This window comes from Amblyomma americanum, chromosome 8, assembly GCF_052857255.1.
Source record: "Amblyomma americanum isolate KBUSLIRL-KWMA chromosome 8, ASM5285725v1, whole genome shotgun sequence".
NCBI classification, from domain to species: Eukaryota; Metazoa; Arthropoda; class Arachnida; order Ixodida; family Ixodidae; genus Amblyomma; species Amblyomma americanum.
The window spans coordinates 88,359,603-88,431,691 of record NC_135504.1 but is presented as its reverse complement, the minus strand read 5'-3'; the positions used below and the strand labels follow the sequence as shown (position 1 = coordinate 88,431,691).

At 48.3% G+C, this 72,089-nt stretch overlaps 1 pseudogene; it reads right to left on the bottom strand.

Moving 5' to 3' along the window:
• Positions 1-13,180: 13,180 nt before the first annotated feature.
• LOC144102588 (uncharacterized) lies at positions 13,181-45,844 on the bottom strand (annotated as a pseudogene).
• Positions 45,845-72,089: the final 26,245 nt, after the last annotated feature.

Sequence of the window (72,089 nt, the reverse complement as noted above, 5' to 3'; positions counted from 1 at the left end):
TCACATCCACATAGCCAACGGGTTTTTCACCCAAGGAGGATTATTATGTTAATACAGTAAAAAGAGAGAAACGGTCATACAACCTGGGCCCTCATGCCCAGCCAATTCATAAAAAAAAACCATCTGTACTTTGTGATATCAGTGCACGTTCAAGAACCCAAAGTGGACGAAATTTATCTGCAGCACTTCACTACGGCACCTCATTCTCTCTTCATTCACCCCTCCTTCACCCGTTCCCTCATGGCGCGACTAAGGTGTCCAGAGAGAAGTGCAGAAAAGGGTGGTGCAAATTAAGATATGTTGTGCTGTACTGTAGCAGTCAGTCGTTGCGTTTTTCCCTTGCTCAAAAGCCATTCGGTTGACCTTTTCGGTCCCGGTGTCATCACATATGTATCCGACTTGTTTGTGTCGGTTTCGGCTCCTTGGATATAATGTGCCGCGAAAGGCAGAAACCTATATTTCTAAACCCATGCGACAAGCCATTCAGAATCGTTTCAAGCCAAACATAGTAAGCGCAGAAAACTGCTTTATAAACTAGAAGCCTCAACGTTTTACGTGAGTGCGGCACGGTTGATGGGTTTTTAAGGCAAAAGCCTTTATTGGGTCATACTCTCATCCGTTCGCAGAGGGTGTTACACGTTTAACTCAGGAACTAAAATTGATAGCAGAAAAAGAATAGTAGCCTCAGATAGAAGAGGGAAAAGTGAACCTAGAAGCCAAGTTTGATGACTTATAATAATAGGTTAACTAATTATAGACAAAAATGCCGAAATTTCGTCGAAATAGCATGGACGTCGATATCGCCAAGGAAACGGTGTGACGTCACATCCATCGGAAGTCGTCACGGCATTGTGAAAATGGTCACAGAATGGTTGGCTTTCAGCTCTCAACACTTTAGTTGCCAAAGTGTCTCGTAATTTTTTGTTTGCTTGTTTAGAGCTTCTTTAGGGAACCATCAGCTCAACTGTTTGTCATTCCAAAGGAAATCCTCAAAAGTGCGGGTATGCTTTGTTAATAAGTCAATAGCCGCCATCGGTGGGCTTGCCAACTGCATTCCCCATTTGACCCTTGCCCGTAATGGGCACAGATTCTTGTGTGTTCTTGCCTAAAAGAACAAAATCACGGAACCTGTCTTTATAGCATTCACTTCCTTGTGCAGTGGCTGGAAATTCATGTGAAAGTGCCGGTCAGCACGATGGAATATGTTCGCGGTTGTGCAGCAGATGGATGAGGCACCTAAAGAAGAAACGGCGCTTCCATCTAGACGCAGTGGATATGTCACTGACGTGTTTTCTGCGAGAACCCCACACCCAGACAGTTCTTTCTTATGTAGCTCAATATTTGCGGAAGCACCATTTCGCATTGCTCCTCCCAAACGGAAGAAGTTGGGGTGAGAATTATTTGGTAGCCTGTAACCACCCAGTAGGTCGTAGAAAAGAACGTTGGGCCAGTTGGTGTAAGCACACACACACGAGCGCACTCGTGTGTGTGTGTGCGTTTCTCCCTCTCGTACTGTGTTAATCTGCGTCAAGATTTCCTGAATAATAGGTCGTAGCTCCAAGCGACCATTGACGTCACGTTAGTGCACATTTACGCATTTGGCCTAATTGCCCAAATCGACTGACATTTTTAACTTAAACGAGTGTAGACACCTGATTATTGGGTGAGTTTTTTATTCTGTGCAGAGATCCGTAAGGCCTTATTATACATGGATTACCACGTGGTATTCTCCCACGGCCGCTGAGTAATTTATAATCGAATTTCTTTCTTGTGCAGTTTCGGTTTCAATAGCCGAATATAATCACTGTGACGTAAAAGTGTGGTTATGGGACACATGAGCCGTGAAGAAAACTGCAATATAATCGCTGCTTCTACATTCGTGGTCATTCAGGCTCTTGAGGCAGGTTGCCTTAATATTTTGCATTGTAGAGAATTAAATCGACGAAGCAGCGGTTATATCGCAGTTTGTCCATGTCAAACGTGACCTACAAGCACAGTTTGACGTCACAGTCATCGCTCCACTGTCGAAATCGAAACCGAATAGCGTGACAGAAAAAATTCAAATACAAATTATATAGTGGTCGTAGGTGAATATCACGTGATGATTCATACGTAGTAGTCTCTTCCGCATCATCGTAAAGAAGAAAACATTCAGGTTTAGGTTTATGGGGGTTTAACGTCCCAAAGCGACTCAGGCTATGAGAGACGCCGTAGTGAAGGGCTCTGGAGATTTAGACCACCCGGGGTTCTTTAACGTGCACTGACATCGCACAGCACACAGGCCTCTAGAATTTCGCCTCCATCGAAATTCGACCGCCACGGCCGGGATCGAACCCGCGTCTTTCGGGCCAGCAGCCGAGCGCCATAACCACTGAGCCACAGCGGCGGCTCAGAAGAAAAAAGAACATGCCACTAAAATTAGATGTCTATACTCCTTTAAGAGCGAAATATCACATGACCATAGATGATGGGCAAAAAGAGCAGAAAGGGCAAAACAGCGCTTGTTTCGTCCTTTCTCCTATTTCTTCTGTCTTCCTTCCTTGTCCGTCTGACGTTGTGCTGTTATGTTAAAGCATGATCTTAGATATAAAGGCGCATGCCCTCTGTTTTTTTTTTTTTCAGCAAAAGCACACATGGGTGTGTGTCCACTGCCGACAATCGGCAGCAAGAAAGGCCGTTGGCGGGCTGTCCTGAGCAAATACCTTTTAAAGCAGATAAAAAAACCCGTTTTAGATAAAGAGCTCGGAAAAGGGGGAGAGCTGAGTTTCAGCAATGCGTCATTGGTTGCGCTAACTGTCGCGTGCGCCTTCGACGCGTCGTTCTTTAAGTCGATCTTCCCTTTCTTTAACATGTGTCACAAATTGGCTCAACGATCTGTCTTTCTGTGTCATCCGGAATGGTGAAATATATTTGCGTGCTTCTTTTCGTGTTTCTTTTCAAAGCTTTAAAACTACATATCTTTTTTATCTCAGTGGATAACAATTCATAACAGAATAAATTAAACTGGCGCTTTTGCGTCTCAAACAAGTAAAAAGATATTGACACCAGAAAACATCAACTCGATAAAATAAGGTTTTTACCATGTAAGAAATATATTTCAGACTTTTGCATCTATCTTTATGGTCGGCAAAATGGTGCGCTTCTGCTGCTCTTCTGGGGAACTGATTTTGCTCGTAAAACAAGACACATGAATGAATGAATAAAACTTTATTTTCGTTTCTTTGGGTTCAGCGGATTCCGGACGTCTTCATCCTCCGAGTTCCAATGGTCGGTGTCCTCATTCCAGGGCCCCGCTGAGCTTTGCCACCTCGCTTGCGTGCCGCACGAGTCCTCTCTGGACCGCCAGCTCGCTGCTGGTGAGCAGGCCCTCCCACTGTTCCGCACTGGGATTTTCTAGTTTATGGAATGCATAGTTGTGTCTACATTCCCATGTAATATGATATAGCGTGGGGGTTGCCCCGCACCACGTGCATTTGCCATTGTATTGTCCTGGATACATCTTATGTAGTGTGTGTAGGTTTGTAAACGTACCTGTTTGTAATCTTCGCCATCCCACTGCCTCGTGCTGTATCAGCAACGGGTGTGGTGGAGGATACGTCAGTCTCCTTCCTCTGTGGTAATTTAGTATTTCTGCATATGTGGGTTCTACCGTTGTGGTATGTTCCTTTGACTCCGTTGTGTCTGCTCGGTGGGTCATCTCGCAAGCTAGACTGTCTCCTCAGGTTCCCTTCCACTCCGGCGTGTCCCGGTATCCAAAAAATTTTTTGTTGTAATGATGTATTGAGAGGCCCTGCCTGGAGGATGATTTGCAGTGTTCCCTTGCATATTCTTCCCGCCGTGTAGCTTCTACACGCGGCTTTCGAGTTCGTCAGAATCGTGAGTGATTTATTTAGTCGGTTCCCTTCAGCTACTGCCAGAGCTACGGCAACTTCTTTCCCTTCGGTTACCGAACACTTTTTGGTTGTTACACACGTGACCACCTCTAGGCTCTGGTTGACGACCATTGATGTAACTCAATGTTCTTTGGTGTGCCTGTTCCACGGATACAGGCCTGCATCCGTGTACACCGTGTTTTCTTTGGTAGCTAGGTGTTTTTCTACGTACTCTGCCCTAGCGGCTCGTCTAGCCGCGTGCAGGTTTGGGTCCATGTTTCTCGGTAAGAGCAGACTCTGATGGTTTGTCTGACTTCGTCTGGTATGTTTGCTACTCTGCCTTCTGTTTCTTTACTGCTATACCCTAACCTGCGGAGGAGCGCACGGCCAGTGGTCGACTGCTGGAGTCTGGTTAGTTGCGATCCAGCTTGGGCCGTAGCTCTTCGAAGGTATTGTGGATGCCCAGCATCAAGAGTTTTTCATTTGATGTATTTCTTGGTTGGTTTAGTGCTGTTTTGAAGGTTTTCCTTATAAGCGTGTCCGCTTGTTCCTTCTCATTCTTTGTCAAGTGGTGATACGGCAGGGAATAGGTGATCCGGCTTATTACGAGGCTTTTAATCAGCTTTACTGTATCTCCCTCCTTCATTGCGTGCCTTTTCTGTGAGACGCGTGATCATTCTGCTGACTTGCTGTGTTGATTGTTTTAGGAGACTGAGTGTGCGGCTGCATCTATTGCATCCTTGGATCCACATACGCAGTATTCTTATCATGTTTCGTTCCGGAATGGTCTGTCCTTCCAAACGCACTGTCAATTCTTCCGACGTTGGCTTTTTTCCGACCCGCAGAATTTCCGATTTCTCGGTTGCGCACGCGAGTCCACTAGCCCTGACGTATTCCTCCACGCATGTCGCTGCTTTCTGCAATAGTTCTTCTTTTCGGCCAAGTGACCCTTGGTTGACCCAGACAGTGATGTCATCCGCATACATGGCATGCTGGATACCTTTGATCTTGCTCAGCTGGCGTGCGAGGCCGATCATTGCCATGTTGAACAGGACCGGTGAGATCACCGATCCTTGTGGAGTTCCTTTGTTTGGTGTGTTAAATGTTTCGATTCTTAGGTCTCCCAGTCCTACCGTGGCCGTGCGGTTTGACAGGAAGGCCCTTACATAGTTGTGGATTCTTCTCCCACACCTGTTATTGTTGATTCCTTCCATGATTGCTTCATGACTGACGTTGTCAAAAGCACCCTTGATGTCCAAGGCCATTACGATATTTTCTCCTGTTTTGGGAATTGTGTCTATTCTTTCCTCTTTGATTTGTAGGAGGATGTCTTGGGTTGACAAGTTTGCTCTGAAGCCGAACATACTTTGGGGGTATTGTTCCTCGTCTTCAAGGTGTTGCTGTATTCTTTTCGTGATGACTCTTTCGTAGAGTTTGCCTAGACATAATGTTAACGATATGGGTCTTAGGTTCTCTATCTGAAGCTTTTTGCCTGGTTTTGGTATCATGACCACCTCCGCGTGCTTCCAGTCTTTGGGGACGGTGCCTGTGGCCCATAGTTCATTTAGATATTCCGTGAGCTGGGCTATTGCTTCATCGCTTAGATTGCGGATGAGCGAATTCTTGATCTTGTCTGCTCCCGCTGCCGTATTCTTGGTTATCGCTCTAACTGCTGCGTAGACTTCTTCATTTGTTATCGGCCTGTCTAAGTGTGGATTATCCTCTCCCTGATATTCTCCTTTGTATTCTTGGGGCCTGTTGTTGCCGTAGCATTTCGCCTTGATCGCTTCGATCAAGTCATCGTTGCTGCCCTTGAATTGGTGTACTAGTCATTGTATGGCTTTGCCGCTTTCTGCTTTTGTTTTGTTGGGATCCATTAGCGCTTTAAGATTCCGCCACGTTCTCGCTGTGCTGAGTGTACCATTCAGTGAGCTGTTGAACTGTTCCCAGCCGTGCCTAGCCAGTTGCGTTGCGTACTCTTCTGCTTTCTGCGTGATCTCCGCTATTTTTTTCTTCAGATTTCTGTTTAGTTTCTGTCTTTTCCATCTCTTCGTGAGCCCACTTCTCGCCTCCCATAGCCTGAGAATTTTAGGCTTCACTTCCGGTGTGGTCTCCGTCCTGTCTATTTCTTGCCTATGTCGCTCCTGTATTTGTCTGATTTGCTCGCTCCAGTCCTCGATCGAGGTGATTTTGTCCTTTATTTGTCTGCTGCTGTCTCGGAATGCATCCCAGTCTGTAATGTGGGCTGATCCTATTTTCCTTTTGATCCTTTACGCCTCTAGTGTGATTTTTATTATGTGGTGATCGCTCCCTAGGTTCTCCGGCAGGTTCTCCCACTCAGCCTGTCTCGCTCCTCTTACAAAGGTTAGGTCGGGACACGTGTCCGGGCTGACGCTACTTCCTAGACGCGTGGGTTGATTTTCATTGGTCAAGAGGGTGCAGTTTGTATTCTCTGCTGCTATGCATATCTGCTGTCCCTTTTTCTCGCCTTTTTGATAGCCCCAGCTTGGGTCTCTCGCGTTAAAGTCCCCAGCTATGATTAGGGTATACGATCTTGCTAGACTGCCCGCTTCCGCAAAAAGTCTTTGGAAGTTGCCGTTCTTTTGTCTGAGCGGGCTATATAGGTTAATGATGAACGTGCTTTTGGCTTTGTGTTTCTTTTTGGGAATGACCTCCGTGATTATGTGTTCGATTCCCATGTCCGTGATTTCATTGTGCTCTATGGTGACTAGGTCTTTGCTAATTAGGGCTGCTATCCGTCCTATCTCCTGGCATTGATAGCCCCTTAATGTCGGTGTTGTGTTAGTCTCTTGTAGTAGTATGAAATCGGGCGATGCCCCTTGTTTATATATAAACTGCTGTAGGAGTCCTTGCTTACGCCTGTATCCCCTACAGTTCCACTGCCATATGTTTAGTTTGTTGTGTCCTGCCATGCTGATTGATTGGTGTTGCTTTGGTTTTCATTTCCGAACCTTCTGTCGTTGTAAAGCCTATCCCTGGCTTCGTTAGTGATTCTTTGCGTGGTTTGGCTTTTAATGAAGCTACGAAAGTATTGGTTTTCTTGTTGTTGTTGCATTAGCGCATTCTGCATTGTCTGCATTTGTGCCTGTATGCTTTGCATAAAGTTCTTCATCTGGTCCTCTAAGCTATTGTCTTTTGCTGACGTCTGTGTTTGGTTTTGTGATGCCGGTGTTATCCTTGGCGGGCTTCCTGTTCTTATTGTTTGCATCTCATTTATGAGTTCTCTAATTTTCTTCTTGAGCTGTCTGTTTTCCTCTCTGCATAGTTCTATCTCTTTCCTAAGTGTTCTGTTTTCCTCGTCCAGTTTGTTATTATTGTTTTGCCCAGAATGCGGATAAAGTGATTTGGGAGGGCCCGCTCCCCAGCTCACCTTCACTCCGCTCTTTTGCTGCTGTTGCTTTGATGCCGCTTGCTTGGTGCCCTGGGTGCCGAGCGGTGGGAAGGACTCGTCCCTGGGTCCCCTGCTGTGGCTACGTCCCCGGCTCCGACTTCTTGAGCGGGATTCGGCCTGGCTGACCCGGCTGCGGGAGCGGCTGTTGCTCTCGTTCTCCGGCCCGAACCACCGTGGTCGTCGTCCCCGGCCGCGGCTGTGGCTTCACCGTTGTTGTCCCGGCTTTCCTTGGCGGCGCCTCAGTTCCGCAGTGGTCTTCAGCCTTCTTTTGCAGTCTATGGTTCCTACCAGGTGGTCTTCCCCGCATATCATGCACTTGGGTTGGCACTCGTGGTTTTCCTCCGGGTTAGTTGCCCCGCAGCGTCTGCAGGTTCTCGCACCCGGTGTTGGACATACATCGGAGCGGTGTCTCTGCATTCCGCTAACGAAGCAGCACTGCCTCGTGGGTCTGTAGGGGTAAGTCTTGTATTCACCGGCGCTGAAGATTATCCATTTCGGGTCTGGGCCGTCGAGGGTTATCAGCGCCGTTTCTGATTTCCCTAGCATCCTTGCTGCCAGGATGTCTGTGCCCTGCGATCTTATTCTCAGCCTGGCCTCCAGTTCCTCGGGTGATATTCCTGATGGTAGGCCGTGTATAACGACCCGTGTGACGTTGCTAGGCATTGCCACGTAAGCCTGGACTTGGTAGCTTGTTCATTGGATCGGGAGCTCTCTTATTTTCCTAATCTCATTCGCAGAGTCGTCATTCGAAGTACTTGCGATTATGATATTGGAGCCCGGCCGTAGTCTGACCAGAAAGTCTTCTTTGATCTTCCCTCCACAAGACTGTACGATGGCCTGTGTGGCTTGATATGGTTTCATGTCCTGTATTTTGAGTCCTCCTCTTGGTTTGATTATCATCTTCGCGTCGCTCCTTGGAAGCGGAGGCAGGTTTTGCCGTTGATGTCCTCGCCGTCCCTGTGTCTTCGTGCTTTTATTGCTGTCCGATTGCGTCATCCCACCTGCTGCCGTGTGAGCTGGCGCCTTCTTGTTCTTTCCGATGGGGTGTGTTGTGGCTTTCGAGTTGGCGTCGTTGGCTCGCCCTCTCCCTTTCTTGCTTTTCCTGGAGTAATATATCTCCCAATTGGTTTCTTCGTCTTGCGTCAGGTCACTCCCGTTCTCCTGATGCATGCGTTCCTCCTCTCCGTTTTCGCTGGGGCCTGTCCCGGTCCTCGCGTCGTAACACGTGGTCATCGGCACTACCTCCATTTCTTGAGTTTTATCCTGTCCTTGGATTGGACCAGTTGTTATGTTGCTTGCGGTGAGGTTATTCTGTGCCCGAGCTGCCATGTCCGCTGTTCCGAATGGTGTTCGGCTCGGTGGCGCGCTCGCTCGGGCGTGGAGGTGCTCGGCCTAGCGTTTGGCTTAGCTCTCCGACCACGTTGTTCCGTCTTCCAAGCCCGATAAAAGTCCAAACAATGGGCCTAGCGGGTCAAAATCGGTGTCCTCGTGGCCCTGGTTTCTTGATCTTTTCGATTTATCCAAAAGTTTTGGTGGAACGATGGTCTTTCGGCACCGAAGAGTCGAAATTTCGCGGAGCCCATGCAGCACAGGTCCGCTCGCTTCGATCGCTCGCAGCGCCCCCCAACAAGACACATGCACTTTTTTTATTGAACAGCATTCAGCACGGTGCTCTGCGAAATGTGATAAAGGGGTCCCTTTCCAAGATGAGAACGTGATCGTGGAGCCGAAATGTTGAAACACCTCCCCTTAGGTCGACGTATACCCTGAACTATTCGTCCTTTCGGCAATATTTTTTTTCCTTCTCTTTTATCCGAAGACTTGCCATGTGACATAAAAAGAGGCTGACGATGACATAAAATAGGTCGTGGAGCCTATTCATTTCAAGAAACCCTATCAGGTTCCGGCTCTTAGCATTGTCCGCTATCCACAAGTAGAGCGGTTCCTTCCTTGCAGCCGTGAGTCCAACTTCCAGTGATCGTCTTCCTGAGTCCTGCGTTCCCAGGCAAGTCCACAAAAGGTAGCAAAGAGCCACATCAAAGGCCGGCGTGGTGCACTTGCGACACGCGCTGAGCTCACATTTTCTTGAGAGCCCCATCAGAAATTCACCGACAGGGTAAGGGCCGCCCCAGCCATTATTCTTCTGAGATGCCTCCTCCAGTGTCGTTATGCTACGAGGGAGGGGGGAAGTGCATGAAGGAGTCAAAGCACGTGTACTCCTCCTTATTGAGGACGACACGATGGGAAGAGATCAAAAGGTCGGCTAGAGGGCGAGGCATTCGCAATTGGGGTGTGGTGTGAAAGGGCGTCCTTGTTTCTCTAGTGACCACCGAGTATCACGGCCAAATGTTAGGGAACCCCTCAAGCTGGAGTATATTTTTAATAAGAAAGTAATTACTCATTGCCATCCACGCAAGCGCAGCCACAAGGCTACAAAAGAAAGCTATACAGATTTCTCAGAAACTTTGTAGCTAAAGAAAAATTCTTTCTAGTCCGGGGTTCAAACACGGCACAACCGCTTCACCTGAGCAGTCGCTCTACCACCTGAGATAACCGGAACGGCTAGCATATGGTAGGGCGAGAGTAAGTTTATCAATAACACCAAGTGGTATAAGTAGGAACAGCTTTCTTCTGCAGCCGTATAGCTGCGCTTGGGTGGATGGAAATGAGTAATTCTGAGTAACTTGGTGCGTTTATTTTAATATTGAGGGCATCATGGTTGTGCATCTCACGAGTGATGCTCAGTTACTCTTTCAAGTTGTTTAATAGCCGTCAAGGAGTCCGTGTAGATAAGGGCTTCTTTTATAGAAAGTATGTATTTAGACTTCACTGCATCATGGATAGCGTAGAGCTCCATCACAAACGTCTCCGTATGGTCGGAGACGTATTCCTGACGAGTGATTAACTCCGAATGCGTAGGACTTGTAGTAGCCGTTCGTCCGCCCTTTTCTATCACTGATGCGTCCGTATAAGCTGCACACACTCCTGAGTTGTATCAACCACAGTTCGATTTGTGCGCTTTGCTTTTCAATGGAGTTTGGTCGTCTTGTTTGTGGTTGTTGTCGTATACGCCCACGGCGGGAGGTCTATCATTTTTGGTGACTGTGCTGCCAATTCATTGCATATAGCTGCGACGGGCGTAAGATTATTTCCCTTGAGATCTCTTGTCTCCTCTCGGTGTTCAATGCGTTCAGTCAGCGTATTCAACTGCGCATATTGCTTGGAGAATCGCGATTGTTGTGAGTTTTGGCACCGTGATGGTGTGCATTGGGTTCCTATTTATTGTTTCAAGCGCCGTGGGAGCATATACAGGAACGGCGGGAGCATATACAGGAACACTAGGTGCCGCTAAAGTCACTGGAACGGGAAAAGTATCGCATTCGTTTTCTCTCGCCGCCGCGCCGCCGGGCCAGCGCGCGCGCTCTCCCGATTCGTTCTCCGCGGTGACATGTCATTCCCCGCCATAAATGGCCCGCTCGCTTCTTTCTCGCGGCCGCCGGCACGCAGATCGTCCGGAGCATTACGTCGCACTTGCTCTTATGGGCCGAGATAAGCGTGCACAGCATTTCCAGTCGCGTAGTGACGCTTGTGCAGTTCATGCCTGCGTAGAGACTGCGCGCGGCCGTCGCTTCAGCGGCGCTGGACCAAATATGGCGGCTGGTTGCGGTACTTTTCCCGTTCCAGTGACTTTAGGTGCCGCCAACGTGCAGCGCCAGTTAAAGTGCAGCGGCGACACCAGCAACACAAGCGCTGCCAAAACGAAGACACAAGTGTAGGCCTAGCAGCCGCTTATCTCGGTCGTCGGTATCACTTGCCTTTGCACCACCGTAGAGGCCCTTTTTGAAGCTGCCTTGGAGCTGCTCGACGCTGAAAGCGACGACGATGACTATACAATGACTTTCATGACTACTCCAACGACGACTGCGACGATTAGTTTGACGAAGTGTACATTTTGGTTGCGTGCGCGTTGGTGCGGCAAGATGCCACTCGTGTGCCGGGTACGAAAACATCGTGAGAAGGTACCACGAGCATGAGTTCAAAAGGTTATTTAGACTGTTTAGGCAGACATTTGACTGGTTTAGTGGGAAGCTCAGGATTTCGGCCTTGTACCCAAACGCAGTGCAAGGGCGTCAGCAAATATCTGCAGAAAAGACGTGCTTATTTGCCCTCGTGTACATCGGCTCGCAAGTGTCGATGTACGCCATATATAGGGGACAAATTTGATGTCACAGAATCGTCTTTGCATGCATGCGTGACACAGGTCATACACTTCTTGTACTCAATAGCGGCAAAGTGATATGCTGGCCTAACAGTACGAAATCGACTCGTATCAAGGCCGGCTTTCTCGCTAAGAGCGGTGGAAAGGGCCCGAAGAACGCCATCGGCTGCATAGACGGTTCCCACGTCCAGACCCTGACCCCTAGCGAATCGCCGCAATCTTACTTGAATCGCAAGAAGCGGCCATCAATCATCCTGCAAGGGATCTGTGATGACAGGAACAAATTCTTGAATGTTTTCATCGGGTTTCCGGGGTCAGTACACGAAGCCCGCGTCTTGAGGGAGAGCCCGTTCTTCACCCGTGCAGATTCGGAATGCGGTGAAAACTGCATTCTCGGGGACAGTGCGTACCCCTTAATGCCTTGGCTAATGACGCCGTTCAGAGACAATGAGGCCTCTTTTCCATCATGGAAAAGACGACGCAGCCAACAAGGAGTGGCAAACGAAAACACTTTCGGCTTGCTGAAGCAGCGTTTCAGGAGGCTGTATCTTGTGGATGGCGAAATTGTTGCGCAGTGCTGTTATATGGTCATGGCTGCATGTGTGCTGCATAATTTATGCAATGATGAGAAGGCCTTCCTCCTGGAGATGACATCATTGGCACAGGGGGTGGTGGTGAAAGCATTTATTAATGATAGAGAAAGGTGTTGGGGGTCGTGACCTGAAGGGTCACGCCCTTACAACCACCCCGTTGTAATCAGGCACCCAGTTGGCGGTTGCCGTAGCCTGGGCGCGCTGCGTTAAGGCCCTGTGGGCCTCAAGGGTGCCGCAGCCGGACAGGGCCGCCTCCCAGTCCTCCCGGGTGGGGTTTGGGATAGGGGGTAGGGATGGGTTCTGCTGGCAGGCCCACACCATGTGGTAGGTGTCAGACACCTCCCCACACTGTGAGCACCGCCCGTCGAATGGAGGACCGAAATGCTTTAGAGTTTCCAGGCACAGCATCGTGTTAGTGAGCAGGCGCAGGAGCACCCGCTCGTTCGCCTTCCCCAGCCCTTTGCACGGGGTGGGAAGAGTTTGGTGCGTGGATTTGTAGTAATCGCATATTTCCTTAAAAGTGTGAACCGGATTGAAATCGGAGTCCTGGTCAGCGTTGGGTCCCGTTGGAAATGCCCGGAGAGAGAGCGCGCGGGCGGCGGCGTCAGCTGCTTCGTTTCCGCGGAGGCCTGGGTGACCTGGAGCCCAAACAACAGATCGGTGCGCAGGATCCGAGTCTCGGCTACAATTTTGATAGATGCGATAAGTCATGGGAGTAGCCAACCCTTACTTGACGTTTCGAGAAGCCCCTCGCGAGTCGGTGATTATGTATTTGGAGGAGGAGTCGGAGGCTGCCAGGGCGATGGCAACCTATTCTGCGTGAATTGCTGACTGGGCCTTGAAAAGAAGGCCGTCTTATGTTTTGCCTTCGTGGATGACCGCGGCCGTGTAGAAGACGTGGGCAACGATGCCTTTGAAGGGGACTGACAGCAGTCTGCCAGACTACAGCCGGTCTCTTCGCGAGTTCATCGCCAAAAGAGCAGTGCTAGACTGATGATCATGGGTGTGTTTCACGATATATTGCCCCATATATGAGCAATGTTTTCAAAATGAAACTTGAGCGTGCAGTGCTGTTGCAACAACTTTATTGTTCTGATGTGCCTTGCTTCCTAGCTAATAAATCTGTAAGGCGGTCAAAACGATACATGCGATCGTCGTGTTGCTTCGCCTTCGCCTCTTCCCTCTTCTACCGCAGCGGTGGCCAAGTGGTTGAGCATCCGCCTCGCATGCGGGAGGTGCGGGGTTCGATCCCCAGTGCCGCCGGGTACCCACCGGTGATACAATGGGTACAAGCTTTCCCCTGGTCTGGTGCTCGGCTTATTTAGGGTGAAATGCTTGGGAAATGGGTCTTCGACCCCACCTTGAGAATTTGAAAAATAACTTGTGCCATGGCGCTCTTTGGCATAGATGCCCTTGCGCCATAAAAATCCATCGTCATCATCATCTTCCCTCTTCTTCCGAGCTTCAAATTGCTCGTCTCTCGCCGTTCGTATCTTTCTCGCGCTTCCCCAATCTTTTCCAGAGCTTCTAAGAGGGGAGCAAGCTGAGAGCGGCTGTGCCGCTTCCTCCTCAGTGTTGTGCCACCCTCAATTGGCACTGGCATGTGCTCGGGCATTTCCTCCGTCGTGCTTTCCCTCGTTAAAATGTACACAAACCGGTACCACATCTATTCCAGGATTTTGCGCAAACTATGCAATTTTAGCTTACCTTGAGCTTCCACTTGGTAGCATTGGTAGCATTCTTCCAACCAAGTCCTTCAGCTACCAGTATTTGGAAATGAAGAACTTTGTTTTACGACAACTCCATAGTTCTGCGTCTTCAGATTACACGGATGGCGCTTGAGAAAGAGGAGTTGCGCCCCTGTCATCGGTGGCGGAAACGGGTGCCGACGGTTGTGCTGGATGGGGCAAATGCACGTTGTGGGCCGCGAACCGCAGCGTGACACATTGCCCGCCTGCAAAGACCAACATTTTAAATGTGTAAGCAGCACAGCATGACGCCTCAGAAAGGCAAATGGTACCTAAAGCAATCAATCTACCGCTACACTTGGCGATGAAAATAAACTCCTTCTGACCGCAAACCCCGTGTGTATCGTCAGCCTGCAGCTAGCTTCACTTACCTGAAGCCTGGTACGCATAACGTGCATCTGAGTTCTCCATGGCTTAACCGTCTTGGTTGCGAAGCAGCTGAACTTCATTCTCAACACCCTGGAGAACGAGCTTTAGCGTTGTCTGCTCGGGGCTGGGCGGTACGTAGCGCTCTATGCTTGCACTATCTGGCACCTCTCCTCAATGTGGTGTACGAAGGCCTAGAACTCGCGCAGCACTAGCCCTGCACCTTGACAAAATGATGAAAACAGTGTAGAGGGCGCCCGCGGCACCGGAAAAACAAAGGCGCCGGTGCTGCAACGCTTGAACTGGTGCAGCAAGTGCAGCCAAATCGAAGAGACCTATAGTATCCTTGGTTGAAGTGCTGAACCTACAAGACGTCTCGCCACCTCGGCCCGGACCTCTTTACCCCTAGACGAGATGCGTTTGAGGAAGTGCGGCGTAGTAGCTGCCACTTTCTTTGTCCGGGGAGCATTTGGGTTCCTTTGCCTGGCTTACGTATGTCAGGCCCAAGGATTATATCAGTTCATTCACACATTGCAATGTCTGGATACGTATCTTAAGAGCGAATATTGTAGCCTGCAATTTCTTTCTTCCGTTAATGTTAGCCACGTGAACACAGCGGGGCTTGTCTGGCGACAGTTCCAAGCCCGCTTTGCGGACGCACTCCTCCAGTGTGTTTAAGGCCTCTTGTAAACGTAGGGTCTGCGTCTCAATATGTTTATCAGTGGACCATACCGTGACATCACCTGCGTAAATCATGAACTGTATATGTTTCATATCTCCTAATTTATTAGCCAATGGAATGAGAGCCATGTGATATAGCAAACGGTTAAGACTGAGCCCTGTGGCACTCCACTATTTTAAGTGCATTTGCCGATTTGTTCTCTATTGAACCGCATAGAAAATGTCCTGTCCTTAAGCAGGTCATGTACTCCTTTCGCTATCTGCAAAGGAACGCCCAAATCTTCTACGTTCTGAAGTATCCTTGCGTGAGACACGTTATCAGATGCTTTTGACACATCCGTAGCTACCCATGCGCGTACAAGTTCGCTGTGAGACGACAGATGAATGACGTCTCCAGCCAGTATAGCAAATCCTGTTTCCGTGCAGAGGTTTGACCGGAACCCAATTTGTCGCGGATGGCTCTTTTGCTCATTTTCAAACTACCACGATAAGAACGCGGCAACCACCTTCTCAGGAATTTTCCAAATTTTGGGCGTTAATGATATAGACCGCAATGATTCAATGCTGGCAGGAGGTTTTCGAGCCTCTGGTAACGGGATGATTACTGTTTCCAGTCTTGTGGAACTTCCATTTTTGCGAACCTCATTTCGCACTCGTAAAAGGGCATCAGCATGCAGCTTCTCCTACTAAGACCTCATATTGAATGTTGTCAGTCCCAGCGTTGTTCTTTCACTTGCTTCTTCTGTAGCCGCCATTTGCTCCAATGTGTTAAACGGAGACGTTATCCCCGTCTTGTCCACCGCGACTTTCGTCGGCGGTAGGGCATCAAGGTGGGAGGTCTGAAGTTGGCTGATCTTCCTTTACTCCTGCTCAGGTGGTGGACTCCTTGAGAACCGCCTGTAATGTTGACACAATCGTCTCTGAGCTTACGTTTTTGGTCCGAGTTTCCTCTTCAACACCATCCCAGTGTGGTAAGGAGACTTTCCTTCGGATTTTCGTCATTTGTGTTGTATTGAAAGCTGCGTTTATAGGGGTGCAGTCGCTATCCCGTGCCTCTAATACCGCATCCCATTACCGGTGCACCAGGACCCGTCCACCACGTCAAATCTGGCGAGTGTATTCGTGTTTAAGGCAGCGTTGTGACCTCGGGTTTTAGCAGTGCGAACCCCATGTATGTTAATACAGTATGAATTTAAATCAAATTCCACACCTATCAGTATAGGGAAGCTGGGATATGTTAGATGAATGTGTTTAACCCATCGCGGATTTACATCCATGTTTTTTGGGCGAGCGTAGACTGACACTAGTATTAATGGTATTTTATTCGGGCGCGTTAGTAAAGTCGTCCACACACTTGTCTGGAGTGCTCGAACCGCGCGCTCTGTCGCACATTTATGACAATTGTAACTGCCTGGCGTGCCCGATATTGCTTTTAAATACATGAGGAGTTAAGTACGATCTATGGCAATGTGCACATGCGCGAAGGTGTTTCGAGCCTTAGGCAAATCGTAAATGACGCCAATGTAATCCCCGCGCGTCGTTGGACCGCTCCAGACAGGTCTATGGACGACTGTGCAGCAATGACTTCCTGCTCACTGCTGCACCACTTTTCCAAATCAATCGGAATTTGTCAATTGTAGGCATATATATATATATATATATATATATATATATATATATATATATATATATATATATATATGGTGAACACTCTCAAGGCTCGCTCACACGCAGTAAACATAAATACCCACGAGAGCAGCAGATTGGACAGCCGTCGCCGTAGCTCAGTTGGTAAGAGCACCGGACGCGATATTCGGAGGTCGTGGGTTCGGATCCCACCGGCGGCATGGTTGTTTTTTCTGCTGCTTTATAAGTAATTTTCTTTAAGCAATTTATTAATCTAAGTATTATTCTCCCACTGATAAGCATAACACATTAAAAAAATAATAATAAAATTAACGTTCCCCTATGCACCTTGGTTTCGGTGACTGTTGGCTCCCTTCATAAATTTGTCAAACGGGCCCCTCATTTCCTTTAACTTGTCTGCTAATAGCTTAACGAGGGTCTCGGTTCTGGCAGTCTTGATGCCATAGGTAGCATAAGAGGGCTCTCGCACAGTTTCCGCCCTCTCCGTTAGATGACGTTCTACGTCACGCTCGCGGTATTACAGGACGTGCTACGTCCGCCGCTATGGTCGAGGGTGGCGCTGGTGAACACTCTCAAGGCTCGCTCACACGCAGTAAACATAAATACCCACGAGAGCAGCAGATTGGACAGCCGTCGCCGTAGCTCAGTTGGTAAGAGCACCGGACGCGATATTCGGAGGTCGTGGGTTCGGATCCCACCGGCGGCATGGTTGTTTTTTCTGCTGCTTTATAAGTAATTTTCTTTAAGCAATTTATTAATCTAAGTATTATTCTCCCACTGATAAGCATAACACATTAAAAAAATAATAATAAAATTAACGTTCCCCTATGCACCTTGGTTTCGGTGACTGTTGGCTCCCTTCATAAATTTGTCAAACGGGCCCCTCATTTCCTTTAACTTGTCTGCTAATAGCTTAACGAGGGTCTCGGTTCTGGCAGTCTTGATGCCATAGGTAGCATAAGAGGGCTCTCGCACAGTTTCCGCCCTCTCCGTTAGATGACGTTCTACGTCACGCTCGCGGTATTACAGGACGTGCTACGTCCGCCGCTATGGTCGAGGGTGGCGCTGGTGAACACTCTCAAGGCTCGCTCACACGCAGTAAACATAAATACCCACGAGAGCAGCAGATTGGACAGCCGTCGCCGTAGCTCAGTTGGTAAGAGCACCGGACGCGATATTCGGAGGTCGTGGGTTCGGATCCCACCGGCGGCATGGTTGTTTTTTCTGCTGCTTTATAAGTAATTTTCTTTAAGCAATTTATTAATCTAAGTATTATTCTCCCACTGATAAGCATAACACATTAAAAAAATAATAATAAAATTAACGTTCCCCTATGCACCTTGGTTTCGGTGACTGTTGGCTCCCTTCATAAATATATATATATATATATATATATCAACGGTAACTTTGACTGCGACTCATCAAACATTATTTACCTTCTTGAATGCACTTTGTGTAACCAGCAATACATAGGACAGACAAACACTGCATTCCGCATTCGATTTAACAATCCCCGCGCACACGCCAAGTCTCTCCCAAATCTTCCCCTATCCAAGCATGTAAACGCAGAAGGACACCCATTTGACCAACTAAAAGTAACAATTATTCAAGGGGGCTTCAAAAAGAGGCGAGAACGTGAACAGCGTGAATCCTATTTTATCCACAAGCTTAATACTATTCAAGAAGGTCTTAACGAAAAGCCTGGTACCCTTTCTTTTATTCACGACCTCCAAACAAAATAATACTACACTTCTCGTTAATTGGCTAACTCAGACATACCTTTTATAACTCCTAGTGTATATCCCAGGCAATCGTACCCCTCCTTACACTATCCTGCCTCGTGCAGTATTGATAAGCTTTTGACGTTCTTTCCTTACATTTTCCGACAATTTGAAATCTTTGCACACAGCTAGCCCAGCCCTCCTCCCCTACAAACAAGTATTCCCGGCGAGGTCGGTTCAACGACCCACCCACGGAGAGGGGTGCACCGTTCAGTGAAACCCAGACCCCGTGAGTAAGTTCTTAGACATGTGCTCGTTAACGTAGCCCACTCCTTCCTTAACTTTCTAGCCCTCGGCTCACCGGAAATTAGTGAGACCCCCAAAAGGCGCCTGGTTTGGCCTGTTCGCCACTGCCAGTGTCATTTGCGCAGCGGCTCCTCTTTGGCCACGCATCTGCAGCGACGCCCTTTGTGTTTGTGCATTTTGTTTGTGTGTTGTGTTTGCACGTTTTCCTTTCGTACGCCTGTGGTTGCCGTGCTGCCCATGTCCCCCGCACCGTCTTCCTCTCCCTTTCTCTCGTTTCGCCATCTCCTTTTGCACCCCATCCTTCCTTACTATACTAGTTTTCCCCCTTTTTTTTCTATTTTTTGCTTCCTCCCCCAATATTGTCCCTGTCTGTTTCCCGCACCCCCATCTTCATTTTTTATTTTTTCTTCAATTTTTTGAACTTTTGTGTCTATTTGCGTGTTACACTCCTTTCTCCCTCCTCTTGAGCTAACAAACTTAAAACGTCCATCTGACGCGAGACCACTACAGTCCTGAAGAAGACCGCACCGCGGTCGAAACGTTGATAAATAAAAGTGTCTTTGTAGAAGTGCCCACTTCTCTTAAATCTTTATTCTGCGGAGCCAACGCAACCTACGTTCGTAATATATATATATATATATATATATATATATATATATATATATATATATATATATATATATATATATATATATATATATATATATATATATATATGTGTGTGTGTGTGTGTGTGTGTGTGTGTGTGTGTGTGTGTTTGCAAAGTTGAAACACTTAATTTGGCCATAGATTTACTTTGATTCGACGTTTCGGACAGAGCCTGTCCTTTCTCAACACTGCGGTTACAGGGATCTTCTTCCTCTTCTTACGGAGTTGGCACTGGCCCACATGTACGACACATGAACAAAAGAAACAAATGTAGCCAAATAATACTAGAAAAGAAAGAGAGGGAAAGAGAAAAAGGGAACAAATAAAAAAGAAAAACGCGCTGTTCCCAGCCGCCCACCCCGCAACCGCGGGGAGCCGACCCGGGACGAGAAAAAAAAAGACAAGCAAGGAGCGGGAGGGGATAATGTCAACCCCTCAAGGCAACAGAGCGGCGGCGAGTAAGGTGCACAGGAACAGACGGTGGCGGGATCGTCCAACAAACAAAAGTTAGAGACGCGTGCACTCGCGTGCCCCGTCTATAAAGAGTAAACAAATAAACAGAATAAAATGCAGACAGGGCCGGAGCTTCCGTCATCTGAAACCACTTCGGCAGCCAGAGCCAAGGCCGAATCAGCGGCGCCGTGAGCTTAACTAGACACACGTGCACTGTGCGTGAAAACACCCAGACACACAATGGTAAGACAGCCGAGCTCGTGCCAGTGTCATGTGGGGGCTAAATGACAATGGCGGGAGCATTTAAGCGAGTAAGGTGTACAGAAACAGACGGCGACGGAATTGTCCAACATATGAAAGTTAGAGATGCGTGCACATGTGTGCCCCGGCCAGAAAGAGTAAACAAATAAATAGAATAAAATGCAGACAGGACAGGAGACTTCCGTCATTTGGAACCATTTCGGCAGCCAGAGCCAAGGCCGAATCAGCGGCGCCGTGAGCTTAACTAGACACACGTGCACTGTGCGTGAAAACACCCAGACACACAATGGTAAGACAGCCGAGCTCGTGCCAGTGTCATGTGGGGGCTAAATGACAATGGCGGGAGCATTTAAGCGAGTAAGGTGTACAGAAACAGACGGCGACGGAATTGTCCAACATATGAAAGTTAGAGATGCGTGCACATGTGTGCCCCGGCCAGAAAGAGTAAACAAATAAATAGAATAAAATGCAGACAGGACAGGAGACTTCCGTCATTTGGAACCATTTCGGCAGCCCGAGTCAAGGCAGAATCAGCGGCGCCGTGAGCTTAACTAGACACACGTGCACTGTGCGTGAAAACACCCAGACACACAATGGTAAGACAGCCGAGCTCGTGCCAGTGTCATGTGGGGGCTAAATGACAATGGCGGGAGCATTTAAGCGAGTAAGGTGTACAGAAACAGACGGCGACGGAATTGTCCAACATATGAAAGTTAGAGATGCGTGCACATGTGTGCCCCGGCCAGAAAGAGTAAACAAATAAATAGAATAAAATGCAGACAGGACAGGAGACTTCCGTCATTTGGAACCATTTCGGCAGCCCGAGTCAAGGCAGAATCAGCGGCGCCGTGAGCTTAACTAGACACACGTGCACTGTGCGTGAAAACACCCAGACACACAATGGTAAGACAGCCGAGCTCGTGCCAGTGTCATGTGGGGGCTAAATGACAATGGCGGGAGCATTTAAGCGAGTAAGGTGTACAGAAACAGACGGCGACGGAATTGTCCAACATATGAAAGTTAGAGATGCGTGCACATGTGTGCCCCGGCCAGAAAGAGTAAACAAATAAATAGAATAAAATGCAGACAGGACAGGAGACTTCCGTCATTTGGAACCATTTCGGCAGCCCGAGCCAAGGCAGAATCAGCGGCGCCGTGAGCTTAACTAGACACACGTGCACTGTGCGTGAAAACACCCAGACACACAATGGTAAGACAGCCGAGCTCGTGCCAGTGTCATGTGGGGGCTAAATGACAATGGCGGGAGCATTTAAGCGAGTAAGGTGTACAGAAACAGACGGCGACGGAATTGTCCAACATATGAAAGTTAGAGATGCGTGCACATGTGTGCCCCGGCCAGAAAGAGTAAACAAATAAATAGAATAAAATGCAGACAGGACAGGAGACTTCCGTCATTTGGAACCATTTCGGCAGCCAGAGCCAAGGCCGAATCAGCGGCGCCGTGAGCTTAACTACACACACGTGCACTGTGCGTGAAAACACCCAGACACACAATGGTAAGACAGCCGAGCTCGTGCCAGTGTCATGTGGGGGCTAAATGACAATGGCGGGAGCATTTAAGCGAGTAAGGTGTACAGAAACAGACGGCGACGGAATTGTCCAACATATGAAAGTTAGAGATGCGTGCACATGTGTGCCCCGGCCAGAAAGAGTAAACAAATAAATAGAATAAAATGCAGACAGGACAGGAGACTTCCGTCATTTGGAACCATTTCGGCAGCCAGAGCCAAGGCCGAATCAGCGGCGCCGTGAGCTTAACTAGACACACGTGCACTGTGCGTGAAAACACCCAGACACACAATGGTAAGACAGCCGAGCTCGTGCCAGTGTCATGTGGGGGCTAAATGACAATGGCGGGAGCATTTAAGCGAGTAAGGTGTACAGAAACAGACGGCGACGGAATTGTCCAACATATGAAAGTTAGAGATGCGTGCACATGTGTGCCCCGGCCAGAAAGAGTAAACAAATAAATAGAATAAAATGCAGACAGGACAGGAGACTTCCGTCATTTGGAACCATTTCGGCAGCCCGAGTCAAGGCAGAATCAGCGGCGCCGTGAGCTTAACTAGACACACGTGCACTGTGCGTGAAAACACCCAGACACACAATGGTAAGACAGCCGAGCTCGTGCCAGTGTCATGTGGGGGCTAAATGACAATGGCGGGAGCATTTAAGCGAGTAAGGTGTACAGAAACAGACGGCGACGGAATTGTCCAACATATGAAAGTTAGAGATGCGTGCACATGTGTGCCCCGGCCAGAAAGAGTAAACAAATAAATAGAATAAAATGCAGACAGGACAGGAGACTTCCGTCATTTGGAACCATTTCGGCAGCCCGAGTCAAGGCAGAATCAGCGGCGCCGTGAGCTTAACTAGACACACGTGCACTGTGCGTGAAAACACCCAGACACACAATGGTAAGACAGCCGAGCTCGTGCCAGTGTCATGTGGGGGCTAAATGACAATGGCGGGAGCATTTAAGCGAGTAAGGTGTACAGAAACAGACGGCGACGGAATTGTCCAACATATGAAAGTTAGAGATGCGTGCACATGTGTGCCCCGGCCAGAAAGAGTAAACAAATAAATAGAATAAAATGCAGACAGGACAGGAGACTTCCGTCATTTGGAACCATTTCGGCAGCCCGAGTCAAGGCAGAATCAGCGGCGCCGTGAGCTTAACTAGACACACGTGCACTGTGCGTGAAAACACCCAGACACACAATGGTAAGACAGCCGAGCTCGTGCCAGTGTCATGTGGGGGCTAAATGACAATGGCGGGAGCATTTAAGCGAGTAAGGTGTACAGAAACAGACGGCGACGGAATTGTCCAACATATGAAAGTTAGAGATGCGTGCACATGTGTGCCCCGGCCAGAAAGAGTAAACAAATAAATAGAATAAAATGCAGACAGGACAGGAGACTTCCGTCATTTGGAACCATTTCGGCAGCCCGAGTCAAGGCAGAATCAGCGGCGCCGTGAGCTTAACTACACACACGTGCACTGTGCGTGAAAACACCCAGACACACAATGGTAAGACAGCCGAGCTCGTGCCAGTGTCATGTGGGGGCTAAATGACAATGGCGGGAGCATTTAAGCGAGTAAGGTGTACAGAAACAGACGGCGACGGAATTGTCCAACATATGAAAGTTAGAGATGCGTGCACATGTGTGCCCCGGCCAGAAAGAGTAAACAAATAAATAGAATAAAATGCAGACAGGACAGGAGACTTCCGTCATTTGGAACCATTTCGGCAGCCCGAGTCAAGGCAGAATCAGCGGCGCCGTGAGCTTAACTACACACACGTGCACTGTGCGTGAAAACACCCAGACACACAATGGTAAGACAGCCGAGCTCGTGCCAGTGTCATGTGGGGGCTAAATGACAATGGCGGGAGCATTTAAGCGAGTAAGGTGTACAGAAACAGACGGCGACGGAATTGTCCAACATATGAAAGTTAGAGATGCGTGCACATGTGTGCCCCGGCCAGAAAGAGTAAACAAATAAATAGAATAAAATGCAGACAGGACAGGAGACTTCCGTCATTTGGAACCATTTCGGCAGCCCGAGTCAAGGCAGAATCAGCGGCGCCGTGAGCTTAACTAGACACACGTGCACTGTGCGTGAAAACACCCAGACACACAATGGTAAGACAGCCGAGCTCGTGCCAGTGTCATGTGGGGGCTAAATGACAATGGCGGGAGCATTTAAGCGAGTAAGGTGTACAGAAACAGACGGCGACGGAATTGTCCAACATATGAAAGTTAGAGATGCGTGCACATGTGTGCCCCGGCCAGAAAGAGTAAACAAATAAATAGAATAAAATGCAGACAGGACAGGAGACTTCCGTCATTTGGAACCATTTCGGCAGCCCGAGTCAAGGCAGAATCAGCGGCGCCGTGAGCTTAACTACACACACGTGCACTGTGCGTGAAAACACCCAGACACACAATGGTAAGACAGCCGAGCTCGTGCCAGTGTCATGTGGGGGCTAAATGACAATGGCGGGAGCATTTAAGCGAGTAAGGTGTACAGAAACAGACGGCGACGGAATTGTCCAACATATGAAAGTTAGAGATGCGTGCACATGTGTGCCCCGGCCAGAAAGAGTAAACAAATAAATAGAATAAAATGCAGACAGGACAGGAGACTTCCGTCATTTGGAACCATTTCGGCAGCCCGAGTCAAGGCAGAATCAGCGGCGCCGTGAGCTTAACTACACACACGTGCACTGTGCGTGAAAACACCCAGACACACAATGGTAAGACAGCCGAGCTCGTGCCAGTGTCATGTGGGGGCTAAATGACAATGGCGGGAGCATTTAAGCGAGTAAGGTGTACAGAAACAGACGGCGACGGAATTGTCCAACATATGAAAGTTAGAGATGCGTGCACATGTGTGCCCCGGCCAGAAAGAGTAAACAAATAAATAGAATAAAATGCAGACAGGACAGGAGACTTCCGTCATTTGGAACCATTTCGGCAGCCAGAGCCAAGGCCGAATCAGCGGCGCCGTGAGCTTAACTAGACACACGTGCACTGTGCGTGAAAACACCCAGACACACAATGGTAAGACAGCCGAGCTCGTGCCAGTGTCATGTGGGGGCTAAATGACAATGGCGGGAGCATTTAAGCGAGTAAGGTGTACAGAAACAGACGGCGACGGAATTGTCCAACATATGAAAGTTAGAGATGCGTGCACATGTGTGCCCCGGCCAGAAAGAGTAAACAAATAAATAGAATAAAATGCAGACAGGACAGGAGACTTCCGTCATTTGGAACCATTTCGGCAGCCCGAGTCAAGGCAGAATCAGCGGCGCCGTGAGCTTAACTAGACACACGTGCACTGTGCGTGAAAACACCCAGACACACAATGGTAAGACAGCCGAGCTCGTGCCAGTGTCATGTGGGGGCTAAATGACAATGGCGGGAGCATTTAAGCGAGTAAGGTGTACAGAAACAGACGGCGACGGAATTGTCCAACATATGAAAGTTAGAGATGCGTGCACATGTGTGCCCCGGCCAGAAAGAGTAAACAAATAAATAGAATAAAATGCAGACAGGACAGGAGACTTCCGTCATTTGGAACCATTTCGGCAGCCAGAGCCAAGGCCGAATCAGCGGCGCCGTGAGCTTAACTAGACACACGTGCACTGTGCGTGAAAACACCCAGACACACAATGGTAAGACAGCCGAGCTCGTGCCAGTGTCATGTGGGGGCTAAATGACAATGGCGGGAGCATTTAAGCGAGTAAGGTGTACAGAAACAGACGGCGACGGAATTGTCCAACATATGAAAGTTAGAGATGCGTGCACATGTGTGCCCCGGCCAGAAAGAGTAAACAAATAAATAGAATAAAATGCAGACAGGACAGGAGACTTCCGTCATTTGGAACCATTTCGGCAGCCAGAGCCAAGGCCGAATCAGCGGCGCCGTGAGCTTAACTAGACACACGTGCACTGTGCGTGAAAACACCCAGACACACAATGGTAAGACAGCCGAGCTCGTGCCAGTGTCATGTGGGGGCTAAATGACAATGGCGGGAGCATTTAAGCGAGTAAGGTGTACAGAAACAGACGGCGACGGAATTGTCCAACATATGAAAGTTAGAGATGCGTGCACATGTGTGCCCCGGCCAGAAAGAGTAAACAAATAAATAGAATAAAATGCAGACAGGACAGGAGACTTCCGTCATTTGGAACCATTTCGGCAGCCAGAGCCAAGGCCGAATCAGCGGCGCCGTGAGCTTAACTAGACACACGTGCACTGTGCGTGAAAACACCCAGACACACAATGGTAAGACAGCCGAGCTCGTGCCAGTGTCATGTGGGGGCTAAATGACAATGGCGGGAGCATTTAAGCGAGTAAGGTGTACAGAAACAGACGGCGACGGAATTGTCCAACATATGAAAGTTAGAGATGCGTGCACATGTGTGCCCCGGCCAGAAAGAGTAAACAAATAAATAGAATAAAATGCAGACAGGACAGGAGACTTCCGTCATTTGGAACCATTTCGGCAGCCAGAGCCAAGGCCGAATCAGCGGCGCCGTGAGCTTAACTAGACACACGTGCACTGTGCGTGAAAACACCCAGACACACAATGGTAAGACAGCCGAGCTCGTGCCAGTGTCATGTGGGGGCTAAATGACAATGGCGGGAGCATTTAAGCGAGTAAGGTGTACAGAAACAGACGGCGACGGAATTGTCCAACATATGAAAGTTAGAGATGCGTGCACATGTGTGCCCCGGCCAGAAAGAGTAAACAAATAAATAGAATAAAATGCAGACAGGACAGGAGACTTCCGTCATTTGGAACCATTTCGGCAGCCCGAGTCAAGGCAGAATCAGCGGCGCCGTGAGCTTAACTAGACACACGTGCACTGTGCGTGAAAACACCCAGACACACAATGGTAAGACAGCCGAGCTCGTGCCAGTGTCATGTGGGGGCTAAATGACAATGGCGGGAGCATTTAAGCGAGTAAGGTGTACAGAAACAGACGGCGACGGAATTGTCCAACATATGAAAGTTAGAGATGCGTGCACATGTGTGCCCCGGCCAGAAAGAGTAAACAAATAAATAGAATAAAATGCAGACAGGACAGGAGACTTCCGTCATTTGGAACCATTTCGGCAGCCAGAGCCAAGGCCGAATCAGCGGCGCCGTGAGCTTAACTAGACACACGTGCACTGTGCGTGAAAACACCCAGACACACAATGGTAAGACAGCCGAGCTCGTGCCAGTGTCATGTGGGGGCTAAATGACAATGGCGGGAGCATTTAAGCGAGTAAGGTGTACAGAAACAGACGGCGACGGAATTGTCCAACATATGAAAGTTAGAGATGCGTGCACATGTGTGCCCCGGCCAGAAAGAGTAAACAAATAAATAGAATAAAATGCAGACAGGACAGGAGACTTCCGTCATTTGGAACCATTTCGGCAGCCCGAGTCAAGGCAGAATCAGCGGCGCCGTGAGCTTAACTAGACACACGTGCACTGTGCGTGAAAACACCCAGACACACAATGGTAAGACAGCCGAGCTCGTGCCAGTGTCATGTGGGGGCTAAATGACAATGGCGGGAGCATTTAAGCGAGTAAGGTGTACAGAAACAGACGGCGACGGAATTGTCCAACATATGAAAGTTAGAGATGCGTGCACATGTGTGCCCCGGCCAGAAAGAGTAAACAAATAAATAGAATAAAATGCAGACAGGACAGGAGACTTCCGTCATTTGGAACCATTTCGGCAGCCAGAGCCAAGGCCGAATCAGCGGCGCCGTGAGCTTAACTAGACACACGTGCACTGTGCGTGAAAACACCCAGACACACAATGGTAAGACAGCCGAGCTCGTGCCAGTGTCATGTGGGGGCTAAATGACAATGGCGGGAGCATTTAAGCGAGTAAGGTGTACAGAAACAGACGGCGACGGAATTGTCCAACATATGAAAGTTAGAGATGCGTGCACATGTGTGCCCCGGCCAGAAAGAGTAAACAAATAAATAGAATAAAATGCAGACAGGACAGGAGACTTCCGTCATTTGGAACCATTTCGGCAGCCAGAGCCAAGGCCGAATCAGCGGCGCCGTGAGCTTAACTAGACACACGTGCACTGTGCGTGAAAACACCCAGACACACAATGGTAAGACAGCCGAGCTCGTGCCAGTGTCATGTGGGGGCTAAATGACAATGGCGGGAGCATTTAAGCGAGTAAGGTGTACAGAAACAGACGGCGACGGAATTGTCCAACATATGAAAGTTAGAGATGCGTGCACATGTGTGCCCCGGCCAGAAAGAGTAAACAAATAAATAGAATAAAATGCAGACAGGACAGGAGACTTCCGTCATTTGGAACCATTTCGGCAGCCAGAGCCAAGGCCGAATCAGCGGCGCCGTGAGCTTAACTAGACACACGTGCACTGTGCGTGAAAACACCCAGACACACAATGGTAAGACAGCCGAGCTCGTGCCAGTGTCATGTGGGGGCTAAATGACAATGGCGGGAGCATTTAAGCGAGTAAGGTGTACAGAAACAGACGGCGACGGAATTGTCCAACATATGAAAGTTAGAGATGCGTGCACATGTGTGCCCCGGCCAGAAAGAGTAAACAAATAAATAGAATAAAATGCAGACAGGACAGGAGACTTCCGTCATTTGGAACCATTTCGGCAGCCAGAGCCAAGGCCGAATCAGCGGCGCCGTGAGCTTAACTAGACACACGTGCACTGTGCGTGAAAACACCCAGACACACAATGGTAAGACAGCCGAGCTCGTGCCAGTGTCATGTGGGGGCTAAATGACAATGGCGGGAGCATTTAAGCGAGTAAGGTGTACAGAAACAGACGGCGACGGAATTGTCCAACATATGAAAGTTAGAGATGCGTGCACATGTGTGCCCCGGCCAGAAAGAGTAAACAAATAAATAGAATAAAATGCAGACAGGACAGGAGACTTCCGTCATTTGGAACCATTTCGGCAGCCAGAGCCAAGGCCGAATCAGCGGCGCCGTGAGCTTAACTAGACACACGTGCACTGTGCGTGAAAACACCCAGACACACAATGGTAAGACAGCCGAGCTCGTGCCAGTGTCATGTGGGGGCTAAATGACAATGGCGGGAGCATTTAAGCGAGTAAGGTGTACAGAAACAGACGGCGACGGAATTGTCCAACATATGAAAGTTAGAGATGCGTGCACATGTGTGCCCCGGCCAGAAAGAGTAAACAAATAAATAGAATAAAATGCAGACAGGACAGGAGACTTCCGTCATTTGGAACCACTTCGGCAGCCAGAGCCAAGGCCGAATCAGCGGCGCCGTGAGCTTAACTAGACACACGTGCACTGTGCGTGAAAACACCCAGACACACAATGGTAAGACAGCCGAGCTCGTGCCAGTGTCATGTGGGGGCTAAATGACAATGGCGGGAGCATTTAAGCGAGTAAGGTGTACAGAAACAGACGGCGACGGAATTGTCCAACATATGAAAGTTAGAGATGCGTGCACATGTGTGCCCCGGCCAGAAAGAGTAAACAAATAAATAGAATAAAATGCAGACAGGACAGGAGACTTCCGTCATTTGGAACCATTTCGGCAGCCCGAGTCAAGGCAGAATCAGCGGCGCCGTGAGCTTAACTAGACACACGTGCACTGTGCGTGAAAACACCCAGACACACAATGGTAAGACAGCCGAGCTCGTGCCAGTGTCATGTGGGGGCTAAATGACAATGGCGGGAGCATTTAAGCGAGTAAGGTGTACAGAAACAGACGGCGACGGAATTGTCCAACATATGAAAGTTAGAGATGCGTGCACATGTGTGCCCCGGCCAGAAAGAGTAAACAAATAAATAGAATAAAATGCAGACAGGACAGGAGACTTCCGTCATTTGGAACCATTTCGGCAGCCAGAGCCAAGGCCGAATCAGCGGCGCCGTGAGCTTAACTAGACACACGTGCACTGTGCGTGAAAACACCCAGACACACAATGGTAAGACAGCCGAGCTCGTGCCAGTGTCATGTGGGGGCTAAATGACAATGGCGGGAGCATTTAAGCGAGTAAGGTGTACAGAAACAGACGGCGACGGAATTGTCCAACATATGAAAGTTAGAGATGCGTGCACATGTGTGCCCCGGCCAGAAAGAGTAAACAAATAAATAGAATAAAATGCAGACAGGACAGGAGACTTCCGTCATTTGGAACCATTTCGGCAGCCAGAGCCAAGGCCGAATCAGCGGCGCCGTGAGCTTAACTAGACACACGTGCACTGTGCGTGAAAACACCCAGACACACAATGGTAAGACAGCCGAGCTCGTGCCAGTGTCATGTGGGGGCTAAATGACAATGGCGGGAGCATTTAAGCGAGTAAGGTGTACAGAAACAGACGGCGACGGAATTGTCCAACATATGAAAGTTAGAGATGCGTGCACATGTGTGCCCCGGCCAGAAAGAGTAAACAAATAAATAGAATAAAATGCAGACAGGACAGGAGACTTCCGTCATTTGGAACCATTTCGGCAGCCCGAGTCAAGGCAGAATCAGCGGCGCCGTGAGCTTAACTAGACACACGTGCACTGTGCGTGAAAACACCCAGACACACAATGGTAAGACAGCCGAGCTCGTGCCAGTGTCATGTGGGGGCTAAATGACAATGGCGGGAGCATTTAAGCGAGTAAGGTGTACAGAAACAGACGGCGACGGAATTGTCCAACATATGAAAGTTAGAGATGCGTGCACATGTGTGCCCCGGCCAGAAAGAGTAAACAAATAAATAGAATAAAATGCAGACAGGACAGGAGACTTCCGTCATTTGGAACCATTTCGGCAGCCAGAGCCAAGGCCGAATCAGCGGCGCCGTGAGCTTAACTAGACACACGTGCACTGTGCGTGAAAACACCCAGACACACAATGGTAAGACAGCCGAGCTCGTGCCAGTGTCATGTGGGGGCTAAATGACAATGGCGGGAGCATTTAAGCGAGTAAGGTGTACAGAAACAGACGGCGACGGAATTGTCCAACATATGAAAGTTAGAGATGCGTGCACATGTGTGCCCCGGCCAGAAAGAGTAAACAAATAAATAGAATAAAATGCAGACAGGACAGGAGACTTCCGTCATTTGGAACCACTTCGGCAGCCAGAGCCAAGGCCGAATCAGCGGCGCCGTGAGCTTAACTAGACACACGTGCACTGTGCGTGAAAACACCCAGACACACAATGGTAAGACAGCCGAGCTCGTGCCAGTGTCATGTGGGGGCTAAATGACAATGGCGGGAGCATTTAAGCGAGTAAGGTGTACAGAAACAGACGGCGACGGAATTGTCCAACATATGAAAGTTAGAGATGCGTGCACATGTGTGCCCCGGCCAGAAAGAGTAAACAAATAAATAGAATAAAATGCAGACAGGACAGGAGACTTCCGTCATTTGGAACCATTTCGGCAGCCAGAGCCAAGGCCGAATCAGCGGCGCCGTGAGCTTAACTAGACACACGTGCACTGTGCGTGAAAACACCCAGACACACAATGGTAAGACAGCCGAGCTCGTGCCAGTGTCATGTGGGGGCTAAATGACAATGGCGGGAGCATTTAAGCGAGTAAGGTGTACAGAAACAGACGGCGACGGAATTGTCCAACATATGAAAGTTAGAGATGCGTGCACATGTGTGCCCCGGCCAGAAAGAGTAAACAAATAAATAGAATAAAATGCAGACAGGACAGGAGACTTCCGTCATTTGGAACCATTTCGGCAGCCAGAGCCAAGGCCGAATCAGCGGCGCCGTGAGCTTAACTAGACACACGTGCACTGTGCGTGAAAACACCCAGACACACAATGGTAAGACAGCCGAGCTCGTGCCAGTGTCATGTGGGGGCTAAATGACAATGGCGGGAGCATTTAAGCGAGTAAGGTGTACAGAAACAGACGGCGACGGAATTGTCCAACATATGAAAGTTAGAGATGCGTGCACATGTGTGCCCCGGCCAGAAAGAGTAAACAAATAAATAGAATAAAATGCAGACAGGACAGGAGACTTCCGTCATTTGGAACCACTTCGGCAGCCAGAGCCAAGGCCGAATCAGCGGCGCCGTGAGCTTAACTAGACACACGTGCACTGTGCGTGAAAACACCCAGACACACAATGGTAAGACAGCCGAGCTCGTGCCAGTGTCATGTGGGGGCTAAATGACAATGGCGGGAGCATTTAAGCGAGTAAGGTGTACAGAAACAGACGGCGACGGAATTGTCCAACATATGAAAGTTAGAGATGCGTGCACATGTGTGCCCCGGCCAGAAAGAGTAAACAAATAAATAGAATAAAATGCAGACAGGACAGGAGACTTCCGTCATTTGGAACCATTTCGGCAGCCAGAGCCAAGGCCGAATCAGCGGCGCCGTGAGCTTAACTAGACACACGTGCACTGTGCGTGAAAACACCCAGACACACAATGGTAAGACAGCCGAGCTCGTGCCAGTGTCATGTGGGGGCTAAATGACAATGGCGGGAGCATTTAAGCGAGTAAGGTGTACAGAAACAGACGGCGACGGAATTGTCCAACATATGAAAGTTAGAGATGCGTGCACATGTGTGCCCCGGCCAGAAAGAGTAAACAAATAAATAGAATAAAATGCAGACAGGACAGGAGACTTCCGTCATTTGGAACCATTTCGGCAGCCCGAGTCAAGGCAGAATCAGCGGAGCCGTGAGCTTAACTACACACACGTGCACTGTGCCTGAAAACACCCAGACACACACACAAAAGAAAAAAAAGTGGCAAAACGTCCGAATTCGGGCAAGTGTCGTGTGGGAGGTAAATGTGAATGGCGTGAGCACTTAAGCAAGGGTTCTTCAATTGCACCCCGCTTGGCAAGGTAATCTAACTGGGAAGATAGGGGTGGGATGGGGTGGGTGATGAAGAAATTTGTGTGAGCTTGAAAAAGATGTCGCTGGCACGAAATGACCGAGGTATGTCAAGCTGGCTCTCGTATTGTCAGCAACGGCCCTGCAAGGGGCGGATGGAGGACAATACACCTGGACTTTCATCAATGCCGTGAGGAATTGTTCCAAATTTGTAAATAAAGTACTGCTCGGGTTGCTCTCTTTCCCGGGTGTTGCAGAACCCACCCTGTAGGACTGTTAACTTAATTGCATCAAATGGGTGGTTTCGCTCATTAATTTGTTTTGACAAGGGAAGGTTGGGTAGGGATAAGATTTGCGCGCGGTGGTTATTAAAGCGAATTCATAGAGGGTTGACGGTCTGTCCAATATATACTGCATACTGCACACACTATATTCTAGGAGGTATATTACGTTGCAGGAATCACAATCAAAGTTACCATTAATTTCCCATTTGAAGCCTGAAGCTATGCTTACTGCACAGCTTGATGTTTGTATGTGTTCGCAGACCTGACATCTACTTTTTCCACAGGGCCGGCACCCCAAAACCAGCTGGTTATTAGTTTTTGAGTGCACTAGAATATTTTGAATGTTTTTTGGTCGTCTGTAGACCGCGTGAGGGGATCAGTGAAAATTTTGGTGATGCGCTCGCTTTGTTCGAGAATGTTGAAATGTTTTCTGAGGATTTTGTTTACGTTAGGCGGGTTACTGGTGAAGGTAAGTACGATATTTGCCCGGTGATCTGTTTTCTCGTTGTAGCGACGTCCCTCCAGTATTTGCTCTCGGTTGAGTTTAGATGCCTTTTTGAATGGCATCGTCGACAATGGCGAGAGGGGGGGGGGGGGGGTATCGTTGCTTTATGAGGACTTCTCGCATGCGTTTGCAATTTATTACGAAGTCCTCGTCTTGGGAACATATTCTTTTAAATCGATGTGCCTGAGAGTATGGGATGCTTGTTTTAGAGTGACGAGGATGGCAGCCTTGAAGTGTAGATAGTGTTGGTGGTCCGTCGGTTTTCTATATACACCGGTGCTAAGTGAGCCTTCGTTTACCGAAATCTCCACATCTAGAAAGTTAATTGTGGTGTTGGAGTACGTGTAAGTGAAAGATATGTTGGGGTGGACGAGGTTGAAGTTTTCAATAAAACGTATGAGTTCTTGCTCTGTGTCAGTCCATATTAAAAAGATGTCATCCAAGTAGCGTTTGTATAGGGTGGGCTTAATGGGGCAATCTTTCAGAAATTGGAATTCAATACTATGCATGAAGATATTGGCGTAGGTGGGTGCCATCCTTGTACCAATGGCTGTGCCGCTAATTTGTAAATAGTGTTCATTGTTAAATTCGGAGTTGTTATATTCGAGTACGATATTCGCCAGTATTTCTAAAACACGTGGGGTAGGTAGGGGATTTCTCCTTTCTGTTTTGTCAATACGCTTCGATCAGAGATTTAATACCATAGGAATGAGGAATGTTTGTGTAGAGAGAGACTACATCTAGGGTTGCCAGGAAGGCTCCTTCCGGGAGTTTGAGACCTGCTATTGCGCGAAGGAAATGGTTTGTGTCGCGTATGTAGGATGCGTGTGTTGTTGGAGTATGTCTAATTAGTGTGTCAATGTAACTGGAAATTGGTTCTGTAATCATGCCGATGCCGGATACTATAGGGCGGCCAGTATTTTTCTTTTTGTGGATTTTCGGTAACATGTAGAATCAGCCTGGCGACTGGTGTGGTGCGGTGAGGGCTTTAGATAACCGTAAGGATATGTCCCCATCCTTCTCAAGTTGACCCAGAGTCTCCGCTACAAAATGTTGGTATTGCGGAGTTGGGTCTGCTTCAAGACGTTGGTAGAAACCAATGTTAGAGAGTGGTTTCAAGCCTTCTTCAATGTATTTTTCGCTGTCCATGACAACTATACCACCTCCCTTATGCGCTGACTTTATGATTATATCTGTCCTTCTGCTCAGAGCCTTCAATGCATCCAGCTCGTTTTTAGACAAGTTCTGCCTCTCTGGAGTGTGGTTCAAAGTAGGCGTATATAATGTCTTTCTGGACGGCTTTAATTGACATGTCAAAGTGTTTGTTCCTTCCTATATTAGGAGTCCAGTGGTGGTTAGTAAAGACGAATTCTCTGCTATCCGCGGTAACCCGCGCCCGATCAAAGAAGTATTCCCGGAGTCGCAACATTCGTGCCAAGTTGTCCAAATCTTTAAACACCTAGAATTCATTGTATTTACCGGTGGTAGGGCAGAATATAAGGCCTCGAGAAAGGACGGTTGTTTCCTCTGTCGTTGTTGATAGATTAACAAGATGCTGGAAAGCAAAGTCGGCGCTTGGAACCGCAGGATTATAATTAGTAGATGCTGTCATTTCAGATCGTTCTACGCGTGTTTTTTGAACTGTTGATGTTTGTTTCGTTCTATTAGATTTGTTGTTGGAGCTTATTATAATAGGGGGTGTTAATATTTGTAGCTGCCTCCGTTCTTGATTCTTTTTCGCTTGGTATTGAATTTGACCACGCATGGTGTGGAATCCCTTCTCGAATGAATCTTTTTGTGTTTGGTCTCGCGTTCCTCAGTCGCTCTCTTTTCCTCAAAGAATATAAGCTCTAACATAAGGTAATTTGTTGATGAGCACGACTCTCTTCCATTCTCAGAGCCACCAACGCCTTCTCAAAGTGTGCAATAGTAACTAGATGACGGTTCCAAATGACGGAAACTCCGGCCCTGTCGGCATTTTATTCTGTTTATTTGTTTACTCTTTATGGACGGGGCACGCGAGTGCACGCGTCTCTAACTTTTGTGTGTTGGACGATCCCGTCACCGTCTGTTCCTGTGCACCTTACTCGCCGCCGCTCTGTTGCCTTGAGGGGTTGCTATTATCCCCTCCCGCTCCTTGTTTTTCTCTTCTTTTTTCTCGTCCCGGGTCGGCTCCCCGCGGTTGCGGGGTGGGCGGCTGGGGACAGCGCGTTTTTCTTTTTTATTTGTTCCTTTTTTCCTTTCTCTCTCTTTCTTTTCTAGTATTCTTTGCCTCCGTTTGTTTATTTTGTTCCTGTGTCGTACATGTGTGCCAGTGCCAACTCCTTAAGAGGAGGAAGAAGATCCCTGTAACCACAGTCTTGAGAAAAGACAGGCTCTGTCTGAAACGTCAACTCAAAATAAATCTATGGCTAAATGAGGCGTTTTCATCTTTGCATTTTGGCTCTAGCAACCAAATACGTTTATCTTTAGTATACTGTATATATATATATATATATATATATATATATATATATATATATATATATATATATATATATATATATATATATATATATATATATATATATATATATATATATATCGCTGCTGTCGCTCGTTTAAAGGACAGCCGTCAACCGTTCAATTGTGTAATCTCTTGCTGAATGTTACGACAGTTTCTATTTATAATGTATGCTGTTTTGAGTAGGGTGTGTTAGTTGCGCAAGGATGTCTGGTACCACCTTGAATACTGTAGGGTGAACGGCAGGTTTACGTTTTGGCACATGCACCCGCTTTGGCGCAGTACTGCACGGAGACATCTGATCTTGCCCGACGCCAATTCTATGCGTGCTTTCTTCTTGCGCAGCTTTTCAATTTGTGCTTCCAGCATTGCAATTTGCTTGTCAATGCAATCCTGCTTTCTTGTGCAGTCCTTAATTCTGGAAACTCATCGGCAACGCCCGCTGGTTTCATCCATTTTCTGTATAGCTGAGTCGTGAGCGCTGAAGCATCCCTTACGCTGCGCATATTCCATCAGTGTCTTCCCGTATTCAGTCGCCTCATCTTACAGCTCTTGTGACAGAACAGCAAGCCTGTTCTGCACTGTTAAAGGTTTTGTTGAGTTCTGTCTCGCTTCCCGTGCTAAATGAAGCTTTCGTTTTTTCTTTGGACACTGGAGAAGGAAGAAAATGGTCGTTCGACTTTCATATCCCGTATTTGTATTTCGGCTCGCCTGTTTCAGTCATGCAATAGGAGAAAATGGTGGCTGATGTCCCTCTCTGTTGCATCTGTATCAGTGCACCTGTCTAGGCATGTACGGTTTGGGGCGTACAATGCATCCTCGAGAGTAAAATTTCTTTGGGGGTGTGTCTGGTCCCTGTAATGTAACGAGAAAGGTGGCGTTGACCCCGATGCGACGTACGGCCCACACTGCATCTGTTGCCGCAATGAGATCTCTTTCCACCGTCCCCGGAAAATCGGTTAGGTCCAGGTCATAGAGTTCACACGTCTGAGTGTTGGGCTCGATGCAAAGGAAGTTTCAAGTGGTAAATATTCCTCGAGTGAAACAAGGACCTGTGCTACCGTGCACACTTGCCGTGCGACCTGCGGAGACTGCGTCTAAGAAGGCAATCGTAGTGCCTCTGCAAATGGTGTCGGTGTCCTTCGCTGAATTTTGTCATCAGCACCTGAGCCTGTCCATTTCGGAAACGGCCGATGCCTCGAGCGGTGGCCAGAACTTGGTCTAAGACCAACTACGTGTTTCTCTCGATGACGCCCTTGATATTCTTTAATTCTGGCAGCCAACAGACCATAACACTTGAACGGGGTCGAAGGCTCACTTGTTTACCGAGCATGCGCAAGGTGACGAGGTGCTACGGTGTTCTCTTCGAAAGTAGGGATTTCTCCGTTGACAACATGATGGACTTCGATTGAAGGCCAATAATCGCTCAATCTTCAGTCAGAAAGTCCATGCTTGAGATCTTGGGAACAATGCTGCAGGACAGTGAAGGTCGCAGGGTAGGTACGCGTCCGCTGACCGTCACCCGTGTGGTGCATTGTCCTGACGGTGCAACCAGATTGCCTCCAACGGTGCGGATTCGTGGGCCGTCCCGAGCGGTCGTCGCTCACTTAAGCTGAGCTGCAAACGCCCCATTGATGGCAGTATTCCGCTCCTGTATCCAGTAACTTTGTTACCGTGCGACCATCGATAGCCACTTCAAGGTCCATGGTTCGTGTCCTCGCATTGCAAGTTTATCTTTGAGTCCGGTCTCCAATTCCTCGGGTGCTGTGATTGCCTTTAGGTTATGCATCGTTGGGGTACGTCGTTGATTCACTGGGCGGCTGTGTCAATCTGAAGTCGGGTCTCGTTGTGGTCGAGGCGATGGCTGTATGCGGCGTATACGTTTTTGGGGGCAGCATCTTGATGCGGCGTGGTCGTTGGAGCATCTTCTGAGTTTCGCTCGTGAGCAACCTCTCCTCCAAAGGTCGATGTTCTTATTTTCCTCTACGAGGGCTGGGAGACCCTGGTGATGCAATGCGTGCGGTTGATGGTGATGGTGAGCGGGACTGGCAGCTCGGCACGTATTCCTCTCGACCGAGGTAATCGTCGATTTATCGGGGTCGTTGGCTTGGCTGGGGCGTGGTCGTGGAGCGTGAAGGGAAAAGCCACGAAGCATGCATGAGCAGTACCGGAGGATGCGCTTGGGCTCACCGCAGTGGAAGCGGAGTGGGCGACGCTGGTTTGGGCTCCTCCAGTGGTCTGCTTTTCTTGGCGGGGCTTGCTGTAACATGAGCGGACGGGCTGGTGCCTGTGGTCCTTGGAACGGCACATAGGGCTACTGCCGGAGGGTGGCCGGACGTCTCCGGCTACGTACCGCGGCGGTGTAAGTCATGACTAGGGGCGACAAGGGCCTCGTGGACTTCTTAACGAACGAGGTCCATTAGTTTTGCAGCTCGGGGTGATGAATGTAGAATTCGGAAAATCTCCCAGACTACCTCGCGGATCATTTTCCGTTAATTTCCGCTGGTCGTTGACAAGGGGCAAAGACGTCGCCTCCGTCGGAACGAATTCCCCAATCGGGACCAGTGCAGCTGCCATTTTCTCTACCGCCAACGCTTCGGCTAGCCCTACGCCTAATCAGGTCCAAATTTCGATCCTTCGTCGCCATTTATGTTACATCTTTTATTGCCGGAGGCAGGGTACAGACTGGCGGGAAAGCCGCCGTCACGTGATACATGGTAACACAGGGTTGTTTGGTCTTAAAGATTGTCTCGCTATAACATACAGTGGCTCATCTCGGAAACGACGCAGGGGTTGTCGTTGGGAATGCAGAGCGCGTACTGCAGTGGCGTAGGTCATGGCCTGGGGTTCTGTGGCTGCCGGGGTGCCAAGTACCTGTTGCACTTCTTCCCGTACCACATCCATCAGAGTCGCTGATTGTGGCTGGGGGAGGATGGCAGTGATCAGCATATTTTCTTGCGGACAATTTCGCGGATGAGTTCTCCCAAGTTGTCGCTGGTGGTGGTCGTCGTGTCCGGACGGATTGCACAGACAGAATTAGAAGGGCGGTTGTACTGCCGAGCCCGGACGTCGAGGGTCTTCTTGATCGTGCAGGCTTCTTTCATCAATTCCTCGACTGTTTTTGGCGGCTGGCGGACGAGGCTGGCAAAGAGCTGCTCTTTTAAGCTGCGCATTAAAAACTGAGCTTTCTTTTCCTCGGTCATCTCGGTGTCGGCGCGGTGAAAGAGGCGCTTCATCTCTTCGACGTAACCGCGCACGGGCAGTTCGGAAGCTGGATTCAGGACTCGAGAAGTCGTTCGGCTTTCTTTCCTCACGACACTGGTGAATACCTTCAAAAGTTCCTTCTTGAAAAGCTCCCATGTCGGCAGGGTCGACTCGTGGGTTTCGTACCACGTATGTGCTGATCGAGCCCTCCACTGAGAAAAATACAATTTTTTCCACATCGTACCAGGTGTTGCATGATGCCACGCGCTCAAATTAGTCCAGCCATTCTTCGGGGTCTTCGCTTAGGGACCCACTGAATGTTGGCGGCACCCGCGGCTGTTGCAGTATGATCGGTGTCGACATCTTTGGCGAGGTTTTGGTGCTCGTAGCAGCGTCTTTTCGTTGTCGGATGTAGTCAGGCAGGGTTTCGAAATCAGGCTTCTCTCCCTGAAGACGTCTGCTGGCTCGGTTAACTGCTGGCTCGTCCTCCGGTGCGAAGCGCTGGTGTCACGACTTGAAGGGGGCTTCCGGAACACGGAAGGCTACCCAGCACCTCCACCGGATGTCACGAAGTGGGGACTGCTCTCCGTAGAGCAGAAAGGCTACGAAAATGGTGTGTCTAAACAAAACTCTTTATTTGGGCTCACTTTGGCCCACAATGGACTGAATCACTCGGCGACGGCGTAGCAATAAGCGTGCTCGGCGGTCGTCGAACAGAATGTCCGCCGCTATCCGCCGTGCTGAATTTAAAGCTATAGCGAACTTTCGAGATGAAGCGTGCAAAGTTAATAGAACATTCTGGGACAATGTAGAATCAGCTCTGCCTGGATTTGTGATCAATCGAGATAAATCAGTTCGCGTCTTACACCGCAAACAAAGCGATAAAGCGGCGTGCCGGCAGCTTTGAAGAATGAACAAACACTGCAAAGATTCGCGGCAATATTCAAACAGGCCTCACCTCACGAATAAATTTCTTTCGGAAAAAATATTTCAGGCTTTGATTACCCGCATTAGGATAAGTTCCATGAATTTTAAAAAAATGGAGATGGTCGAACGCAACATCTGAAACCTTTGGCGTGGAATGACAGAGTAGTGAAGGGCTCCAGAAATTTCGGCCTCCTTATGTTCTTTAACGGGCACTGACATCGTACGTACAGTACAAGGGCCTCTAGAATTTCGCCTTCGTCGAAATTCGACCACCGCGGCCGGGATCGAACCCACATCTTTCGGGCGAGCAGCCGAGTGCCATAACCACTGAGCCACCGCCGCGTGTGAAAGATTCGCCTCTTTGTTGAGCGCCGGCCGGAGACGTTGCTCGGCGCCGAGCTTCCTCGGGGCGGCCGAAGACATCCGCAAAGCCCATTTCGAAGGAGGACCAAGTCGGGATGTCAGCTTCGTGGTTGCAAAACCAAAGATTGACAATATTCGTGAGGTAAAATAGCACTGACAGAATAGCCCCACTTGTAAGCGCTGACGCGGTCGTAGGGGGCCAGCCAGTCGTCAACGTCGCGGTCATTGGCATCGATGAAGACAGCCGGGTTACCCTAGCCGGGTCGCGCTGCCGTTGCGCACCAGACACAGTAATGTTGGAGGGACGGGCGGCGATGTATAGCTGGCACCGTATTGCATCGTCGCCGGTGAGGGTAGTTAAGTACGGCTGCGTAGTTCCAGGAAGAGGACAAAGAGCAGGAGCGACCTTCACCAATGTACCTGATGCGGCTTTCAGTCCCAGGGCTGTCTTGCTGGAACGCTGAGCCATAAGCCCTATGTGATCCTATGAGGCGTTGCTGCTGCTGATGATGATGACGATGATCTCAATCTTAATGACGCATATATTCATGGCGGGGGATAGGCCATGGACGGTGCCTTGCGAATAAAAACGCACTCATGGACAAGGATCTAGTGCAGTAATTAATTTTGTGTCCTAGCTAGACTGGAATTTGGAGAAAAAATGAAAAAGAAAAGAACGGAAATAAAAAGCAGTGATATTGGTGGCAAACAGCGCAACGACGCGGACAGAGTGGAAGAAAATACAGGACAAGCGCTGATTCACAACTGAAATTTATTTAAGGAAAGCAGTACATTTTATAGACAAAGTGGCCAACTTATCAGCTAGTACCTACACAAAACCCAAGTTTCTACGTGGCATCGAGGAATGCAACCTCACTGTCATATAATGAAATAGATGGCTTACTGACACATAACCTTGTTTTTTTCTTCATGTGATATGCTTCCATAATCTCACGTGTTAATCGGGACGGGTGTTTGTAGAGGATATCGCAGTAAGGCAATGAAGGAAAACAAAATTGGCAGTCTCGAACATGGTCAACTAGATGATTAGATTTGTTAGCTTCCAGATTATTTGCATGCTCTTTCAAACGTGTATTGATGCAACGCCCCGTCTGCCCGATATATATTTGTCCGCATGACATTGGGATTTTGTACACAACCTCTTCTGCGCATGGCACATACATTGTTTCGTGCTTAACCCCACAAGTTGTTTCAGATTCTTTTCGTTGTTCAGCCTTTCTTTCCAAAACAGCACAAACCCTTTTAAGTTTCTTGGGTGCTGAAGAAACCACCCCTACGCCATACCTTTTTGCCACATTTTTAAGATTATGTGACATACGGTGTACGTATGGGAGAATGGCAAACTTTTTCCTTTCCTTCTCTTTTCTTGGACTAGGAACCAAAGATGGATTCCTAAGCTTTTTGGCTACCTTGTTACAGCCCAATAACATAACACCATCCGGGTATCCAGCTTCCTTCAACCTTTTAATTTGTTCGTTGAAGCTGTTGGTTGCCCTATGGATACAAGATTTTGATAATGAGGACAAGAAAGATGAGACCACAATTCCTGTTTTAACTGTTTTGAAATGATGCGATTTATAATTTAACAGCGGTTTTCCCATCCTTGGACGATATTCCCAACAGACGTGCCCCGTCGCAACCTTCAAACTCAGATCTAATGCAATTTTATAGTCATGAATAAAATCGCACACTGGTTTCAGGGCATACCCCTTGGCGCTTGCCCCGCACGAGAGGAGAATATTGATAGAGGAAGCCCTAGAGCGAGAGGAATCTGCCGGTAAATTTTGCGGAGAGAAGCGCATCGCCGGCAAAAGAGGAAAAAAATGATCTATGGACTCAATTTCGCCGCAAGACTCACAAAGGTTGTTAACAGGTAACCTCGATCGACGTAAAGATTTAATCGCGGTATTATGCAGTGCAAGTGGGTCATGGACACCTCACATTGCCTTGAAGTTCATATCTGCACACTCCACGGAAATGCCAGGTGTTGAAATCTGTTGCAACAAGGAGGTTCATGGTTTAGTAGTGGAGACGATGGAATTAGACAATATTTAGGACGAACAGGACAAGATGTGCACCAAGGGCAAACTTTGCTAAAAAAATCAGCCCTCTGATTAGAAGCAATGCCACAGTGCCCAGGGGCCTAGTGAAAGCGTGTTTCTGTAATATGTGGTGGAATAAAAAAATAAGGGAACGGCTCATAGGAGTATTCTTCAATTTTTCAGGCGCTGTCAACACGGAAAGGCTGTCTGAAAGGTTGACCGCCTGACAGATGCGGCAGGAAATCCTTATTAAGGCCAATTCGATCAACGGCCAGAAACTATTGGCGACAAAAAAAATGGTATATAGTCAGGGGCGCTAAAAGAATAACTACAATCAACAGCCCTTGAGTAAATGCCAATGGCTGCCTTTCATTTTGCTGGGAGGCGTCTGTAAAAACGGCAATATGGCTATAGTGCCAAGGCTCTTAATTGGGCTAGTTGGTTTTGACTGCTATAATTCGATGTAGTGGCTAGCGCACAAAGAACACGCACACGAAGGAATCCAGACAGGACAAACGTAGTGGTTTGTATGGTTTATATGGTTAGGAAAATTATCTAGAGTTTCTACTTGTATTCGGCGTCTTCTGACTGGTGTCGCGTTCTCTGACGCACGTACCGGTCAAGTGCATTACACAGGTCGTTGATTTGTTATTCATTTTCATTTTATTATTGTTTTCATTTTTTATTTTATTTCGCGCTCCGCTGTCTCCCAAACTGATTTTTCACCCCGACAAGACGTTTGCTTTTTGAGCTTTAGCTCTGAAAAACATTCTGGAAAACTGTATATAAACATCACGGGAAACAGCACATAGAAACGGGACAAGCTAGACTGCACAAAGTTTCTCGCAGAGCAATGATTTCTCTCTGTTTTCCGTCATCAATACAAATCACCAGCTGACCAAACTCCAGACTGTATCAGCAGTCATGTTATGAGAAAAGACTAGTTTGAACCCACTGAAATCGGTTCGAGCAAGTTCACAGAATGGAATATTGCTTCGGAGTATGTTTGCAGCACGATCGGCTTTGTTTGGAGCAAAACCAGAACAGAAACCGAATAATCATTCAAAACCGGCACCGATTCTGAAAAAAAAACCCTTCCTTCCTGGTCTTTTCACTCGCGCCATCTGCATTTATGAAATTTTTTGCAGGACGGACGCGCTTCGGGCAGCTTGGGGTCCACCGCCAAGTTCGATGGCTGACGAACGCGAGATACGAGGCTCGGAAAACGTTGAGACGCACTTGCTGAGAGCGACCGAAAAGCGTTACGTGCGACAGATTAAGTGACAGATTTCTAAAACACTACAGTGTAACCACAATGTTACCGGAGCCGTTTGTAAACAGTGAACGTGTTTGTAGTTGACTGAAACGCCACGCGCTGTTCGTTATATGTATGACTGGTGCGAGTTTCCGACTCGAGGTGAATATTGGGTGCCCGCGGCCTGTTGTGACAGTATTGGAAAGTTTTTTAATTGACGGAATGCGTGATGTTACGGCCTAAAGCTTTAACGTTTGCCTCATTGGAGGCTTCGTGGGTAACATCATGCCCGTTGGTTTTCAATAGGCTCGCTGTAGTCGGTCAAAATGTTCTGCTACAAATTTCAGCAGGCCGCAACAAGTAGCGGCTGATGAACTTCGCGGTTGAAACCAGGGCAAAGCGGCCAGCGTACAGCAGTGCCATCGGCCAAAGTGAGCTGTAATTTTGCTGTACCCCTCGTGTCGTTTTGCTGGAAAGCCCTTGAAGCGATTGGATGACTGTGAACAAAGACTCTAAACGGGCTTGACGGGCAGTGGAAGAATCTGTGCTGTAAATGGTACGAATAGTCGGCAACTGTGCCAGCTTGAGCTGAACTGGGATTTTGGAGGAAATTGTTAGAAGAGGAGAAAAAGAAGCAATTTCTCGTATTCCTCACTATGCAGCATGGAGAGGCGCTCCAGTTGTTCAGTCTGAATTCCGTAGATCAGTTATTAAAAAAAAAACATGTCCTTAAGCACAAGCATGCCCTGATCACCCATTTGGCTTGAGGGAGGCAGCTGACGCATGTTACGCCACGAAAGTGCGGGCAGCAGAGACTGTGGGAGAAGAAATACACGGATTCCAGGAATACCATGTGTGTATTTATATATAGGAGTGCTCTTGCCTGCCGATGTAAAGTTTTGTTTAAGCAGGAGTGTTATTTCTTTTTGACTTTTATACACAATTTTCAGTTTACATTAGCGGGACCCTTAACCAATCTTGTTTGGTCCCTGCAGTTGTGTTTTTGTACTGTGCATATCTCTGATATATAAACTTTCAGGTATACATAGCCATGCACCATTGAATAGGAAGGGGGCCTTATATGAGAGACGGCCACCAGGAACTACAAGTCAATCTAGACAGATGCACACATCCTCTAAAGAGCGATGCGAGCACATACATGCAGCAAAGATCCAATCATGTGCCTGCATGTGGGAGGAGAGGAAAAGCGGGCTAAGGTAATCAGCTGGGGAGCCATATTGGAATACACAGAGTGGACATGTGTGCTGTACAACCTTGTGGCATGAAATTAACAGTGCATAGGGTGTTCAAAAACTGCATAAAGCATGAATACAAAGGCAACAATGGCAAACTGGATGGAGTAATAAAGCAAACACCACATTCAGATATGTGAAACCCATGCTGGGAGAAGTTGTGCACATGCCCACAGCCTTTCATTGAAGTTGTTTTATGGCACCTGCATATTGAATTTTGGATTATACACATAACTCAATACTCATGAAAAATGAGAATTGCATATGTGATAATTGTGGAACTGTCGTAATGGTAAACAATCTTCATTTTGTGCTGAAAGCTCTAAAATGTGAGAAGGAGGTTCTTCTCACTGTTTTTGTAAATGAAATGTCGCTATCCTTCCCTCGCTTGTGTGAGGAGGCACATGGAGGGTGACTGCTGTGTCTGGCTTTTTAAGAAACTAACACTTCAAACCGACTACAACTCTTAATTATTAAGCTTAAAAACTTTTTTTTTCCTAGGCACACTTCCTTTTAAGGATGCGTTTCAGTAAATAAGTGAGAAAGTAGATTAAGTCCAGCTCTGTGTTTGGTGTATAGCAGGCTTAGCTGCTTATTTGTCAGTAAACCGAAGATTGACATTTTTCTGGAAAGAAAGTTTCAGACAAACATTGCAATGGATCCCATTGTTCAGTCTGTATCCACCCTTTATGTTCTCTTGCCACTGAACACATTGTTTGCTACACAGCATTACTGACACTTTAGCTTGGCTAACAACTGTCCTCCCGCTTGCCTCTGGTATGGTGCCTTGATGCAGAGGGTGAGCACATAAGTGGCCACCATTGTTCCTGACGGCGCAGCCAGCCACAGCAGGGGAACCTTGAACTGTCATGTGCTACAGAATCTGGGGATGAATGCGCATCTGCCATCTGCTACTATGTTTTGCATGGGCAGTATTCATTCACAGCTAAATGGTGCCTGTTTATTAAGCAGGGGCCGCTTGGAGAACAGGTATTGTGGCATCATGCAGTCAGGTTGGGATCATGTCTGGCATCTACCACTTATGCTGGTGACTCTCATTTGTTGAACCGTGTAGGTATTGGGGCTTTTTACCAGAACTTTGCTTGTGTGCAGTGACTAGATTAATGTCAACTCACCTGTTGCTGACATCAAACTTCTCCTTGTTCATTTCTGACTGCTGTTGGTGGCATGCCATTGTATTGGAACTTTTTTTAATTTTCAATAATTCTTCCTGCCCCTTTTGTTTTTTCCTTGCACTCTTCATATATTTTTGCATTTTTGCTGTGCTTCAAATTTGTCATTCGTTGCAACCAAGGCTGAAGACATTGAATGGAGTGCACTGCCAGAAATAACTAAAATTAGAAGCCCAGACTGTAGACTATGGTCACAAGCAGGCACCCAAAGCAGGCCTGGTGCTCCGCTCTTCTGAGGTGCGATGCTTGGGAAAAGGGTCATGAACCAACCCCCACCCCGAAATTAAATTCAACCTTCCTCCCCCCTGTTATCTATCTTGGCAGTGCGCAACCAGCTACCAGCACCCCCCCGCCAGCTGGAAAGTTACCTTGGGCCCCTTCCGAAAAAATTTTCCTGAATACGTGCCAGGGTCATACGTCTACACTTTTTCATTTCTGTCATTCTGGCTACATGCCCGTGTTCAGTGGCCATGTGAGTAGCACACTGCTGTGCACCTTGCTGATTCGCTCCCCTTCTTCATCCAGGTTTCCTTCCATTGGATTTCCTTCTTTTGTCGGACCTATAGCAGGCTCATTGCAGCTCTGGACCCTGCCATTTAAATGCGACCTGACCCAAGATTTGGATACAGCCGCCGTTTTTGTACAAGTGCTCACAGCTCGGTTGGCAACTGCAGTTAGGAACAGCCACCCATCCCGCTATCCGCGTTGGGCGTGCAGGATACGAGCTGCAGCCAGGTAACATTTTTTTTTGTGGCATAGCGCCGCTTGCAAAATGAGTGACTCCACATTGATGCTCTTCTAGGTAAGTTACATGTATGACTATTAATAGCATTGAAAAATTATTCGCCTCAAAATTTACTGCAGCATAGAACGCTTATAACACATACCGTGGGAGTCGGGAAAATCTGCTTTATAAACGGTACTGCACTGTAACCAAAGCGTAGCTTTCCCATGCATTCACGTATTCAGAATGGCCAGCCTACCTTTCAAAGTATACGTGACAATGCATCAGACACACAGCACTGCAATCACAGGCAACAAAGAAGTTTATTTGATCTTTTTGTCGAAGCGTCGTAATGAAAGAAAGACTGACGCTTTTTTAGTGTGGTGCTGCGACTGAAACGCATTGAAAATGGCTTCATCTTCATAAACAGTGAAGCACTTGAGCACTTGCTCGCTGAGGTTTTTCTGAGGCCAGTAGAGGCGCAGTTTGTTGCAACAGTTGAGCGAGTCTTTGCATGAAAATTCTGCTGCACTCTCACTCACTTCATCCGGATCATCCTCGGATAGAGGCTGATGCCACCGTCCACCGTTGCCACGATGCCTTCATCTATGGCGGCTACTTCACACACAACGCCGTCTGGGTCGGTGACGACGACGAGCTTATCTTGTGCCGGTCCTTGAAACGCTGAGTACAATTGCTGTATGGGTTGAAACCATCGTGACCCAAAATGTTTGCAAGGCACCTGGCCTTGGCTTGCAATATCGAGCCACTCACAGGAACGCTTTCGGCCTGGACCTTGCGAAACCATTCAAACAAAGCGGCGACCTCTTCATACTTTGACACATGAACCCACTTTCTTGCAAGCGATGTGGAGTCTTCCTGCAGCTGTTGTCTCAACCTGTCGCTGTTCTTCCGAATGTCGGACACAGTAGCTTCGGCAGCACCATACTTTTTTGCCACTGTAGCCTTTTTCAAACCGTTCTCGACGCCCCTCATAATGCTCTGCGCTAGTTTCGAGATCTTGCCGTTTCCTGGCTATTGGAGGAGCAGACAGCATCGAAACTGAAGACAGCCGAGGCTGGTAGATTTGCTCTCGTCAGCTGACTTGCCTATGTTGTCAACTTTTTGCTACGCGCGACGACACATATCTCGCTCAAGGGCTCAGGTGTGACAAGACGCTGCCGCACGTGGCGTGGTGCGAGCAGCGCTTGCAGCTTCATGCCATGCGCTTGCTGCCGCCTTCGCGGCCGTTGCTCTAGCATGTTCGTCTGGCCATGCCATCACCTGCTTTCAAGTGTTGTCCAATCAGTGTGCGCAACGGAGGCGCATTGGAAAGTGATAGGAAAAACGCCTGCTTTGTGGCTTCTATTTTTTTCTATCCTCTCCTGCCTTTAGCCTTGCCTTGAACCATGCAACAACGCTCCACCACTTTGCCTGTTGCCCCATTCTTGCGCAATCTGGAAAGCACGCTCCTCATGCCCGCTGGTGCCCACGGGCCCGCTCCATTACGCGGGCCGCCAGGCTTTCCAGAAACCGCCCTACAGTAAAAGCTCGTTAATTCGAACTCGAGGGGGACCAAAAAATTGTTCGAATTAAGTGGAGTTTGAATTAACAAGCGGCACTATAAAAAGTAGCCATCATGCCTGGCCGCACGGGTCGAAGCTAAAACAGCTATACAGTCGACTCCCGTTAATACGAAGTTCACGGGGACCACAACAAACTTTGAATTAAACGAACTTCCAATTAAACAAAAAACACAAAAACAGCACTTTATTAGTAGCGAAATCAAGTATTTTCTCTAAGATCAACAGTCGGTCATCTTCTTCTGCTTCTTCTTGCCCAATCGCGCTGCTGAAAGCAAGTTCTGCAGGCTGTAGATGTGGCGGAACGCTTCTTCTACGTCGCCTTCGGCGGCAAAGAAGTGCTCCACGAGAGCAAGGCCCGCAGCTGCATCGGCAACCTTAGGTTGCGGCTCGTCTTCAACATTATCGTCGCTTTCCTGGGTCGCTTCCTGGGGCCGAATAATCTCTGCAATCTCATTATCCGTCAGTGCACTGCACGTTTTGACCACCTTGCCTACGGCGACGAAATCTTCAAAATTGACGTCCCCGAGAGCATCACCGAAATCAATGCCGTCAAGCTCGCTTGCTGACGCTTCCTCCGATAAAATTGCAGAGGCATCCTCTGAAGAAGCTGCCACAAAACCGCAAGCCCTGTAGCAGTTTGCGATCGTTTCTTGCTTATCGGTTTTATAATCGGTTTTTTGAGGGGGGAAAGGAAATGGCGCAGTATCTGTCTCATATATCGTTGGACACCTGAACCGCGCCGTAAGGGAAGGGATAAAGGAGGGAGTTAAAGAAGAAAGGAAGAGAGAGGTGCCGCAGTGGAGGGCTCCGGAATAATTTCGACCACCTGGGGATCTTTAACGTGCGCTGACATCGCACAGCACACGGGCGCCTTAGCGTTTTTCCTCCATAAAAACGCAGCCGCCGCGGTCGGGTTCGAACCCGGGAACTCCGGATCAGTAGTCGAGCGCCCTAACCACTGAGCCACCGCGGCGGGTTTTCTTGCTTCACACGATCCCATTCTCGATCTAACATGTGGATGGCACGGAGTAGGCTCACCTCGTATTTTGTGGAGTTGTCCATGCACAAAATCATGCGCTTGAGGAGGTGCCGCCTGTACAGGACCTTAACATGATTGATAATGCCTTGGTCCATTGGCTGCAAAACAGATGTTGTGTTTGCAGGCAAAAATTTGATGCGTATTGCACTCAAGGCTGGCACATCCACGTGAGCACCGCAGTGATCCACAAGGAACACACCTTGCGGTTCGAAGAACCAAACTTGTGGTCTAATTTAGCTATCCAGCTCTTGAAGATTTTGGTCGTCATCCATGCTTTCATGTTCGACTTTTAGTCCACAAGCAGCGTCTTTACGCCTTTAAAATATCTCTGCTTTGCGGCTTTCCCGATCACAAGTAAGTGACATCGTTCCGTGCCAGTCATGTTAGCCGCGATCAGCACCGGCACCCTCTCCTTGCTGCATTTGCCTCCAGCACAGTCGTCGTCCTTGAATGCCCGGGTCTTCCCTGGTAGAAGCCGATAGAAGAGTGCAGTCTCATCTGCATTGAAGATGTCTTCTGGCTTGTATTCACTGAAATATTTACGCAGCTTTTCGTCCTTCCACGTGGCGCATGTTTCCTGGTTAACGGACGCTTTTTCACCACACACGCTCTTAAAATCGAGGTCATGGCGATGTTTGAAGCGCGTCAGCCATCCATCTGACGAAATGAACTCATCGATCCCCAACATTGCTGCAAGCGTTCGGGCTTTCATCGCAACGATGTGTCTCAGCGGACACATCGTTGCGATGTGTCTGCAATGACCGGCTGCCTTGAAGCATCGAGGCTTTTCGTATTTTCCAATGTCGGTTTGTTTCATTTTTTCTGATCCGTTAGCGTTGCAGCAAAACAAAACCATCACACGCTGCTTACTTTTTGTCCTCCCTGGCAGGCTTCTCCCTTGAAGCAGAGACTTTTTTCGGGCTGCAGATTGTAAGGGCTGTCTTATGATCGTTTTTAAGCGGCTTCCGTCAGGCCCACTTGGCGAGCGAGACTGGCGGATCCGCCTCGTACGGCGAACGGATGGAAAGTTGGTCAACTTCAACTTTCATACGGGCGAGCGGGTCCGTCCGGCAACCGGATTGCAGCTATTGCCTGCTTTTTTCGTGAAGTCAGTGAAGTCTCGAGCCCCTCTGCCTCGGTTCTGCCGTGCCTGGGCAAGGTGGCCGTTTGTCGACTGAACTGGGGAGCGTGTACTAGGCAGTGGCAGTGATGTCGCGAAGCATATTATATTTGCCACATCTTGATATTACGAGTGTCCAGAGTGACTGCGAACTTTGCCGCGTTCAGCAGTGTCAAGCGACAGTTCCACTAGTTGAATTCTGTAATCATGTACGCTGACGGAGTTGACGGAGGGCCTCTTCAAACCGACGCAAGACCTGTGCAGTGGCGGTGTCACGAAGTGTTTATTTCGAGCTGTTTGTGGTTGTTGAAAGCGTTTTGTAATTTCTGCTGCGAGTTATTTTCCTGTGCGTGCGCAAGTTCACAGCATAGCGACAAGTATCCGCATAGTCAAAGTGATTATGGTCGGTGCGAATGCATTCCCGTCAAGTCGGCGATATGTTCACCTGCGAAAAACTCGCGACGCACACAGTTTTCCGAATGCTGAAATGAACTTGGAGCTGTGCAGCTGGTCGCGTCCGTTGCGATGGCTGCAGTGATTGCGACCGAGGCGAGTCAGCCCATGACGTTGTTTCTGCTACATAGAAAACTGCTGTGTGTGCGACTTGACACGCTCTTGGCTGCACGGCCGTCGCAGTGTTTTCTGCTGCGACAACAGCAGCGTCGCCAGTCTTGTGCGTCTTGGTGCATGATACAGTAGTACGTTTCATGATCATGGGTGCGCGGGTTGCGACAGTGTGCCAGCGGCATTATGTAGCCTGTGTGAAAAAATCACTGCGCAGTGCAAATGTCAGTTCAGGGGCACCGTCACTTTGTATGCGTATGTGTGTGAGCGACACATCAAATGTACCAAACTGGATTAAGCTGTCTCTATGCTTTTGTTGGAGGCTTGTTTGCCAACACGATTTTGTCAGTGCCGAGCAGTTGTTTCAGCAGCAGCGCTTAATGCTATCAACTGCATTAGTTTATTTGATGAGGCATTATCGAAGCTTTCAGCAAGCGATGTAATCTATGCACATTTGCATGTTTATCTGCGGCCTTCATTTGTTTGTGGCTGCCTATGAACACGATTATTTGTCTGCTGGGTGACAGCACTGGTTGGCCTGCAAGAACTTATGTGTCGGCAATGTAGTATGCTTCCGGGATTTTCTTAGCCCTCCTAGCATTTTCCACTGGCCGAGATTTATTTGCTCATAAGTAAATTTGTAATTGTACATTCCTCACATATCAGATAAGCTGCCTGGAACACTTATCCGATCGCATCTGTTTCATGGTCATGACAGCACTATTCCTGCACATGTTCTGAAACAATAGCTACAAGGCTTTTTTAATTCCTTGAAGTGTGCTATACACTGTTGCGCGGTGGTTGGCTCTGCAATACCGATGCTCACTCATTCCTGCGAGCCCTGCAGTTTTGATGCAACTGTGAATCAGTCGAGGCTGGCACCAGGTATAAATTGAACCCATTTCTTTTTTGCTTGGATTGGCTGAAATGGTTTTGTCCATTAGCATTCACAGAGTCTCTGCTTTGCACCGGAACCAAGTTCTGTCTCTGCCGAACGTGCAGACCTGAAACAAGAGCATTGCATTTTTCGTCTCGCAGTGCGCTGCATTTAAACTTACTGTTGTGGGCTGCAGGGAGTCATCTCTGAGGTTATAAAAGTTGTAAAGTAAGCAAGCGGTTCTGTTTTTTCTTTTTCATCAGAGTTACTTGTTTTGTGAAATGAGTACTGTGTACCAGGTAGTGAGTGGCCGAGCCGTGGTCATGATTTTGATATATACTCACTCTAAGCGAACTCTGGAAATCTACTTTTACAGAGCCACCGCGGGTGCTGTGCCGACGAAACAAACATTCGCGACGTTTTGACCTCGTCCAAATTAAGCATTCCTCTAAGCGCGGGCTGCGCACCCTGCAAATAGCCTAGTTGTCAGGTCTGCGCCCAGATGACCGCGTCAACCACCGCCTTGAGCACAACCACCGACTTTTCCCATCATTATCAGAGGAAACTTTGTGACAGCTCGAACGTGGTATACCTTCTTGAGTGCTCGGCGTTTTCAGCTTTAATATATCGGCCAAACAGAACACGCTTCCAATTACGGTTCAATAGTTATCGTGCACACGCTAAATTGCTTCCCAATCTCCCCTTATCCAAACATGGTAACATTGCTGGTCAAGAATTCAGTAACCTGATAATGACCATCCTTGAATCAAACTTCCGCACGCATCATGACAGAGAAGTGCGCCTTATCTCATCTATAAATTCAGAACAGCTTCCTTATTTCGAGCGCTGAAATCGTGGCGCGGAAGCGGACATCTCACGTGCTATTTTTGTATTTCGCGGGCATATGTAGAGAGCGAAAAAAGCCGATACGCAAAGGAGAACTTGCGCTGAAGTTTGCGGTGGCGATTGCAGCGCCATAACACACTGTCTAGCCAGAAGAGCAAGCAGTTTTTGGTAGTACTCTTAGTACATTTCCGCGCCACCTTCACGCGCTTATTGGCGTGAGCCTCCACGCTCTGTCGAAGGCGCATGCACGTGCCGTGCGTCAGCTATCTGGGCTACGCCGAGAGAAGATAGGCAATGAATGCTGTCAGCCAAACGCGGGTATCTAATCGCGCAGAATGTGTTCTTGCGTTTGAAGTGGCTCAAGTGGCTGACAAAAGCAGTTTTGAGTCACCGAATAGAACAACTGCAGTGTCACCTTGGCACCGCCGGTTCCCCATAGATAGAAAGTTAGAAACTGTTCAGTTAGACGTCTCGCGTACCGTTCTACAAATTTCTCACTGGACTGGTTCGCCTATCTTCTTTTCTTGCGAAGTTGGTTAATTAATGTCAACAAATTAAGCAATTAAGCTCAATATAAAAAAGTGTCAGTTACATCATACAATAGCCAGCCTTGTGCATTTGGTCGCGTCGTCTTAGAATGCCGCAGCTTATTTTTAAACCTTTGCTTAAGTTAGCTGGGACACCCTGTATGGGGAACCTGCGATGCCAAGGTGGCTCTGCAGTGGTTCCATTCGGGGACTCAAAACTGCTTTTGTCAGCCGCTTGGGCCGCTGCAAACTCGAGAACACATTCTGCGCGATTAGATACCCGCGTTTGGCTGACAGCATTCATTGCCTAGCTTCTCTCCGCGCAGCCCAGATAGCTGACGCACGGCACGTGCGCCTTCGAAAGAGTGCGGAGGCTCACGCCAATAAGCGTCTGAAGGTGGCGAGAAAAAGTACTAATTGTACTACCCAAAACTGCTTGCTCTTCTCGCCAGGCAGTGTCTTATGGCGCTGCAATCGACACCGCAAACTTTAGCGCAAGTTCCCCATAGATAATGTACGCATGTGTCTAAAATTATGGGGTGGAAGCGAGAGAGAAGGCAAATGAAGCCATGGAAAAAATTAACAAAATGCGCACAGAAAGTTTTTTCAGCATTGCACAATGTAACTCATGTGTCACTAATACATTCCCCGCACTTTAACTTGTACTATGCTTCTACAGGCTCACGGCCCAGTTTGTCTTCACTCCTGCCAAGTATCTTCATGCTTCAGACTTGGCTCGCGACCTTTGCATGCAATGCAGCGAGCCGACAAATTTGCTCCTTCCCTGTTCCGGATTGGCCGCGCATGCTCCCCTGCGTGTTCATTCACGCAGCGGACTGTCTGGCCAGTATACACGCGAGCACACTTGAGCGGGGTTTCATATATGACGCCCGTGGCGCATTTTATGGAAGTGTGGGTATGTTTTATTCTGCATCCGCTTCGTCGGGATTCTTCGTTGCAGATTCTCGGGCGTAACCTGGTGAGCTTTCGTGCCGGTGAAAAAACCGCTAGGACGCCATGCCTGTTTTCCACTTTTTTCAAGTTGTGGGCAACTTTGAGGATATAGGACACAATCATGGCCTTTTTTCTGAGCATGCGCTCATTGCTGTTGCTGCGTTCTTCATTTCTTATCTTCTGCAGAAGGCAAGGCTCTCTGCCACAGCTGAGACGGCCTGGCAGGGGATGCCGGCTGAAAGCATCCTGTTAATTTATTATGGAAGCTGGCGTGCATTGCATGCGGGCTTGACTTTGTAAGAGCAGAATCTATGCACGAGGTTACTGTGGCTCTCTTGAGTATTGTAGAATATGCAGAGTTAGTAGAGGTAAACAATCCTAAATCCTCAGACAATCAGTTTTTTTGTGTTCCGAATTCAGTTTTAATTTGTCTTGGTAATATTCAATACCGGAAGATTGCTCCCAATCAACCATGTTAGGGATGTTCCGGTCTAAAAAATACACATCAGTACGTTTCTCAAAAACGCAAGTTTACTGTAACCAGCGATTAATAAAAGTGATTTCACTAGTGAAAAGTATCAGGCACTAAACGATACAGGCGCTGTCAACAAGTTAGTCGTGCACGAGTTCCCAAAGTGTCGCTTGAGCTCCATCTATTCCGTTACCATCCCGTGACAGCTTGAGTTTGGATACGAGAGATGTATTTATTTTGTCTACAGCAGAATCAGTGCCTTTAAAATAAAATTTAAATTCCCCTGGAGCTGTGGCCAAACCGCTGTTCGTAATAATTACTCTCACAGAGGTGCTTCAAACTCAAGGTTTTTCCTACCCCGGTGTCGAGACATAATATATCCAAGCTGCTTGTGCACAATTTGGCGGACAAAAAGCTTTGCCTATGCAAAAGCAGCTGATCACGCCAAGCACTGAGCGGTGGAAGATGACGTGATTCTTTCTTTTTGCAGGTTCAGTAGATGATAGTGACCGCGGAGTCGTCTTGAGGTCATATTAAAACGCAGTGACAGGGCGCATCAGGTTCCAGCGCGGCGGAAATACGCGAAGCCGTGGAGAAACGCGAAACTGGCAGCGATACTGCCGGCCCGCCCATCTGGGCCGCAGGCGACGTCAGCAGTGTGATGCAGAGCGTACAGGGGAGCGATCTACGTCAGACACGCTCATTTGCCGCTGACTTACCGTGCGAAGCCGCCTACTAGGGTTACTTTTTCTTGCCTTGTCACGCGCGCAAAAAATTTGTGGCTGAATTTTTACGTTTAGAGCGAAAGGTCTACTCCTCGCGTACAAAGCTGACGGTCATGTGGCTATGAAATTTGACTTTCAAACCAGGGGGAACGGAAGCTTTGCTCTGACGTGATGCCACGTGACACGCCATGCCTCGCCACAGCTACATGCGTTGAGCCGACGCCGCTCACTCGCCTCGCAACTATCGAATCACGTGACTCGCTGCGCCTCGCCACAGCGGCGCTTGGGGAGACGACGGCACTCTCTCAACTGCCGGAAATCGAGCGACGCGCCGTTCGCTATATAAAAGCGTGTAGCGTGTGCTTACCTTAACAGATATTTCGCTCGTCTTACTAGGTGCGGCCGGCTTGAACCACGGCTAATTTTTTTGCTAGACTGTATGGAGGGCGATCTCCAATTCTGATAATACAACATACCCCCTGAAATAAAAAAATGAGGGAAGTAGATGGTGTGTTTATATAATCAGCGAACTAATTAAAGAAGTTGGCGTCTTACGCGCTGCCCTTCGTAGCCAATACAGCCCGAGGGCTAAAATAAATCTAAAGTAGGTTGGCTTTTCTAAAAATTTTGGACCTTCTAAAAAGAAACACCCAGTAATAAATTTCAGAAAGGCGCAGCTGCACACTATACCTCGATCCGATGGGGAAAAAAAAGGCTTTATTTGAACAGTGGCCAAGCTAGACCGCCATTTGCTGACCATCCTTTGGGTCTGTGCAAAAATAGCAGGTGACTAATATTACAATTGTTGATATCTAAGCCGTCGTGTCGTAGGCAGTCACCACCAGCCATGGCCACCGTATCCGCCGCCGTAACCACCGTATCCGCCGTGCCCGTGGCTGTGAATGACTATGACCCTCTTCCGGTATCCATGCCCATGGCCATGCCCGCCGTAGCCGCCACCGTAGTGCCCGTAGTGGTGATATCCGGCGTATGCAACTGTCGAAGCCACAGCCAGGACAAGCACGATCATCACCTGCACAATAGGCGCAACATAAGAATTCGTGAACAGCGCTTCTTTTACGTCGCCTTTGTTATAGGTTGACTTGAATTTTTAAGTGCGGTAGCACTGATAATGGCAATTCCCTGCATTTACTCGTTGTGTGTTGGTCTTAAAGGGACACTGCGAAAAACGCTATCAAATTTTCTTTTGTTAGTGAAATCCGATAGTTCCGGATTTCGCAGCTTTGTTGCCTTTTGTCCGGCAGTGGAAGGTGCATTTATTGCTAAGAGATTTGGATTTGAAGGTGAAAACCTTTTCCCGCCGTTCCTATTCAAACTCCGGACTCTGATGACTAAGTAGAAAAACAGTGACGTAGAGCGGAGGAAACGGAAACGAGGACTCCGTGATTGGTGCCTCCGAGCGCTGCGCTCCCGCCTACCCGCAGCCAAAATGCGAACTACTGCCGGCCGGAGGTTGAAGGCCTCCGGATGGATACCGTTCTTCGGGTTCCTACAAAAGGAGTTCTCGCAGAGAACTGCGACCTTCATTCAGCGATCTCAACCACACAACGTGCGATGTTTTTGAGGCCCGGGGCGGCGGGTCTGGCAAGAAAAACTTGGCGCCGAGGAGTCGGCAGCGTCGCTGTCATATTTAAAGTCCGTAATAACAGTCCTCGTAGGGCTAATTATGCAGCCCAGCGTCTTGGGATGTTTTCGAAGCGAACACGCCGAGCGATGTGTTTGCTAATGTAGAGGAGCGTTGAACATTTGCTATGCACAGCTCTATTTCCTTGTAGCAGTTACGTGCCGTTGCACGAACTTCGTCTGAGGAGCACTTAGAGAGGCACTTGGAGGGCTGCTTTTCCCTTGTAAATCGAGGCGCATAACGAAACCATGCAGGCACGCAGAACGCATAGCCGCCCAGCACCCCAAAACATCTTGAAACTCATGAGAACTTCTTGTTGGGCTACTTGGTAATTGGTCATTGTAATATAAAGGCGCTAAAACCACACACACACACACGAGAGAAGAGAACGGGACAGAGCGCTCTGTCCCGCTGCCGTCTTTTTCCCGTCTTCCCCGTGTGATAAAAGTAATCAGGTGATTTCAAAACAAAATTTATATACTGCAATCTCGCTCAGACAAGTTTATGCACGTTTGTCAGCCTCAGAGATCTGTGTTTTGTTTCTTTTTCTTCTATTTTATCATCATGCTAGTACTTGCGAGATGTGCCTGTGGCGGCGATACCTGTACTTTAGTTCTTGCCTTTTTCTACATTACAAGAGCTCTGTACTCAGAAAAAGTGATGTTTTTGTGTTTATAAAAGCTGGTATTCTATCGATACAGGCCAACTTAAATTTCCCTTCAGTGCACTTTTAAGCCTGCTGTACGGCAGGCTGTCCACCTGCTTACCAGGTAGGGGGAAACGTGCCCGGCTGTGTGCATACCTATATATACCAGACAAGGAAAATGAGGGGTTCTTTGTATATATGAAGGAAGCCAAGAGTACAAAAACCGAGGAGCATCGGGGAACTTTTTTGTATTATTATCTGTGGTGTTGGTCGATGGAAATTGTTAGTGATTACCGCTCAAAGATAATTGATTGGAAAGCAGAAGAAACAACAACCACTTGCCGCAAGCGGGATCCGAACCCACGACCTCCGAATCACACATTTGGTGCTTTACCAACGGACGCGTAGTGGGTTCTGATTAGGAATGTCGGTTACATGACGGAGCGCTTTCTTCGGCAGATAAAAATTTTGTTTCGTCTTGACGTTGCCCCCTATACGAGTCTGCAGTAACATAGTCGGGTTACACACAGTGCATCACGAATTACAAATTTTAATTTGAGCGGGAAACTGTAACGAAGCCTGCAGAGTATACCCGAGACTTTGGCTAGTTCGCTAAATATATGCTGTTGTGCGAGTTTCATGAGATGTTCTGATTAAATAAGACTCCGAGCGTTTTTAAACAGTAAAGTAATTAAATAGTATTGCTGCCGAAACTAATATGAACGTTGTAATTAATAAGCTTCTCATATTCCGCCAATAATGCGGCTTTCTTTTTCTTACTGTTTATATGGAAGGAATTTTACCACTCCATTGACTTTAAAACTTTTAAAGTCCTGAATGTTCAATGTTGAAGAGTTCACGGGGATTGTATGTCTCTATAAGAAGACTTAGGCCATCCGCAATAATTATATGAAGTGATTACCTCGTTTTGTTTACTGTGTTATTATTATAGTAAAATAAGGCTCAATATTATTCGTCCTGAAACGCATGCATTTAGAATCATAAAAAGAGTAAAAAATTTTATCCTATAGCACCATATTGTTTTCTGTGGGAGGCGTAGGATTTTATAAATGCTAAAGAAGTACCCCAATAACCACAGCTTTGTGATTTTGTTATTAACATATGGTAATTTGAGATATCAAATGCATTTTCGCAATCTATAATCATACTCTAATTTCTTATCCAAATTATTAAAGAATTATTTATTTTGTAAGGCTAAAGAAGAAGATGCGTCTGATGATTTGAAAAGACGAAGACGAGGTGACAGTGTTCTCGAGAGTTTTTGCCAGCGCTACGCTTGTGTGTCTTTTGCCGATCTGATACCAGACTGCTGCCGTTGCCGTTCCCGTCGCCCCAGTACCTCGTAACAAACCCCCCGTTACAGGGGGGTTCACATCAAAGTTCCTTGGGCCAAACTTCCACTGTCACCCATGCCATCGACACAGGTGACCACGCACCGCTGCGACAACGTCCCTATCGTGTGTCTGTCGCCGAGCGCCAAGTTATTGAAGACCAAGTCGACAAGATGCTCCAGAGCGCCGTCATTCAGCCCTCAAGCAGCCCATGGGCGTCGCCTGTGGTGCTCGTCAAAAAGAAGGATGGCTCCATACGCTTCTGTGTAGATTACCGCCGCCTTAATAAAATTACGCGCAAAGATGTCTATCCCCTCCCGCGCATAGACGACGCTCTGGACTCTTTGCAAGGGGCCGAACTCTTTTCATCTCTTGATTTGCGTTCCGGGTACTGGCAAGTTCCTATGAAAGAAGCCGATCGCCCCAAAACCGCCTTTGTGACACCGGATGGCTTGTATGAATTTACGGTGATGCCCTTCGGGCTTTGTAACGCCCCCGCGACTTTTGAGAGGATGATGGACACCATTTTGCGCGGACTTAAGTGGAAGACATGCCTTTGCTACCTCGACGACATTGTGGTCTTTTCCCCGGACTTTGACACCCACCTCTCCCGTTTGAAGCACGTCTTGACCTGCCTCTCTGACGCCGGCCTGCAGCTGAACTTAAAAAAATGCCGTTTTGCCGCTCGTCAATTAACCATCTTAGGTCATGTTGTCTCTAAGCAGGGCGTCAGTCCCGACCCAGCGAAACTTCGTGCTGTGGTTGACTTTCCCAAACCTACCTCCATCAAAGACCTGCGCAGCTTCCTGGGTTTGTGCTCATATTTCCGCCGGTTTATTCGCAACTTTGCGTCCATTGCTGCGCCTTTGACTCAACTGCTGTCTGGAAGTGCGGATTTATCACTGTGGTCTCCAGCGTGCGACGACGCATACACCACCTTGCGCCGTCTCCTCACGGCGCCGCCCATTCTGCGCCATTTCGACTCGGCCGCTCCTACCGAAGTTCACACGGACGCCAGCGGTGTTGGCCTCGGCGCTGTCCTCGCCCAACGAAAACCTCGCTTTGACGAATACGTCGTTGCTTATGCTAGCCGCACACTCACACCAGCAGAACGCAACTACTCCGTAACTGAAAAAGAGTGTTTGGCGATTGTATGGGCCCTCGCGAAGTTTCGACCGTACATTTATGGGCGCCCTTTTGACGTTGTGACCGACCACCATGCGCTGTGTTGGCTTTGCAACCTGAAAGATCCCTCCGGCCGCCTCGCTAGGTGGGCCCTTCGCTTGCAATAATATGATATCCGCGTCGTGTATCGCACCGGCCGCAAGCATCAAGACGCCGATGCACTGTCACGCTGCCCCCTTCCAGCCGAGATCGCCAGCCTTTCCACCTCCGACGCTTCTCTGCCCTTGCTTCGCCTCAGCGACATGCCTTCAGCGCAACGCATGAATCCCTGGATCGCTTCCCTTCTCGACTTTCTCGCCAACCGGACGGCTGCTTCACCGTCACGTGCGCTCCGCCGCCAAGCTGCCCATTTTGCGATCCGTGACACCCTACTTTATCGCCGTAACTACAACTCCGAAGGTTGCAAGTGGCTGCTCGTTATTCCACGTCACTTACGCTCGGAGATATGCGCATACTTCCATGCTGCCCCCCACAGCGGTCACGCGGGCGTTTTCAAGACCTACACCCGCATACGGCTGCGCTACTACTGGCGCGGAATGTACACCTTTATCATGAAGTACGTGCGCGCATGCATTCCCTGCCAACGTCGCAAGACACCTCCCCATCGTTCTGCTGCTGAGCTGCAGCCGTTACCATGCCCTCCACGCCCGTTCGACCGCGTTGGCATTGATTTATACGGTCCGCTTCCATACACTGCAGACGGCAACCGTTGGGCTATAGTAGCGGTGGATCACCTTACACGATATGCCGAAACTGCTGCCCTTCCGGCTGCCACAGCGACGGACGTCGCCTCCTTCATTTTGCACCGATTCATCCTTCGCCACGGTGCACCTCGTGAACTGCTCAGTGACCGAGGCCACGTGTTCTTATATGAGGTGGTGAAGGCGCTTCTCAAAGAGTGCAACACGATTCACCGAACTACCACCGCCTATCATCCGCAGACCAATGGCCTCACTGAGCGATTTAACCGCACACTCGGAGACATGCTCTCCAAGTACGTCGCTTCTGACCACACGAATTGGGATCTCGTCCTTCCGTACGTTACTTATGCGTACAATACCGCTACGCAGTCTACCACCGGATTCTCTCCTTTCTTCCTACTTTACGGCCGCCAACCCTCTGCTACTATCGACACTATCCTCCCTTACCGCCCTGATGAATCCGAATATCGGCCTGTTTCCGACGCCGCGCAACACGCCGAAGCCTGCCGCCAAATTGCCCGGTCACTCACCACTGACACCCAGCATCGCCAGCGCTCCCGCCTCGACCAAGACCAAACCCCACCGAACTACACTTCTGGTGCACTTGTGTGGCTCTGGATCCCTTCAGGAACTCCCGGTCTCTCCTCAAAATTTCTTGCGAAGTACCATGGTCCCTACCGTGTGCTGGAGCGCACCTCTCCGGTTAATTATATCGTGGAACCCCTCACGCCGTCTCCTGATCTCCGCCGCCGAGGACGGGAGACCGTTCATGTCCAGCGCCTCAAGCCCTACTACGACCCCGCCGTCTTGCCATCATCCTAAGTCGCCAGGATGGCTCCTCTTGTCCCCGGGGTGATTGTAAGGCTAAAGAAGAAGATGCGTCTGATGATTTGAAAAGACGAAGACGAGGTGACAGTGTTCTCGAGAGTTTTTGCCAGCGCTACGCTTGTGTGTCTTTTGCCGATCTAATCCCAGACTGCTGCCGTTGCCGTTCCCGTCGCCCCAGTACCTCGTAACAAACTCCCCGTTACAATTTTCATGTCAATAAGGCGAATTCGCTTTCCTCGCGTGACTGGTCACTTCGCTGGTGGTGCTCTGCGGTTTCGATTTTGTTTTCAACTAGCGCTGGTTGTGTGCAACTTTAAGGCGGGTGAAACAATTACGCCACTCTTTGTTTTTTACTTGTAGAGTTGCACGCGCTGCAGGGCCGGGTGCGTGTGCGGCCAAGCCCCGGGCGCACCGGGCCCATCCATAAACGCTGACTAGGACACGTAGCCTGTTCTAGTGCCCTAGGGAACTTAACACCAAACATGTGGCACTGGCGAGAGGACAGTGACACAACGTTGGCGGCGTTCGAGAACAGACCGGCGGAGCGGATAAACTAAGCAGTCTCGATAGCGGGGAAGAGGATTCCATCGGCCGACGGCGTCGTTCACGTCACTTGTCAGACAGCAGTGTGCTCCGTGTTCCACGTGTCTCTCTTCGTTTGTGTCCCAAAGTTCATGCTGGCCTAAATCATGGGTTCATACCAACTGGCCCAGAAAAATGCCATTTTTCAGAGTCCTGCGCCGTACGAATACCGCTTATGAGGCTTTTAATTTACCAGTACATAAGCATTCAATGCCAGCGGTATTACTTAGCGATGTAAATCTGACATGAATACACCAGGAAAATTATATAGGGCATTACAGCTTAGGGTAAAACCATATTTTACCTGATTCTGACACCACGAGGAGATTTATTGAAAATTGGTGTTAAATTTAATTTTTACGCGATAGTGCGCCTCCTTGAGAACATGGTGGGACAGAACTGGACACACTGCAAGAGAATTGGCGGATATCTTCTGGGTTCTCCAGATGGGAGCTCTCAGTAAAATGATAATGTGTAGACTGGTTCCTATGAGAATTTCCCGACCCACTGGCGCACCAACCACCCTTCCTCCCCCCACTTTCTCCTCTTGGGAGGCTGCTGTGTCCAACACAGACCAGCAACAGCGGATGGAGGGGGCGCGCACGATGGCGACAGCGAACGGAGTCCTGCACAACGGACACCGGCCAAAGAGAATCGTGGCCAACTACCATTTTAATATTGGTCAAATAAAATAAGTTTCGCCTCCTCCTTCTTTTAACTTTTTTTATTCATGACGGGGCTAATTCTCAGAATAAGTAGAAAAATTATGTTTTAGAAGTAGGAGGCGGAGACAGGGCTGCCAGCCAGACGTCTAACATCAATGCATCAATCGCTACCCATGCTTACGACTTACTTCTCCAAGGCTCTAGCCCGTTTCTAACAGCAGGCAGGTCTTCCACGGACGCAGAAGTAGTGCGCCGGAGATGACAGTATGCGCGACGAAATAGTTCTTATAGTTAAGAAAACCTTACTATATTTTATACGCAGAGCTTTAGCGTAGTGTTCCATTTCTTCTTTATGAAATAACGAGCAAAAAATAGAGTGACTTATCTCCGGCACGACAATGAGCGCGCACGACACATTGTCTTAAGGTCCCAAAAAAATGGTCCAAGAAAAAAAAGCTTAGGAAAGTTTTTGCTGGCAGCTCAATTTGTGCCAAAATTCTGGATTTCTGGAAAAATCAAAACCCGGAAACCAAGAGCTTTAGGAATTACAAATGCGGCGCACGTGACTGCAGGACTTTAGATATGCTTCTTTTTCTGGAAAAGGACAGAAATGAAGACTTGCAGCCCTCGCTTACCAGTGTCTTCATTGCAGCTTGTGTATCCTGTGCGGAACCTGTGTCCTGTTAGGAATGTTGCTTGAGTAAGAGCCTGCGCGTGACTAAGCGAGACCTTGCGCATTTCTTATATATGCCACTCGAAAGTAGGTAAAGGAAGCATGTCGCTGTCATCTTTGCCAATAGGGACGGCGATTTCAAGTGACCGACATTGAATGAAACAGGCCAGTGTTTTCATTCTTGCGGCAAAGCCTGCAGGATGATGCAGGAAACGAAGCGGATGTTGACACCGGAGTAGCGATCCGAAACCACCCCGTCATTTCGCGCCCGCTCGAGAAGAAACCGCGCGTCCGCACTCTGCGAGTCTGTCAACTTGACAGCTGGCTCCAGAAGATCTCCGGCTGCAGCACCGAGAGCACGCTACTAATTCCACACGATTCGATCCGCCGCACCTGCACTGCCGTGACGAGCGGAGCGACAGATAAGTGAAGGCGAAACCGCGTTGTGAAGTAAACAGTAAAATCTTAAGGTAAATGCTACGCTCCGTTTGTATGCAGCGGGCCAAGCGTGACCTAACGTGGATGTTTGAAGGCTCTCCACAATGCGTACGTGATGGATGTGATTGCATGAAACATTTACGCGGGCTGGTTTTGGTTCAGCGCAGTCGATGCTGCGCTGGTAGTCTGAAGGGGATGAAGAAGGCCTATTCAACCGACGTCTCTCCTGTGCGCAGCATTCCCGTGTTCTGTAAGGAAGGAAGGAAGGAAGGAAGGAAGGAAGGAAGGAAGGAAGGAAGGAAGGAAGGAAGGAAGGAAGGAAGGAAGGAAGGAAGGAAGGAAGGAAGGAAGGAAGGAAGGAAGGAAGGAAGGAAGGAAGGAAGGAAGGAAGGAAGGAAGGAAGGAAGGAAGGAAGGAAGGAAGGAAGGAAGGAAGGAAGGAAGGAAGGAAGGAAGGAAGGAAGGAAGGAAGGAAGGAAGGAAGGAAGGAAGGAAGGAAGGAAGGAAGGAAGGAAGGAAGGAAGGAAGGAAGGAAGGAAGGAAGGAAGGAAGGAAGGAAGGAAGGAAGGAAGGAAGGAAGGAAGGAAGGAAGGAAGGAAGGAAGGAAGGAAGGAAGGAAGGAAGGAAGGAAGGAAGGAAGGAAGGAAGGCCTCAGACATTGCTGGCACATACCCACTACGGTGGAGTGGCCAAGACACAGACGGTTAATTGCTCGATGCTGGAAAGTTTTGACGGGAAAAGGAGTGGTAATAGTATGTAGTCGGATAGATTGGAAGACGGAAGGACAGGGGTCCGTTAACTTGGAGATCGAGGACGGGACAATGGCTTAATGTGCATAATAGTATACAATGCCTGTAATGTTTCAATGTCGTACAGACTGAGAGCGGGAAAAAGAAATTAGAATGGAAGTCGCTGCGTTTCTTGAAGGAAAATTTTGCACAGCAGAGAGCACACTCCTGTCGCTTCGTCCAAGCAAAGAAGCACCAATCGAAAGAACAACTGCGCAGGGCACAGGCAAGCCCAGTTGATGAAGTGGAATTTGCAAAAGACGCTTCCTCAAATGAGAGAAGCGGCGGCAGAACAGCAGGAAATGATCTATTGTCTCAGGTTCGGCACAAAAAGGGCACAATGGGGAAGCCGCCAGGCGAGATCTGTGCAGGTAGAAATTTAGAAGGGGAACCCGGCAACGCAAACGCGTGAAAGAGACCTCTAGTCTCTTCGAGCGCCAGTCTTTGGTGCTCCAAGAATGCAGAACATGCTGATATTCTGAAGCAGTGCCTCCTTTACTTTGAGATGCATGGCGCGTCAGCACTGAGCCCCCCCTTCATACCCTCTCCGGTTTACGCGCGCCGCCGCCACCGAGCGGCGCTCTGTTCTGACACTATCCGGCCGGCGCCCTCGCACCCGCGCAGTCTTCATGGTAGCCCGTTCGGAAGGGGCACTGCTGTTTTGATCGTTGTTTTTCTCGGCGCCCCACGTGCTACTTTTATTGTATGTGTTTTGCCGCTTTAGTGCTCGATTTTATAACCGCAGAGGAAGCGTTAATCAACTAGTCATGCGGTACTGTTGCGTGCCGTTTTGCACGTCAAGCCAGAGAAAGAAGCAACCTGGGGTGTCATTCCACGAGATACCTGCGGACCTAACGCTGAGGGAACAATGGCTGAAAGTAATTTCGAGGAAGAACTGGCAGCCAAATGATACATCGAATTACTCAGCTGTCTGCAGCCTTCATTTTCTTGACGGAGACTTTCGCGAAGATACCAAGAGGCGCATGCTGAAGCCAGGTACTGTGCCCAGCGTACGTGTTTCCCCAATACCCCTCTTACCTCAGGCCAGCACCGTTGAAGCCGCGAAATGAGAGAAGCATTGCGAAAAGGAAACGAGAGTCTTCACCAGCAAAATCGGCGTCAAATTGCACGTCTGAAAATCGTGTTCATTCAGTGCAGAAAAATGTGCCGGAGACAACGTTGGCTGTTGACTGTGATATTTCCGCGTCTGACACCGGCAGTGTCGCCTCTCAAGACTTCACGCAGCAATGCAGCACGTCCCTTGCCAATGAAAATTCTGCTGCGGAGCCCAATACAGCTAGTCCGGAGAGTCTGCCATATCTCGTCCGCACTGCACGTTCCATGAGGTCATTTGGCACGCAGACCGACGAACGTGTTTCTTCAGCGGCTTTTTTGCAGGGCAAAAAATGGCGCGAGAAGGAAAAGGCATTGAAGGCTCAAAATGAGAGGCTGCTTTCAACGGTTGATACGTACAAGAAAGAGCTTCAACAGTTGAAGAAGCATTGCCACGTTAGCAAGTTTCTTAACGTGGTGAAAGACTCGGAACTTGCGTGCACGAAGGCCAAAATCATTTTGGATCAAGTTATTAATTACAAGGCCAAAAAGCCTACATGGTCAGAGACGACTATTAGGCAGTGCACTATTTTGCGCCACCTCTCAGCAAAATCCTACGAGCATATGAGAACCGAAAAGCTGCTCTCTTTCCCATGCCGAAATACACTGAGGAAATACCTGGGAAATTCCTCTGGGGAAGTTGGATTTAGTGACCTTGTCAAAAGAAGGCTGTGTGCTGAGGTGGAGTGTCTCCCAACACCCCAGTCAAAATTCTGCAGTCTCGTTGTGGATGAGATGCACATCCGACAGAAACTTGAATACCACAAGCAACGCGATGTATTTCTTGGAGACATTGATCTGAGTTCCGACCTCAATCATCTTCTGCCAGCATCAGGAACGTGTCAGCTTGCAAATTCTCTTTTGTGCTTTTTGCTGTGTGGACTGCATGCAAGCTTCAAGATACCTGTAGGGTACTTTTTTACAAAGGGGTGTTCCGGAGAAATGCTTGCAAAAACAGTGCAGCATGTAATCAGAAAAACAGAAGAGGTTGGATTCAAAATTGTGCGCCTAGCAGCTGACAATCATAAAGTAAATGTCGCTGCAATGGAGCTGATGTCACTAGGTCAACTTCAAACCCAGATACGCCACCCAGCTGATCCTTCAAGACGCCTGTTTCTTGCCTTTGATCAGAGCCATATTATCAAGAATGTTCGCTCCCAGTTCCTGTCAAAAGAAATGGAAGGTCAGCAAGAAATATCCTCTGTCTATCTAAAGGACCTGTATAGAATGCAGCAAGGCTCCTCGGTCAAGCCAGTTCGCTTTCTCACAAGAAAGCATGTGTACCCATCAAACATCGAGAAAATGGGAGTAAGGGCCGCAATTCAAATTTTTTCACCTCCTGTCACCGCTGGCCTGAGTTTCTTGAAAGACCAAGCAGGACACACTTGCGATGCCAAGTTTTCAAGTGTGGGACCTACGGTGGAGTTTATGACCAACATGTACAGGTGGTTCACTTTAATGGATGTCAGCAACTGCCAGCAGCATATTCACCAAAACAACCCCGACACTAGGCAGTTTTCGGATGCTGAAGATCCTCGACTTCACTGGCTACAGCTCGTCTTCCTTGAGTACATCAAAATCCTGGAGAAATCAAGCCCACCAGAGAACTTCCTGACCAAGGAGACTTATCGTGCACTAGTTTTCACCACTGTCTCCAACGTGCAATGCATTCAGTTTCTTTTGAATGAATGTAACTTCATGTTTGTGCTGACAAGGAAGTTCTCAAGCGATCCCATAGAATCTCTGTTTGGTTTTCTCCGGCGGAGTGCGGGCTGCAACGATGTCATGGATGTCAGAAGTGTTGTTTGTGGACTGGAGAAGATCCTAAAGACTGGAATCGTTGCATCATCCGACACAAGCAATGTCAGCAGCTCCGCATCATTCTGCTCTGCACAGAGTGTAACTGAAAGTGAAGGAAGGGACAACACAACAGCTGTCTGTGTGAACGCCAATCGGGCGCAACAAACACTGAAAGAAGTTTGCTTATCGTCGATGTCGTTTTTGCTGACACCAGATGTGGCAGCCCTTGCACTTGTTGGAGGATATATATCTCGGGTAGTGAGCGAAAAAATTGCGTGTGAGAACTGTGTGGCTCTAGTTCGAAAAGCAAAAGGAAATGCTCCTATGGATGGGTTGATTTCCCACCAAGACAGAGGTGGCCTCAACTACCCGACACAAAAACTCATCAAAGTTCTTTATGGCCTCAAGAAATACGTGGAGATAATGTTAGCAGATAGAAAAGCTCTCTTGAGATCTCTGGAGCAATGCTTGCATCAAAGCGTGAATGTGATCACAGGCTTGCCTGTATTGAAATGTGAGAGCTGCAGTGATGAACTCATTAAGGCTTTTGTACACCTCATATGTAAAAAATTCATCAAGCCACTTTTTTGCAACCATGTGTTAGATGTCACCGACAAAAATGCAGTTTCAAAACTCTACAAAAACAAGAAGTTGTCACGCAAAGTATTGCAGCTTTGAGGCGCGCTTGCATTACTGACTAAATAAAGAGTGTGATTTTTGCATTACTTCATGTATTTTCTCATTTTATCTTCAAAACTTGGCTTAGCGCAGTGCTTTTCTATGAAAAACTCGGCAGACCATAGTGTCAGAAGCCAGCGCCATCTAGCGGAAAGCCGGAAAAGCGCAGTGGCCCAGGGAGTACAATAGAGGCGCGGTCGACGTGCCAGGCATCTCAAAGTAAAGGAGGCGTTTTCTGGAGATGATGTAAGAGCCGAGGCAGCAAATTCCTGAAATATTGCGTAGCTGCGAAACCTCCCCGCAGCTGTATATGCACACGTTGGCAGGACAGCAACAATTGGGCCGCAGAGAGAGGCTCTTGCTAAGGAATCTGCAACCTCATTTAAGTGAAAGCCCATGTGACCAGGTACCCAAAGCAACTTTACCGAATTTAGATGGAGCGGAATCAGGAACTTAAAGAGGCATAATGCCCGAGACTCAGTGGGTGAGGATAATGAAGAGCAAATGGACAGAGAGTCTGTCATAAGCAGGACCTGGGAAACGGGAGTTAATAATTTTCGTAAAGCTAACTAATATTACTGCTAATAGTGCAGCCAGAAAAATTTGAGTGAAGTCAGGTGGACGGAGAGAAAAAGACCAATCCAGCGAAGCAGAAAAAATTCCCACACCTGCCATTTCGCGATCCTGCTAGGCATCGGTGGCAATAAGAACATGAGAGGGAAAGGACCTTAGGGGGTCCTGCAACAGACCTTGAAGAAGCGGGAAGGGCTGAAGCTTTGCATTCAATAAGAAATTGTCATCCAATTCAATCTGGACAGATGATGAGTTGCTATACATTTGGTGGACATCTGTGAAATGAATATTTATGGGATCAAGGAGGGACTGCACGTAACATATCTGCGGAGTATGAAAACGAGACCAGGCGGCCCTAAAAAAGGCGAAAGGTTGGCTAAGAAATATTATACGGGAAGCGTGAAGAGATGAGTCTCACAATTTTAAAAATGTTTGAACTGTTAAAAGGCGAAACCTAGCTGACAACGATGGAATTCGCGCCTCAAGGTGCAGAACAGCATTGGCGACATATTTTGGAAGCCCCAGACAAAGGCGCAACGCCTCACGCTCCAACAGCACAAGAGGGCGAAGTTTATAGGCAGGAGCTCCAGAGAATAGAACACACCCGAACTCCAAAATTGGGCGGACGTACATTTTATAAATCATCAGAAGTGTATGCCTTCTCATGCCTGACCTAGCACTACAAAGCCTGCGTAGGATGCCAATGGCCCGAACTGTGTTCGCCGAAACTTGCTCAATGTGTGGCCGCCAGGATAGAGTAGAGTCGTATATTACTCCGAGATCCTTCACCGTCTGAACTTAAGGTATTATGTTATTTCTATAGAAAAGGCAGATATTTACCGGAACAGAAACCGAAAATACTAACCATGCGCATTTCTTCACATTTAGGGACAGATGAATTCTTCCTAACCAGTTGTCAAGAAGAACATTGAGGTAATTTTGCAGGGTTTGATAAAGAGTGTGAATATCACCTGCTGGTGCAAGAAATGCAGTATCGTCAGCGTACACATAAGTTTTCTCATTTTGAATGCATGGAATTGAGCTTAGAAAAATGTTAAAAAGAACAGGTGAGAGAACCGATCATTGCGGTACACCTCTTGTCTGTGGAAATCTCCTTGAGGAAACACCTTTCGGCAGCAGTAAAATTCTCCATTTTCCAAACAAAAAAAAACAGAAATCCAGGCAACAAAATAGCTTGGGAAGTTCAGTTCCTATATTCTTAGTAACAGAGTTGAGTGTTCAGCGCTGTCGTATGCTTTACTGACATCCAAGGTGACAAGCGCAGCAAACTGTTTTCAATTGCGAGCTAATATAATACGACTATCTAGGTCAAATTGAACAACCCGTCCTGAAACCAATTTTACATGGATTCAAGAGGGCATTTTTCGAAATTAATGACATGACAAGGCTGAGAAGGACCCTTTCCACCAATTTCACTATGTTAGATGTTGATAAAATAGGGCGTATGTTGTCTAATGTTAAGCCCTCCCCTTTCTTTTTAAGCAATGGAACTATTTCAGCAAGACGCCACTCATGAGGTATCCAAGAACCTTTAATAGAATGGTTAACTAGAGTCAACAGGTCTGCAGGAGATTCATTGAACAAAATTTTGATCATAGATGAAGGGACCTTATCGGGTCCAGGAGCCGCTGGGGATAAGCGCAGAACAATTTGCGACAGCTCAGGCATAGAGACCTCAGTGAAAGCACTTGAGGTGCATGTGAATATAGCAGGAGAAGGTAAAGCAGATGTAAAGCGAAGCTCTAGGCCACACACAATATCCTCTAAAGCCTTTGCGATGTCAGCAGGGGACTGAACGAGGGATTCAGTGTTGGCAGCCGGTGGAATCACCTTGTTGCGCCTCATGAAATTAAACAAAGCTCGTTTATTTACTGATTGTGAAAGGAAATTATAATGATTTGTATTATACTACTCCTTTGCACGGGCGACAGTGCGCTTAAATGTTGCTGCAACATACTTATAATCCAAACCAATTTTTTGGGCATTGATTGATGAGAAGTTTCTTCCAAGCTGCTTTCCGTCGTCTATATGCACGCGTGCACTCAGCATTCCACCAATTGTTCGCGATTGCACCCTTGGTTTCCTTAACCAAAAATTCGGACTTTTGCCTTGCATGGTCCAGTACTGAACATAGATGTGCAGCCTTGCTTTCGGCACTTGTCTGAGCGCAAGGGTCTGGTGTGATTTGGAGGGCTGATTTTAGCGTGTCTTTAAAGCAACTCTAATTCATTAACTTGCGCTGATGTCGCTCAGGAAGCGTTAATTTACACGCAAACTTGAAACTAATCGGTAGATGATCACAGTTTGTTGCACAGTCAACAGGCGCCCAAGACATAACAGACACTCCTTGGGAGGAAAAAGTTAAATCCAAGTGCAGAGCGGCATTGACTCCGAACAAACGTTGGCAATCCGGAATTGTTGCAGATCAAGTTGTTGTCAGAAGCCCAATCAAATAGTCTAGAACCAACGCTGTCTGTTTAAACCCCCACGTCACATGTTGCGAATTGAAGTCTCCAAGCAATAGAACCTGAGATCGGCTCTTTCTCGGCTCTGTCTGTATCGGTGTTCTGTCTCGGCACCCGCTTCATTGTACGCTTCAATTTCATTTGGCTTGAGCAGGTTTGACCCTTCGCGCGCTTGAGTTGCTGGAAGCATAATGAATGACGGCGCGCCAAGTTAACACCATTTATTGAGAAATTGTGACCTGTTTATTTATCCGGCTACAGAACTTGTGGTACAGAATAGGGACACTTGGTATTTCGCGACAGTATGGTAGAGTACGCGTATTGTTCTGTTCCGTTCCATGTTACTAGAGACACCTTTAGAGGGCGGGAGGTTAGTGAAAAGGATGGATGAAGCTATGCTGTAAAGAAACCGGAAATCGGCGAGTGTGTGTGCATTCGAGCCGAAACACCAAAGCACATTTGTTTACTGCACAGAAGGAACAGTGTATTTATGATCTCCACTAACTATAGCAGGCACCTCAGTAATCGATTACAGCAGCGTTACGAATAATTACTTTGGGCAGCCTGGTTAGAATTGCGCTTGCTGCAAAATTTCCCCATAGACTTGCGCTGGTTTCTATGTTGTGGTAACCTTATGTGAGCCAGTCTTAGATTTCTTGCA